Consider the following 72,089-nt stretch of genomic DNA (forward strand, 5'->3'; position numbering starts at 1 on the left):
CCCACAAGGCAGACATCCGATACGCAGTCTCCAATACAGCATGGTGAAACTGAGACAGCGGTCACGTGGAATGCTTCTCCTCTTCAGTTACCCACCAAATGTTCATAACAGACCAAACTCAACAGTGAGAGGCAGTGTATTCTACTGCAAACACTACTATTTTTGAGACACTCGGTACATTTCAAGTTACTTTAGCGTTCACTACCAGTCTCTGCTAGAATGTGATCCTTATATGGTGCTTGTACCACTCCTATAGCTCATTAAGGCACTACTGGCAATCTAGGTACTTGTCAGATGACACTAGTGTTTCCTAGCTGATAGACAAAGACCCATCACATCTTTAGTCTTAGCATCCTTCCTTTTCCTCAGTCCTTTCATCTTAAAGACATTTCCTCATCACAGAATAATTCCTTTGATTACAGTACTCAGAGGATGAGTCCTACTCATCAGCTTCACTCCTCTTTAGCAGAATTGTTAAGCCTCCAGTTGCATTTATGACTGGTATCCAGATTTTAAATGTTCAAACTAAAGTAAAAAGTCTATGAAGAAAACTTATCTTATAGCTGTACAAATGGTACTTGCTAAAACCTTGTCCCAGTTTTCATGTTATTGTTGATGCTGACGGTTTTAACTTGCTTCATTTGACAATTCATCAACACTTGCTGAGTTCTTACCCTGCTGTTTTACACCAGGGGCTTTAAAATCTCACTGTAAAGACACTGAAAAGAAAGTAGCATCCAGCTATCAGCCATTGGTCATAATAATAGATGTGAAATTTCAAGCAATGGTATGCCTGGGGCTCGTGGAAATTGTGGGTATATTAACCTATTTGTTAACAACTCTCCTCACAGAAGGGAAAAAAGAGCAACTACTCCTGAGTGTCTTGATTAAGTACTTGACTTTCTTTTTCATGCTGAAGAGGCAGTGGCATTATAAAATTTATGGTTGTCTTCCCCTTAAGAATCAGAAATTGAGAGCCCTTACTGCAGAAGTAATATCAACATGTGAAAGGAAGTTTACTACTCTCCTAGCTCTTTAACCCTGACCGTTGCTCAGATAATCTGAACCAGACACAAGCATTACCGCAGAGAATAAGGGAGGTCTAGTGAACAATTGTGCACAGTGATGTCATCAGCAAAATAAGCTTTGCAATTTTCCACAAAAGCTTACATTTCCTAAGCACCAGTGGGCTCCTAGACAACAATACCAATCCGTCACACAAACATCTCTGAAAACGCAGCTTTGGATTTTCTCTCTCACGGTCATTTTGAATTTATGTCCCTACCCCTGAAATGCTACAACATCTCCAAAACCACAGAGTATTAAACTCTGACATAGAAGAAATGTAACCAACTTGGGTTACCCAGCGTGTGTTCAGTATTCTTTCGGGATGATTATAGGCAACCACAAAAGAGGGAAGGAGTATGAAAGGAGGAGACAAGAGCATGAAACTTATAGGGGTGGGCGGTGGGATGCCAGCAGGAAGCATGCAGTGTCACGCTGCTGCTACGTACTGCCAATGGTGTTTGTAAAGAAAGGGGGCACCCTGGGTGATTATGGGATGCTTGGGGTAAGGAATGAAGACAAGAAAAGAAGATATCAAGGTGGAAAAACAGAGGGAAAAGGGATAAAATGTGTCTGTGGGGTCTGAGCAGGGGCAGGTCAGTCCATGTGCCCAGCTGTGCCTACATCAGCCAGTGCAGCCATCCTGTCTCCTTGTTAAACTCTGTTTTGGATGGTTTTCCTGGGTGAGGGATCCCTGTCCAACGTGTTCGGGTGTGAGAGGGCTGAGTGCCCACCTTGCCGTGGAGCTGGGGCTGTGGGACAGGGGCATGCAGGGTGTGGGTGCATGTGTGGGGTGCACTTTCGTGTGTGTGTGTGTGTAAGGGGGACAGTGCCAGCAGCTGGAGCGGGACTGCAGTTGGGGAAGCTTGACGTACAGGTGCCAGAGTCCTAGGATGCTGGGGCCCGCTACTGGGTAGTCTGAGTGTCTTATGTCCAGCTACTGAAGAGACCCAAGCTGTATATATGTATACATACGCATTTATCTTTGACTAACAGACCTTCATCCTGATCAGCCAGTGATGGGAACAGGAAGAGACCTTCGGTCTGCTCATGTCCGTGTGAGTGTGCCTGCCCATGTTGTTCTGTGTTGGCTGGCCGTGCATCCATGTATATGTGCTGCATAATGTGCATGTGTGTGCCCGCTTGCAGCACGCGCTCGGTGTTGGGACCCTGGGTGCTGGCAATACATGTTCAGCCCCACTACCAGTAGGACCCAGGGGCAGAGAGCTGTGGCAGTCACACCTCTGTCACACTACTTGATTTGGCAGCTTATAAGAAAAATAGTTTGAGAATATTTTTCAATCGCTAATACAAATAGGAAAAGCAGATAGTTCATGGTGTTTTACAGCTGATTACTGAAAACTGAACCAAGTCACACCTACATGTGTTACAGCCATGGTTAAGATGCCGGATCTAAATATGGTTTTAGCTCTCATAGTTGAGTGGTTTTCACCCCTACATACAAGCAATGACTTTTTTCTCCATTTATCTGGCTGAAGGTGCTACCAAATCTATATCTCTGCTTCCTTGGGTACTGAATACACATTAACTTGTTTACCTAGGGGATTTCTGAACATTTCTTCCATTTCCACTGTCAAAAGAAACAAGCACGAATGAAATTGCCAAAATTCATCAGGCTTAGCAATAGAAGTAAAGGAGGATGAGCTAGAGAAATTGAAAAATCTGCCAGGGTATCCAAAACAAACAGGCTTCAAGTGTATTTCAGCAAAATGGCAGCTGATAGTGAAGGACTTTTTTGGTATGCCACCTTGTAAAGGTGGCCAGAACACCCACCTTGTAAAAGATAAATGTACTAGTGGTTGAATGCAAAAGATAACGTACTGGTGAAACATGGTGAAACAACTCTCATTCAATCACCAGTACATTATTTTTGTATGGTAATAGATACTATTGAGAATGAATTCCCAATGGCACCGCCTTAGTGGAAACCTCTGCACCTGTTACAGGAAAAGCAGATGAAATGGCTAGGGAAGGAGTGGAAAACACATGCTCTAAATGACTTCAGCTGCAGGTATAGCCTAGGACAGGTGTGGAAATTTAGACAAAATTAAGGTTTTATTCTTATTGACTAGTGTGGAAAGTAAATTTTCTCAGTGTGGAAGGAACATTTACAAATGATCATCAAACATTTTGCATTTCTGACTGATCCAAACCAGACTGTGTAGCATAACACCCACACAGCTATGGAGTTTTTGCTATGAAATAAAACATGGAGAAGAGTGAATCAGTACTTTCAATCGCTACTCTCACACACAGATGTGCCTGCAAAATAATGTTTTATAATGGCTAACATTATTGCATTCAAGAAAAGACATACTGGATGTGGAGCAGTGGAGGAAAAGAAGGTTATCAGGAGTAGTCAGCATGGATTCACCAAGGGGAAATCATGCCTGACCAATCTAATAGCTTTCTACGATGGCATGACTGGCTGGGTAGATGAGGGGAGAGCCGTGGATATTGTCTACCTCGACTTCAGCAAGGCTTTCGACACAGTCTCCCATAACGTCCTCCTAGGGAATCTCAGGAAGTGTGGGCTGGATGAGTGGTCAGTGAGGTGGATAGAGAACTGGCTAAATGGCAGAACTCAGAGGGTTTTCATCAGCGGCGCTGAGTCTAGTTGGAGGCTGGTAACTAGTGGTGTCCCCCAGGGGTCAGTACTGGGCCCAGTCTTGTTCAACTTCTTCATCAATGACCTGGATGAAGAGACAGAGTGTACCCTCAGCAAGTTTGCTGATGACAGAAAACTGGGAGGAGTGGTGAATACACCAGAAGGCTGTGCTGCCATTCAGCATGACCTGGACAGGCTGGAAAGTTGGGCGTAGAGGAACCTGATGAGGTTCAACAACGGCAAGTGCAGAGTCTTGCACCTGGGGCGGACCTGCTGGAGAGCAGCTCTGCGGAGAGGGACCTCGGTGTCCTGGTGGACGACAGGTTAACCATGAGCCAGCAGTGTGCCCTGACTGCCAAGAAAGGCAATGGGATCCTGGGATGCATTAGGAGGAATGTCTCCAGTAGGTAGAGGGAGGTTCTCCTTCCCCTCTAGACTGCCCTAGTGAGGCCTCATCTGGAGTATTGTGTCCAGTTCTGGGCTCCCCACTTCAAGAAAGATGAGAAGCTACTGGAGAGTGTCCAGCGGAGGGCTACAAGGATGGTGAGAGGACTGGAACATCTGTCCTACGAGGAGAGGCTGAGGGAGCTGGGCTTGTTCAGCCTGAAGAAGAGAAGGCTGCGAGGGGATCTAATAAATGCTTATAAATATCTGAAGGGTGGGTGTCAGGAGGATGGGGCCAGACTCTTTTCAGTGGTGCCCAGCGACATGACAAGGGTCAACAGGCACAAATTGAAGCATAGGAAGTTCCAGCTGAACATGAGGAATAACTTCTTCCCTCTGAGGGTGACGGAGCACTGGAACAGGCTGCCCAGCGAGGTTGTGGAGTCTCCTTCTCTGGAGATATTGAAGACCGACCTGGACAAGGTCCTGTGCAACCTGCTGTAGGCGGCCCTGCTTTGGCAGGGTGGTTGGACTAGATGACCCACAGAGGTCCCTTCCAATTCCGAACATTCTGTCATTCTGTGATTCTGTGATTTGACAGCCACACTTTTTCAGCAACACATTTGGAAGAACCTGAAACATGCGCTACTCAAATGTGCTATGCTCAGCTCACCGTAGAATTGCTTTTCATCACCTGCACATGAATATTTTCATAGTAGTTGAATGCTTACGTTGTTTTCATATTGTGTTTGGAAATGCAGTTCAGTCACACAAATATCAACACAGGATGCTCGTGAGCTTACCTCTGATGATTCGCTTCCATAAATTTATTCCTTTGTTTCAGTATATATGTAACCTTACTAAACTGAAGAAACATTCCACGGTGAAAGAGTTATAAGCTCATGGGACTGTATTCTACTTAGAATAGATTACAGATCACCTGGTAAAACAAGGGCTTGGGAAAACTTTAAACATAAATTTAAAATCTATAGACAAGGTCATATTGTTAGAAACTGTCATGAAGGAACCACATAAAAATGAAACACCTAATTTACAGACTCAAAAAAAGACAAAATAATTAAAACATGTCCTCATATGCTTGCAGATGACAGCTGAGGAAAGTAAAAATATCTGTAAAGGATGCTCCTTAAGTCAAATACAAACGGTGCTTGAATTACTGCTGTTCGAAGGAAGTAAGATTCCTGTATAGATAGTATGAACTCAGTTTAGAAAGGAGATATGCTTTATACCTATGTGATAATACCTTTAGAAAGGTATTATGCTTCTGACACCTTCGCTGGAGGGTATCTAGGAAAAGACTTTTCAAAAGCTTTCTTGTCTTGGGCTTCTGGCTTGAAAAGTTTATATGCAAAGGTATGCCTGAGTGGTTCACCAAGAAAATCATCAAGTTTAAAGAAAAAGTCTCCTCAGGTTCTCAAAGATATGAAGAATGACAGAATGCTTTTGAATTGATTTTGTGGGTCCATCGGTAGAAAGCCCTAAAGGAAAAATTTTGACTTGTAATTGTCGGTTCCCTTCCTCAGTACGCTGAAGCAAGGTAGAAATATTTCTGTTGCAGCAGACTGCTGAGCAAGCCGCAGCTGCAATCATAGTGGAACAGGCTTTTTTCTCTCTAGATAGTCCCAGCTAAGATTGAATCTGACAGCTATTCTGAGAATATTCAAAGATGTTAAGAGTTCAACAACAAAAAAATACATTTCTTATGAACTCAGCCATCAAGCATAGTAGAACAAATGAAACAGATGATTAAAACAATACTGAGGAAGTTACCATATGACAAAAGAATAATTGTGATTTGGTAATTCCCTTAGTTCTGACAATTCTTCAAACCTCCCTAGCTACTGACAGAAACTCCCTTTGAGGTAATGACAGGGTGAAGTATACATGTGCCAGAATATCTGATGTGGAAGACTAGTGTTCTCAGATAAATCATTATGCAAACATTAAGTAAATTTCTGAATCAGGTACATTTGTAAGTAACTACTAAACTACAGAAATCCAAAACCAGAGAAAAAGCTTGTTTTGACAAATTTCAGAGATAGAATACCTGAGAGGGTGGAGATCTGGGAATGCAATTAGCCTATGCAAATCCTGAACATAGGCTGTGTCACAAGTGCAATGGGCTGTAACATAACTACAGGCAAGGTCAACTCTTTTGCAAATTAAAGTTACTGGAGAGAAGAAAGCAATAGATAAATTTTACCATTCAAGTCAGATGAAATTGTGGAAACAAGGAAATTTTTCACAACTGTGCAGACCCATCTCTGGTTTATTCATGCAAAAATGGAACTGGGAAGAAAGGTTAAATTTTGCCTCGTTCTTCTCAGTGATTTTTAAACAGCTGATATTGTATCCATAGCTGTTCTTGCAAAAATGGAGACTAAAATTTACAATTACTGCAATAATCATCATAAGAAGAAAAAGAACAGAAGTTTTTAATTCAGAATGATAATACTTTACGACTGCACACTTTAATTAAATTTATAACATTAAAGGCTAAATCCGGTTATAAAAGTGATTTAAAGTAAGATATGCATGCTGACCCCAAGATAGGTTCTGAGAAAAAAAGGTCAAAAACTCAATCCAGAGAAACCAAAGTATTCCAGAGAAATTACTTTAAGATAAATCTAATGAATATAATAGTAAAAGAGTTCTAGGTCGTATTGAGAGTGATGTAATTATTTAAAAAAATACAGAAATAGTAACCATGTAAAAGTAATAGAAATTAGAGTCTGAAGACTGAAATTCTTTTGGTTTTCAAGGTGTTAAGAACTATTAATAAGTGGCTGGCCTCTTAGTGCTGGCTGGCCTCTTAGTGCTAGCTGTCCTCAAGATTCAGCTGCCGATTTGGAAGGGTGTGAAGGTCTCGTTGCCACTGCAGCTGCGAATCTCAGTCCGAGTTCGGTGCCAGAATACTTTTCAAGGGAACAGCTCTTCTCTAACTGTGTAATTGCTATCAAAAACCTGAATTAAAAGGTTTACTACAAGTGGATGTACTTTATTTATTGCCATGTTTCTGGGCAACTAAGGGTTAACCCTTAAACTAATTTACAGGTTTTGTTGTGACCTAAGCCACTCTGATCTTATTCTGTGGTCAGCTCTCACTGTTTCTTCTGGTGTTGGTTGTCTACAGTCTTATAATTGATTCCTTTTCTATGAAATCTCTTTAGTTTGGATCATAAATAGAAAGGAAACTTACTCTGAAGAACATAAATTAGAAGTTCCAAGAACTGAATATATACATGTGACTGGGAGACATCAATCATGTTCTTCTGGCAGAAGACTGTCTGTAGTACTCTCTGTGACTGAAGGAATTACAGGGCCAACTACAAAACCAGTCTGAAATGTTACGATGTTCTCTTCAAAGAGGCACTTGAACCTGTAAATATAATTTTCTGGATGACTAAAGCAGTGTTTCCTGGAAGAGTCAAATTTGCTTTTGAAGTGACAGTGCCTACCTGTTGTCTACAGGAAGACAAGGGCAGGAGAAAACTGAAGAATCTCTGCCATTGTGACTTGCAATGTGCCCCTGTTATGGTTTGGCTGCGGCCGGAAACAAAAGCGCCATGTGGCCGCCCCTGCCCCGCTGGGGTGCAGAGAAGAATGGAAAGAAACAGGCAGAAACCAGTGGGTCGGGATAAGGGCAGTTTAACAGAACAGCAAACAAAGGGAACAGTAACAAGAATGATACAGATAAGGGGAATAACACAAAACAAAACAGACCGCAGAGAGAGCCGCTCCCACCGCCCGCCGCCACGTGGTCCCGAGCCGCGAGTGAGTTCCTGCTGCCCGGCTCCCCCCCCACCAGAAGCCAAGGGGTTAGCCCACACGGCTGTGTCCCTTCCTGGATTCTGGTGAAAATTTACCCAGTCCTGGCCAAACCCAGGACAGCCCCACAAAAAGAAGTGCATTACCTCAACAGGAAGAGCAATATGTAATGGAAACAAGCAATGTTTGCTGGTTTTCATAAAGTTCTCCTAATTTTGTAAAGGTTGAGCTCTGTCTCACGTCCCTTCCAGTTTTCAACTTGTGTCCTATAAACACAACAAAGAGAAAAGGACCAGCTTAACATGGAAAAATGCTAGCTTAAACAGAAAGAGCTTAGCTCTTCTGGAAAGGAGGAAAAAACAAAAAAAAAAAGAAGAGGTAAATTAGCCTTAAAGCAGTCCATTAACTGGAATGAGACAAAAAATCCTGGAAAGTTACTAGCCTGAAATGTCATACAAACCTGTTTATTTTGACTGGATAACATTAAATCATAAGCATAAAATGTTGATACTAGACTTTATCTTAACTATGAAGGTGTTAAGAAAATTATAATCTGTAATCATATATTATTGTGTGAGTGATTAGCACCCTAACCATTCAATAAGTTAATATGAAATTCAGTATTCTAAGCTGAGTGTTAAAGAACAGCTTTTTATAGCAGTTTCCCAAGGTGATGTTGACCCCTGCTTGCTGCACATCTCGTTTCAAACAGGTGATCTGATCACTGTTGTTGTGATCACTTGTCTGTATAATATAATTTTGATTCTTTTAATAGAAAAATTAAGCACGACAGCTCATGGTTTGACTTTTTAGAAACACTTCAAAACACATTTGAACTTTGGTAACTTTGCCTGTGAATATTTAGAGAGATGAATCTAACAGCAAATAAGATGAGAAAAGAAATACTTTGAACTTTATTAGATGGGAAAACTACAGGAATTTGTCTCCATGAGATGTACTCTTCAGCTTTCTAAGTATTTGCTTCTCTCTTTTTGGATTCTCCCTGTGTGATCACAATTCTTCTGAAAGTATTGAAACAAGACAAGGGCTTAGACTTTTCATTCATGGGGACACCAGCACCAGCAGTAAGTAACCTTAATTTTTCCCCAGTAGTCTCTCTTATGGGCACAAACTGAGGCACAGGAAGTTCCGTCTGAACATGAGGAGGAACTTCTTCTCTCTGAGGGTGACGGAGCACTGGAACAGGCTGCCCAGGGAGGTTGTGGAGTCTCCTTCTCTGGAGATATTCAAGACCCGCCTGGACAAGGTCCTTTGCAGCCTGCTGTAGGTGACCCTGCTTCGGCGGGGGGGTTGGACTAGATGACCCACAGAGGTCCCTTCCAACCCCTACTATTCTGTGATTCTGTGATTCTGTGATCTTGGCACAAACACTGACTTTGCTTAGCTGGAAAGTTCACTTGTTCGTTTGTACTCCAAAAAAGAATAAATTTCAGGCAGGTACAAGAGACACACAGAAAAACAGATTAGTTAGCTGCAGTTTTCTTTAATTACAACAGTAGCAATATTCAACCAATCTAAATTGAATCCAATTAAATCAAGGTTTAGTCAGTTCCTGAAGAAACAGCTGAAACATAATCTCTGCACTTGCCTCCTCATTTAGTTTTATTTAGCATGGGTAGTGTAAGGTGACCCAAGTACCCAACTTCTAACCTTCAGCAACAAAAAAAAAAAGGAAACCCAGAAACTGCAAAGTCAACAGAGACCCTTTGCTGCAGACAGTAAAACCATGGAAGTTACCGCTCTACAAAGAGCTCCTACTGAAATTCAGAATGACTAAAGAAACAAAGACTCTTTGAATACAAAAAACAGCTTGCTTATGCTTATGTGCACGGAGTTATCCATCACGCAGCCCAAAGCCCTGTTCAATCACTGCTCCCCAGATAATCTCCTCCAAGCTCTAAGCACACTCTGGTCTTTGACTGAAGAGATATGACTTTTTCTGCCTGTATTAGAGCAAATTCTATTTGCTTGTAACCCACTTACCAAGTGAGCTATGTCCTTCCTTGAAAGGAATGTTTGACCTGCTACACTCATTTGAAATTTACAAAATGAGTTGCATTTAATCATGATGGCAACAAGCAGTAGGAAACCAATGACACACTTTGTTTCCTAGGATTTTGTGCAGCTGGATATAAGTTCAATCAAAGTCAACAAGCCTTGAACGAAAAGGACGAGCAATTCTTCATTTAAATGAACTCTGCTTCATATTTACTTGGCTTTTTGGTCTTTGTGAACTCCTGAACCTCAGGAGCAGTGTTGTAAACCTGTCCACACTTAATATTATTACCACTGGAGAACTATAGGTGTGTTCCTCACCTACTCACTTTATCCTTGCCACAATTACAAAAACTGTTCCTAATCAAAGCCAACTGAAGAGAAAAATAATTCATAACTTTTTAAAATGTTTAATTTCAGAGATAACTGCACATTTTTTAGATGAGAGAGGAGCCTTTGACTGCAGAGTAATTTATGTAGTTAAGCCAATGTTGTTACGCGGGTAATTTGATGGGACAAAACTGCAGCAGTTCTCTGTCTTGAGACTGTGTATTTTAGCAATCCATGCACATCTCTTCCTGCCTGACAGTGTTGCAGTGTCTGCTTAGATGAAGTAGGTGCTCACTGTTCCTTATTCCTTTCTTCTCCTTGGCGGAGAGCTCTTTCTTGAAACCTCTATTTTCTTGTGGCCTTTTTTGTTGTCTTGATTATGGTTTACTCTGTTGTTTTATTTTGTTTGTCTCTACAGGTCTTAAGACCTGAACACATGTTTTTTCAATTGGCAATAAAATTTAATAAATGGGTTTCTGACACTGATGTGGTAAGAAAGGACTAACCCATGCTCCATATATTGGAGTGACATCTTTGTTCTTGGGTTCCATAGGAACACAGTGTATTTCTTTGTTACACAACTAATCAGCTAGATAAGGTGAATTTTGCACGTTTCAGCAATATTGTTCCCCATTCCATCTTGGCTTGAGACAAATTCCTGTTGCTTTTCTTATTGTAGTGGGAAAAGGAAGCATTACGTATATGCAATGATACAAAATAATCATCTAAGGAATCAAAACCATTATTTCTCATAAAATCAAAAAGCGGAGGAAACTCAGAAATAACGGATGCCAGAAAGCAACTTGTCTGTGCAGTCTGCATTCATCAAACTTTATTACATCCCTGTCCTATCTGCACAGTCACATTTACACAGGATCTGCTTCATGCAGGGCTCAGGAAAGGTAGTGTTCACTAATAAGCAGCCTTTCGCATTCCTGTTTCTTCCTGATAGTTCCATGTGTTTCCTCAAGTCTTAGTCACTGATTACAATTAAAGCCTGTATAAAATTTGTCCTTGGCCCTTTGCTTAAGGCTTTTTCCTTATAATGCCAACAACTACTATGTTTAATTGTTCTTCAGAATGAGTTTTTATTATACAAAATCATAGAACAAAGTACAACATGTTCTTTATTCAAAACATTAATGAATTCTGATTACCTTTGTTTGCACACTTTTTGCCTTAGTAAAACTGGATGTCCAAGACGAGATAGGGTACATGTCAGATATTGATCACAGGTTCCGTTTAACATGCTCTAGGATATCTTCACTGTTTCAGAGGGAGCAAGACTCACATAGGTCCTATCTCCTGTCTACTAACCCACTGTGGATTTTATGGATATCTTATGGAACCTCAGATGCCACAGACAACGTTTAAGCAAATAGTTTCAATCACTTAGTCAATGTATTCATTTCAGTCTTAAAACTATTCAGTGTACTCCATTGTTGACACTGGCACAAATATTTCCCTTCCAGATAGATGTATTTTAGTACCAAACCTATATAATATACTAGAGAAGCTTTATCAATGGATTAAATTCAGTGCTGGACTCATGCAGACATATCATGTCATCATGTGATACAATTGCTGGAAAGTTCCATGTGCTTTGTTGCCCCATAGATTATTTCTTCTGTTCCTTCCAGTCTACGTGGGTGCAACTTCAGTATCTTCTCCATTACAACTTCCAAATTCATTATCATCATATGATCAGTTTTGTTTTCCATTTCTCACACTTTTTTATCTCAGTCCTTGTCTCTTTGCCCCTCTTTTACTAGTGTCCTATAACTGACACATCATTTTTAATCCAATCTCTGTCTCTGATGTCATACCCATTTTCTCAGTTCTCTTCCCACCCAAATCCATTTTCTTTCGCCTGATGTTCCACGTGACCTTACATCCAAATACCCTTTTTTTGCACTATCTGCTAATCTTAGGCTAATTTATAGACTTCTCTTTAATCTCTCCATCTTTCTTTAGATTTCCACAAGTCTTTTATTAAGTTCTTTCCTCACTTATTGCCAGTTTTACTGTCATAATTTCTCTTTGTTCTTCCTAATCTCTAACTCTGTGATCTTTCAAATTACCTTTGCTTTTATCTACCCTAGTTCCCAGTGGTTTCATTCAGTTTTTCCTACCCTCTTCCCAGTACCTATGTTCCTTCCTCAGGAAACTTATGATCAACCTGCCTCCATTCAACTATGTGTTCTTTGTCCAACTGCTCTCAACATTTCAGGAACCTCTTTTATATTTTCATGCTGAGTACTGTCTCCACTATTGGTTTATTTAGATTCCGACCCTCATCTTGCAATCTTATTATTCAAATCAACAGCCTTTTCTTCCTCATATGCTGATGACAGAATGATACTAGAATGATGGCTGCTGTGAAAACTTGGTAAGAACATTACTTTTGGTTGTTCAGTCTGCTGTTGTTTTCTAGGTCTTTAAAACCAGAGCAAAAAAAGCCATACTAAATAAAAGGTGAAACCTACACAGTGTGAATGACCTCTTTCAAATGTATGAATGAGAATAAGCAAACCTTTATTAATCACAGGAAATCTAATTTCTTGAGACTGTAAATTACCCAGATTTGTGTAGATTTCCATAGATTTACACCAAGGTAAATTAACTCCCCTACCAAAATTCAGGTTTTTTTCTGATGACAAGGAGCTCGAGGACAGGAGTTTCCTGCGTAAAGAAATTTCTATGCAGCATAATTTGAGAACTAATAGGAATCTTGGTTTGTAAAAAAGCAATTTTACTAGACTAACTCAGAAAACTCTGTAAAAAGCTAATAATATAAACATTTTCTACATCTGAGACTTTATGCAATACACTAAGCCTGATGCAGGATGCAGATATCTAACACTGTTCAGAATACAGAAGAAGCTTTCAAATTCTCACTAAACGTTATGGCCCAACACTCTTTCATTAGTGACTTATTTCACTTGCTACAGACAGAATGGAAAATTTAAACTTGGTTACACTTCACATGACAGAATATCAAGGGGAATTCTTAATCAGCGGGAAGAGGTGTAGTGACTAGGCTGATCAAAATTTTCTTTGTATGCCCTTGCTCAAAGTTCATTGACTTTGTTAAGAGTCCGTTGACTTCTGTGCCCTTTAAAAGGAGTTTAAGTGCCTCTTTCTGAGAGATTACTATAGGTTATTGAGCTCCCTCATAAATTCGATCTTTCCTTGAACATAGTATTTTTCTGTTTGATATAGATCATTTCAAATGAAAATGAAAATCTCAAACACGTAAAATATAGTAACATTATTTTAAAGCAAAATCATTATTCAGATTAATTAATGCAAAAGCTAGATTTTAGTTTGTGCGTGGGTATTTTGAAAGAACTAGGTCAATGTGAATACTTGTCAATTTCAGCTAGATAAATCGTTTCCTTATTCCAGATTTCTACCTTGGAGATTTTTAATGATTGTCATATTATGAGAGCTCATTTCAGGATGGACTGATCACATTTCTATTTAACTATTGTGTTCAAGACTGTATAGACAAGGCTCAGCTAGCTGAAATAAATTTGTACACGTAGGGCTATATAAAAATTTTATATAAGCGTTCTGCAGAAATGGGTTTGCATGTTGGCAAGCAGAAGATACGTATAGTCGAGCTAAAAGAATCAGTTGCCGCAGCTCTCATTGACGTTCTGACCTTAACATACAGCCAAGTTAGAGGCCCTAGATACTGCCACTCCTCTTCATCTGTATCCCTTACATGAACAAAATAGATGCATATAATCAAAGAGCTCCTATACCACTGACTGGATACGAGGTATTCTTTTTGTGGGTCCATGGGATCGAAAAAAGAAAAGCCAAATCCACCATGAAAAAACAGTTGAAACATTAAAAAAAGGGCTACAATCTATAAATATAGATATTTAATAACCATATAAAACATTTCTGTAAATGAAATTCACAACATCTTTTTCCTCTGACTTCTCCTTTTTATATTTATCTTTGCACTTTCAGTAGGCAAGTCATTGAAGAGCTAATATTAATGACAGGGTAGGTAGTGTACACTACAATAAACATTTTTTCAGGTTGATTAGATACCTGAGAGATTATACTGTGACATTTAGTAATAAGAAGTCTTATTCTTCTCATGATATAATTACAATTTTCTTATTGTATGATACATGATAGACTGATAATATTTTAAAGTACTGTAGTTCCCAAGAAGCATTTATATATAAAAGCAACTAAATTCTTCAGCTTTGATTGAAAATCATCCTTCAGCCCAGAAGCAGAAGCTTCTTGTAACTAAATGCACACACCTAAATGCTTTCTTTATGTTGTGAACCTAAACCCAATTTACAAAATTCTGATCTTATTTTAACACAAATAGATGGACTGTTGAGTATTGTGCTATATGGACTTTTTTCTGAGCTGGTGTTGTCATCCTCATGATGTTGCAAGGCTGAAGTTGCTATAGTCTTTCAAAAAGAACATACCAGATATGTGTGAGAGGCACATGGACGGAGGGTAATACGTGAATTAGAGAGGCTTGATCTGGTGAGGCACAAAGAAATGAACGTGTAAGAGCCAGTATAGTTGAGAGCAATTCCTCCAAAATTCAGGGCTGACCTAAGGTCCTGCAGGGTGAGATTTTATCAAGAAGTAAATATATTCTGTTCAGAAGCTCCAGCGTGCACTCGAGCAGCACTACTGCTGACATACAGACATAGTGTGCTGGCTGAGAAAGTATTTTCTGCGGTTTGTAATACTAAGCTGGATTCACCAGTTTAGGCATAATGCTTAGCCGACGAGCTATGCTGCATCTGGTTGTTGAGAAACTTTATCACATGTAACTCTTTGCAGAAAAGACCATTTCTATATGACAATAGTATACAATTATTTTAAATGCACAAAAAAATATTTAAAAACATTTATTCTTGTCCTGGGTTTGGCCAGGACAGGGTTAATTTTCACCGGACTCCAGGAAGGGGCACAGCCGGGGGGTGGGGGCTGACCCCACCTGGCCAAACAGAGCCCGATATTCCATACCATGGGACGTCACGCTGGGTTCCGGGGGGGGCGGCACGGCGGAAATGGACTACGCGGCTTGGGGGGGTGCGGCGCCGGTCCTGTTCGGGAGAGCGGCTGTCTGGGTCGTGCGGTTCGTTGTTGTGTTTTCTCCTCATTTGTACCGTTGTTGTTCCTGTTTCCCTCTGTTTGCTGTTCTGTTAAACTGCCCTTATCCCGACCCACCAGTTTCTGTCTCTTTCTTTTCATTCTCCTCCGCACGCCGGCGGGGGGAGGGGCGGCCGCGTGGCCCTTTTGTTGCCGGCGGCAGCTGAAACCAAGACAATTCTCCATCAGCTGGAGGCAAAATGAATCATTCTGGACTAGCACAGTATAACACTGGGTGTGCTTAGAATTCGGAGAAATAGGAAACTTCATCAGCATCTAGGGAAATTAGCTTACAATTCCAAACTAGTAAGTCTTAAACATGAACTTTCTGAATGGTAAAGTTTAGAAGAAATTTTCAGTGTAAACCTTGCATGGTGGTTTTTTTTTTTAATACGGAGAAGACAGATTCCAAGGTTGCTATATAACCCTGACAGTACTTTTTACCTTTTTCCCCAGAGTCTTAATGTGTTCAAGCTATATCATCCTTTAGTATTTAAATTACAATTAGAAAAGCAGCTAGGTTGCAAGTGTGAGTAAATAAATTGTGCAGAAACTAAAAAAGCTACTCATCCAATGTTTGCCTACCTAAGCAAAAGTGCAAAATGACTAGGAGTCTGCAAATTTATGTATGTGTTCAGAAACATTTCCCCTCTAAAGCATAAATGATAATATTTTGCTAGCTCATATTTAAAGTCATTTTTCACAACTAGCAGCAGTTTTTATCCATGCGCATACAGAGAAATACATACAATGAGCCTGACTGTGTTAGATCATATGAGCACTTCTAATAACTGTGCTGTCACTGACATGTTTGTGAAGGTTTCTAAGTCCACACACACACTATAACATTACAGTCCTGCATTTTGGTCCATCTGACAGTAACTTGGCAATTAGCATGCATTTCCATGTAACACAAAGGAGTTCACTGACCGATAATTGATTTTCTCAACTACAACTTGTACAAAGCCTGGATTTGGCAGTTTCAGTTCCAAACTTTCCGACAGTTATATGTCCATGTTCCCATGTTTAAGAAGAGCATGAATAGCCTTACACAGGTAAAGGCTTAGAAGATGAAGAGGAAAAGCTGAAGATAAAAACCTGTGAGATATAGAAAGATACAAATAAATTGAGCTTCTGTGAAAAAAACTAGTTCAATTGGAAACCCATTTGTCATGCAGGGATTTTATCCTCTTACTAGAGGTCAAAATTATATTGGGCAGAAATGTTTAGGGCATAGTAATGCTTAGGTTGTAGTAATATAAGGCAGAAATTTTTAGGTCATAATGACATTGCTTAATTTTAGGCCGGACTACTTTGTCTAAAAACGCATACCTTACTAACAATTCTGCCCTTGAAGAGGAGCTAACAGATAAAAGAGGAACATCCATCCCAGAAGGCACTGAAAGCTAGATGACTGCTGAAGAAGCATGAAATTAGCAAAGGTCTGGGGTAACCGGGAATAAGGTAAAGGCAGCAGGGGTAGATCATGACCACCAACTCAGTTCAGAACCAAAAAGACTGCAAGCCCCCAGCTTGCAAGCATGGGTGGTTAAGTAAGGAAGGAGCATACTTAAGATAAGCATGTAACGCAATGAACTGATCAGAATGTAATGAGCAAGTTTGTTGGTTTTGTAAAAGTATATAGTCCTTGTGACTCTGCTAAGCGATGTGCTAGCTTTGTGGAATTATCATCTAGCACCCATATCTGCATAAATGTGTAACAAAGACAACACCTCTGCTCTGTGTATGTATTGGCATATCACACACTGGACAAATGATCCCACTTTGGGGACAACAAAAAGATCTTCTGTCAGGAAAATTTTTTTGGTGCTTCTGTTATGGGCTTGTTCTATGACTACGGCCAATTCTTTTGGTCTTACTGACACAAACTCCTGATCAGTACAGTGGGATAATATAGCTATTTAGCAGAAATATAAAAAATCATTAATTTATCGCACAATGCATAGACATAAGAAATGATATCTGGATGCTAAATATTACCCACATCATGTTTAATCTCCATTTGGTTGCAAGCATGAACATCGAAGTACTATACTTGGAAGTACACTCCTCTAGTTCCTCATATAAGTCAAATGGTATGAAGGTAAAAGTTCACTCACAAAGTGGTGTATTAGTTTAGCATACAGTGAAATCAAGAAGTCTGACTTCCTCAGCTGTGATCTGATTGTGTTATGAAGTTAATGTCAGATACACTCTGGGAAAAGGCTGAGAAGCACATGTAATTAACTGCTTGCAGCTGGGTTGTGGAGGGTTGGGATAACTGAAACAAAGTTCAACCTACATGCATCACACTAGGAGATATGTGTCTCACATCACCCACATGAAGCACAACGTACCACGAGTATATTCAAATCACAAAATGTTCAATACGATCTCTGAGATGTGCAATTGGTACAAGTACTGACTGAAAGATGTTAATAAAGAGATTTCAGTGTGTGCCTAGTACCTGGGCAAGGCAGTTAAGCACTTGAGAAAGGTGTTCTAGACACAGAGCAAAAGTTGGTACCCTGTATGAGAAGAGTCTGTGAGCAGAGTTTTGAAACAAGTGGTACTTTACAGGATCAAGATGATCATGGAAAATATAGACAGGACACAAAAAGTACTTAACTAATGACTATATATCATATAGAAAGATGGCAAAAAATCAAGATGTAAGCAGATTGACACATCACATGATGATTAATATACTTGTACACTGACTCACCTGAATGGAGCAAGTCACCATTCAAGTGCTCTCCCCTTCAGTAACAGAGGAGAAATTTTGTACTTGGTCTTCTTGGTCTTCTCTCTTCTTAAAGTGTGCGTCTGGATGACGACTAGCTTATTCACTTGTCTGCTCTCCTTAACTTCCACATGGCCAGTGCATGACAGGCAAGACAATGAAATTATCTTAATTTCAGGTTACTGTGTCCTGGTTTTGAGTCAAAGATTTTCATATCAACAACAGTTTCAATTTAGTATGAACAATACAAAAAAATTAATGTAGCAAAATTCAGTCTGAGATCTTAGAGTAGGGGAAGATGATGTTTATTTACAAAATCTTTAAGTGAGTTGATTTCACCCAATTACGCTCATTCTCACATAGATTTTATTCCGTCACATTTTCACATCTACATACTGATAAGCATCAAGATGTACATGTCCAAGTAGTCTGGCCAGGATCACTTGTGTGCATTAAAGAGGGTTGTGATGGGTACTTATTGATTGACAGTTAACTAGTTTTTTGAGAGAAGCTTATGTACACTTTGAAAGTCAACGGGTGTTAAGAGGTGGTCCTTTTCTTCAGTATGTTACTTCAGCCTCCATAAACCTTAGGCAAGGGTGTTGCTCAAAGCATTTGTTGTGTTGATTTTTTTTTTTTTTTTTTTTTAATATGGGTTTGGAATATGCACATATGTATGGCTATAGCTTGTTTTCCTGGTAGGCTAACAGGAAAGCACAACATAGATGATGTGCTGTAACCTTGCTTTCATCTTCCTGCTGTTTCAGGTGCATGGTTTTCTGCTGATGAAACACTTGTGTTGTGGTCTATTCAAAAAGCAGACCTTCTGATCTTGGTGAAAACACCCCCTGCTTTGCTTTGTTTTATTGCTTCTGATGGCATTGCTTAGAACAGCACTGCACTAGAGTGGCTGCTGCCTCTGGAAGTCTTAAGTAGATCTAAGGCAAAGTCAGTGTTACAGCAGGTTCTGGTAATGTATATAGATTAGATATCAAGGAGAATCATATTCATATATTTTTTATTTTTTCAGCTGAATTAATTGGATTGTCATATTAATGATTATGATTTCTAATAATAGCTGATTCTATCAATAATAACAGTTAACAAGAAGAAGACATTGAAAGAAATATTGAGCCTTCCCCAGCTTGATCCCCAAGGAAAATGGAATTCAAAACAGCAGCATTTTTTGCAGAGTTGAAAACGATTCTGTCTTAAAATGCCCCAAATGACCAAACTCTTTGATTGGCTTTTGAATTATAGTACTCCTGAAATCTGATTGCAGTCAGGGCTACAGAGCAGCTAGTGGCTAATGGGAGAAGAAAGCTCTGGAAAAAGCAGCCAGCAGCTCATTCCTCTGCTAACTTTCTTTTACAGCAATTGAATTTGTGCTCTTTTTTCCCCTAAATCTCTTTGTCTATCAAACTTTGAGTGTAAAGCCACAACTCATATACAAATTCAAACCAGCAAGTCTGGACCAGTTCCATATAAGAGCATTGGGAATTGTCTGGAAAGGTCTTGGAATAATTCCTGGACAATATTGATGGTAAACTGATATGAAATTTAAACTATAATGAATTAAATGGTGAGAATATAATTATTGGTAGTCAACATGATTTACTGGAATATAAATCTTGTCAAGTAAATATGATTTCACTGTCAGCCTTGATAAGATTATGGATTTGGTAAATAGAACTGAAATTACATAAAGCATTTAACTTAATACCATATGACATACTAATGAAAGAATTGAATCACACAACAAGTAGATCATGAGTTGCCTAATGGACAGGTGAGTTATTACTGAACTTACTTTTATATGATGTTCCACAGAGATCCGTATCATGTATGGTTCTGTTCAACATTTTCATCAATGACTTGGTAATAAATATAAATCACTACTGATAAAATTCACTGGAAGAAAGGTGCATAAGCCATACCTCTGTAATGATTGAAAAAGCACAGCTGACTGAACTTAGAACAATGTCTCAGAGCAAAGTAGTAGTAAACAGTACTAATTGTACTAGCAAATGTGTAAACAGTAACAGTGCAATAGTAAATACAGCAGTAGGATGTTTAGATCTGTGTGCTTTGCATTGCCATTCCATAATATAAAGCTATAAACTTTTATTTTGGGGAAAGGTAATCTTTTAGTTGAACATGTGATACATTTGAAAAAACCCCAACCTTAACAATAATGAGTCTGAAACACAGTATTCAGTTTTGCTATCTTTAAAATGGTGTTGAACAATTATACAAAGAAAAGCCACAGACACTGTGTCTGCATTAATGTTTAATTTGCATTAGGGCAGCAGTTTTAAAATAAGTCTTTTGATTCCACCTCAACACTGTGCTTTGGTTCACACCACAGGACCATCTCAGAGTGCATGGACAGGGCTGTGTGTGGATTTAGGGCAAGAAGTGTGCTGGGAGTGCAGCAAGTGCACTGGATGCTGATGGGCACACATTCAGCCTAGTGCTTGCTCAGAGTAAAACTTCCCCAAATACTTGTAGAGCAGATGTTGCACCCTTAAGCAACAGTTTATCTACAAATCTAATCTTGCAGTCTGTCATAATGCTAATGCAGCCATAGTTAGAAATTACTCAAGGATTTCATTCTATTTTATCAGACCTTGTTTTCCTTCCCTCAAACTGAAACACACCGAAAATCCTTCCTCCAAAATGATCTATTCCTTCAAATTTCAAAGCTTTTATTTTGATACCAAAAAACCAAAAAATCTGTTGTCACAGGGCAGGAGTATCATTGATCATGATTAGTTGCTGGACTGAAATGAGGAGTGGAATGTAGAATATTAGATTTTCTATCTGTAGAAATGAGCACGTTTTTGGAAGATACACTTTCGAGTTGCGTTTTAGCCATTTACAAATTATTTGACTCAGTATTGGTAAAATGGGTAATTTGATATATATGATTCCAAAGTTTCTGGATAAATGGGTGGTTTTCTTGCAAAAACTTAAGAATACTACTGGGTTTTTTTTTGTGGAGATAAACCACTATTTAAGGCTAAGGAGCTTCAAGGTTGCACCTTTTGCTGGATATTGCTACACTGCAATATGACTTTTTAATGGCCAAAATTACTTAAAACTTCCACATATGTTTAGTGAAACTTGTTTGAAAACACATACTTAACTGAAACTCAAAGCCTGATTATTTTCTTTAATCTCTTGCCATTACAAATAGAATACTATAAAAATGTATTGTTTAAATGGAATTCAGTAGGTTTGTTTTAGTTTTTCTTTTGCTAGGATCTCTCATCACACTTGAATATAAGCTTACAACATGCTAAAGCGGGGGGAAAACAAACCCCACCTTTTCTGAAGTTGTTTCATGTTCTGGACAGCAAGTGGTGCTGCTGCACATAGAGTAAAAATAGTTAAAAAACAAAGAGATAGAAGAAAATCCATACTGAGAAATTATTTTCCTCTGTCTCAGGTAGAATTCATGGCTGAAACACAGTTATAATGATATATATCAAGAATACCACTACAATAGCAGTAGGTAAACTCCTTGTATATCAAGCTCTCAGAGTTATTAAAGGAATTCTGAGTGGAAAAACAAAAAGAAATTAACATTTTTTGTCTGAGTTACCAAAAAATTTTAAGTTACCCACAATGAACCAGCTAATTTTTAGTGTTTCTTATGTTAATCTCTGATATATGTAAAATCTTAAGCAGCAACTGGGAGATCTTAAGTAAAATCACTAGCTTACAGTTTCATTTGGCTGAAAACCTGCTTCAGTAGTGAAAAACTGATGATAATAATAGTAATAATATATTTTAAAACTTTGCTAGATTTTAGTAGTAATAGTTCAAACTAGTACATGGGTACTTTTAATACTTTTTTTAAAATGGTACTTGTCTAAGTGATTGATTAAGGTCTGAAACAGCTTTTTCTTGTCTTTTATACTATGCTAACTTCTTATGGTCTTAGAGCATTGGAACAAGATTTAAGTATGTGTATATGTATACTGAGTTTCCCAGGGAAACAGCTTCGGTGGCATAAAACATATTTTCATATGAAAACATGTCCTATTACTCATCCATTATATTTTGATGTCTTGCTATTCCATACATTTAATAATAAGAGACCAAGTTCCTACCTGCAAGAGTTGTTTTTTGTCTGTTACTGGATATAGATACAGCTAATAGGAAACAACACTTTTTTTTGGTTATACTGCCCAACCAAATAATGAACGGCATGGTGTCATTCCCAACTCTCTAAAAATGGCATTTCTGCACACGCATGTGTATTTTCATCTGTGTTATTTCCACACAATAAGTTTTGGGTTTTTTTCAATCTATCTTTATTCTAAATCTACCAGAAATGATAAATTATCTGGGGAATGGAACATGGAACACAGACATAAAATGTGCCTCTTACATTTTAGTACACTCTTCAGATCCATGTTGTCTGCTGGCCACCATAAAGAATTTTTTACCTCTGAAAGTTTGCATAGATGGACTCCTTTCAAAAACACTGGAGAAAGAAATGTGAATAGGATTTCAGTTTTTTATGGAGACTTGATTCAGAGCCATCAGGCACTGAAAATGCAAATGGAAAACACAACAACAGTGAAATTTCAGGGGAGATTACATTCTACAGATGGAGGAATCTTCCTGGTTTATTTTGCATTGGACTGGGCACTGGTTACCACAGCAGCATCTAGGAGAAGCTGTACAGTACCAGTTTCCAGATCAGAGTTCGTAACCCTTATGTAACTCTGAAGCTTGTAAGTAGAAATGGAAAAAAGACTATTGTCTTTGAACTATGCCCAGAGATGCATAGAAAATGTAACACTGAACCTTATAAATGGGGACCTTATAAATGCTTATAAATATCTGAAGGGTGGGTGTCAGGAGGATGGGGCCAGACTCTTTTTGGTGGTGCCCAGCGACAGGACAAGGGGCAACGGGCACAAAATGAAACATGGGAAGTCCCGTCTGAACATGAGGAAGAGCTTCTTCCCTCTGAGGGTGACAGAGCACTGGAACAGGCTGCGCAGAGGGGTTGTGGAGTCTCCTTCTCTGGAGATATTCAAGACCCGCCTGGACAAGGTCCTGTGCAGCCTGCTGTAGGATACCCTGCTTCGGCGGGGGGGTTGGACTAGATGACCCACAGAGGTCCCTTCCAACCCAGAACATTCTGTGTTTCTGTGAACCTATAAAAGTAGAAAAGTTTAGGAATCGCTTCTGTAGAGCCTGATGACTAGCCTATATCTACCGCTCTGCACTATTTCTTTGCACAGCAAAACAGTTTCTTAGCTGGAAGTTGTACATTTTACTTGTATGGTGTAGAGCATGTGCAGAAGAAGCGGTTCTGACTGAAAACTCCCTAAACTTCAGCTTTTGGAACATTCTCCTGAGGATGTACTCACAGAATCACAGGAAGGGACCTCTGGGGATTATCTAGTCCAACCCCCCTGACAAAGCATATTCATCTAGAGTAGGCTGCACAGGACCACGTCCAGATGGGTTTTGAATATCTCCAGAGAAGGAGAAACACATATTCTGCCTGACAGTCCATATTACAGGACTCTCCTTCCTTACAGTTCTACCCGAGTCTGAAAAAGGGATGTAGGCCCAATTGTTCTGCAGTTATTGCTCTCATTCCACTGTTACTGATTTTCTCTTTTAGGATTGCTTTCATGACTGTATGCCAGTCTAGCAGGGCAACAGGCGAATGTGAATCCTTCAGGTTAAGTCATTTATCTCTTAGTGATTCATTGAATAATAACAGAGATGCCTATCTTTTCTTCAATATAACCCTCCTGGGTTACAGTGAGAGGGAGTGGTTAAAAGAGGTGAATATATAAGAGAAAACAAGCATCAACAGATCAGACTTGAGAAAAAAAATACAAAACTATACAGAATTGCTACATTATGAATAGATTGGGGTAGTAGTTGTTACTCCTTCATTTCTAGATGATAGTCTATAATATATTTCCAGAGAAGAAGGATGAAATATCCTTCTTTCTCAATATGCAAGGGTTTGAACAGAAAATATCTCACAGGCATGTTTAGGTATGTTAGTTGAATAAGCAGATAATAAAAAGGAAGAAACATGTCATAACCAAAACATAAACAGAAATGACCAAAGCTGAGTCTTTTCATGAATAAAGTACAGTCAAAGTGATTTTTTTTACTCAGGAGGAAATCCCTAATCAGTTTTCACTATACTATCTTGTGCTTCATTGTATTTGCTGAATTCTTGTCTTCCTTTTGAATTTGGACTATGAACCCTCCCATTAAAAAATAAATAATGAAATTGGTAATGAATAGTGGGAGTGTCTCCTGTTCATTATTTATTCTTATTGAATTGTTGTTACAATATGACTGGTTTTTCAGAATGCTTTTTTGGGAGTAAGAAAAACAATTATCATAGATTCATAGAATCATAGAATGTTTTGATCTGGAAGGGACCTTTAGAGGTCATCTAGCCCAACGCCCCTGCATCGAGCAGAGATATATTCAACTAGACCAGGTTGCTCAGAGAGCCGTCCCACCTGGCCTTGAATGTTACCAGGGATGGGGCCTCCACTACCTCTCTGGGCAACCCGTTCCAGTGTTTCACCACCCTCATGGTAAAAAAATTCTTCCTTGCATCCAGTCTAAACCTGCCCTCCCTTAGTTTAAAGCCATTACTCCTTGTCCTATCACAACAAGCCCTGCTGAAAGTGTTTTCCCCATCTTTCCTATAGGCCCCTTTCAGGTACTGAAAGGCTGCTATAAGGTGTGCCCGCAGAGAGAGGTATTCTAGGTAAATAATATTAGTGGTCATCTCCTTCTTTTTCTAACATACTGCTAACATGTTGCAAGATAGAATACCTCACAAAACTCTGTCCTGGGGTAGAAAGTGCCTCATTCAAAGTTATTTTGACCCCTGATGGCTAAGGTAGACCCACAGTTTACCACAGAAAACTCCAAGGAGTAACAGAATCACAGAATCACAGAATATCAGGGGTTGGAAGGGACCTCTGTGGGTCACCTAGTCCAATCACTCTGCCAAAGCAGGGTCGCCTACAGCAGGCTGCACAGGACCGCATCCAGGCGAGTCTTGAATATCTCCAGAGAAGGAGACTCCACAACCCCTCTGCGCAGCCTGTTCCAGTGCTCCATCACCCTCAGAGGGAAGAAGTTCTTCCTCATGTTCAGACGGAACTTCCCATGTTTCATTTTGTGCCCATTGCCCCTTGTCCTGTCACTGGGCACCACTGAAAAGAGTCTGGCCCCATCCTCCTGACACCCACCCTTCAGATATTTATAAGCATTTATAAGGTCCCCTCTAAACCTTCTCTTCTTCAGGCTAAACAGGCCCAGCTCCTTCAGCCTTTCCTCATAGGAGAGATGCTCCAGTCCCCTCATCATCTTTGTAGCCCTCTGCTGAACTCTCTCCAGTAGCTCTTCATCTTTCTTGAAGTGGGGAGCCCAGAACTGGACACAGTACTCCAGATGGGGCCTCACTAGGGCAGTGTAGAGGGGGAGGAGAACCTCTCTCGACCTGCTGGCCACACTCTTCTTAATGCAACCGAGGATCCTATTGGCCTTCTTGGCAACAAGGGCAACAGCAGCTCAGGATAGTTTTGGCCAACATTTCTGTGTTGGCAGGTTCTACTTTTCCTCCAATCTAGTCCCAAAATGCCAGGAGGAACAATCCTCTCTGGAATGAAATAGCAGAAAATATACCCATGACTCCTTCAACTTGCTTCCTTCAGTTGCAGTAATAATTTCCCTGTTTTAAGGGAGAAATAGCACACAACCACCAGCATAAAAACATAAAACAGTTTTAGTTTCAGGAGGAAACTCCTTTCAACTTATGTACTAAGGAGCAAGAACTATTAATGCAGTAGGTAAGAGGACGCAGCACAAAAACCCTTGAGCATCATGGTGAAAGGCTTCAGACGAACACCATTTTTCATATAACTACCCAACGGATTTGCCCATAACAGACTGTGGCACCCTTGACAATCATAAACCGTTTATTTTTTCCCCCTTTGAATGGAATATATATAGGACTCATCGCCCAGGCTTAGGTCAAAGAACCTCATTTTCTTCCTCCCTCTTCATTTCCTCCACTGCCCCTCTTACTCAAAGATATTTGGATAGCTGTATGTTTCGGCTATTCCTGCCACTAGCTCAAGGATCAAGCTGGGTAGATTTACTTAAACTTTCTTAAATGGTATTTGGGAGAGAAGAAGTACTGAATAAAGGCATAGTTGTCATTGCAATATCAACAGTCATAGTGATAGATTGCAGTAGTTTACAGCACAAGAAGAAAGGTAAAATGCAACTTAAATCAACTTCTTTAAGCTCACTGCTCAAAGGAAAATAAGAAAAAGAGGAAGAGAAAGCACTAATATTACCCTAACTTGGGACTAAAATTTGTTAATTAAGGCGAAAAGAAAATGGGATGAAAATGGGAGAGACTAACAGAAACTGAGCCAGACTTCCCCATGAAGAAGAGTAAAATAATACATTTAATTGTTGTTTTAACATATTGAAAGATTTCTGTTCATAAGCATACTGTGCATCTGTTGTGAAGATATCTGTCCTACTGACTTACAGGATTAATACTTCTCAAATCTCTCTACGCTTTTCTTCTTAAGTTGTGTGGATTTTAACAACTGGGCTTGCAAGCAGAATGAAGATGTCTCCTCAGAAAGTATGGAGTTGTGAGTGACCAACATGCTCTAATCTAAGGGAATAACAAGTTACATCCCCTAGTGCAGTTTTTTTTAGTAATCACATACATCTAGACCACAGTTGCACTCTTGACTATAGCTAAATTTCAAAAAATCTGAAGAAGAAAGAGGGCACTTGACCACCTAACCTGACCACCTGTACCATACAGACTATGGAATGTTACTCAAAAATTTAGGAATCAGATTCATTATGTCTGATGTAGCTACAGTGTACCATATGATTTGCTCTGGAGATCTGAAGAAGTGGAGAAGTGAGTGGACCCTTTTACAACGTATTCTGTTGTAAAGGTACCTCCACTATTTAGCATTTACAGCTTCATTTGAAAATTCAAATAGAGTCACTCTTTGATGACAGATGGAAATAATAGTATTTATTATTGTTATAGTTGTTGTTTGTTTATTTTCTTCTTTGCTTGTTTGTTTGTTTTTAACCTCTGGCTCCCAAACACATCTTTGAGAAGATGCTGAGGACTCTCAGGGCCAGTCTGACAGCTGAAGGACAGCCCTCCTTAATAAATGGTGAAGAAGTGTTATAGATCAGTCTAACCCCTATTATTTCTGTCTGACCTTATTTTGAGCTGTGCCTCATCTTTCTTTTCAGTCTTTACATGTCACACGCCTTTACACAATTACAGGTGTTTCTCATATTACGTTTTTATATTGCAGCAGGACCTTGATGTTTCAGTCAGCACATGACCCAGTATGGTAAGTGCTATACCAACATATAGTGCCATAAATATTAACATCTGCATCAAAGATTCCTGAGAGGTCTGCTTTGACTGACAAAAGATTCATTATTTCAGAAATATGGCTTTCATGATTTATTTCAAATTGTTGCTTTCTAAACTAATGATGGATTGCAATGAAAGGAGCTCTTGTAAGGTCACCTGTTATATGAAGTCAGTCCTAAATATCAAGGACTTTGAAAAAGGCTTTAGATGCACAATCCTGTGTAACAAATTTCAGCTCTGTCTTTTCTTATATACCTGTCTAAAGCAATTACTTGGTGTAAAAGGTCATCAGCAAAAGAAACCTTTACTTGTGTTTTTAATCATGTTAGTTTTTATGTATAAACATGAGAATTCAGAGGGAGAACCATACCTCACTGCTCTAACTTTCAGATCCCATTGATTTATAGAACTTAGGATGGACTTAATTTCCCTTTGCAACTGCAATTATACTTCATCAACAATCATATAACTACAGAAAATGCTTAAGGTCTTAATTCTAGATACCACATGTCCCGAGAAGCAGAGATGATTTAATGAGGTTCTTTAGTTTTATTCATATGCATATCTGCATATGCAATACAGTATTTGTGCACAAGCTCACAGATTTTTGTAAAAGATACACTTTCTTTAAGTTCACACTAAGTGAACACTTATTTGTTCAGTGTATTTCCCGGAACTACAAATACTCTAAAAGCAATCAAGTAGGGATTCCAGGTTCATCTTTGCATTAGACGGGGCTTGCAGTGTTTGGGTACCAGGAGTCTTCAGGGTGCCCATAGTAGGAGGACGGCATGACCTGTGCTTTGTCAGTCACAGCCAAGTTCAGCCAACTCTGACAACAATGCAAATGCCCCAGAGCACGCCAAAGCTCCAGCCTGTCATGGGAGCACCCATGGTGAAGGCCCAGGACCACATGGCACACGACTGGAACAACACTGCTTCATCAACTCACCCAACTTTTCCCTGGACCACATGGTCTCCTCAGTGAGATAGAGAAATTGTGCAGTTCATAAAATTGCAATATGTCCATGATTAAAGTGTTTTGGAACCTGAGTCCATTCAGTCTCTGCTCTACCAATTTGGTCTTTAATTGAAACAGCTTCAGATGCTGAGCCTTGATTCAGTGGCCTCAATATAGGTAGCTGATGCCGTTTAAGATACTTTGTAGTATCCTGTTGGCAATCAGCTGCTGCTTCAGTAGCTTCAGTATCTTGAGAGCCTGCACAGGATGGCTCTGCTTCTGTGAATACACGAAGTCCTGGTATCTTTGGGGTCAAAGTACAAATAAGTTGTCAAACCTTGTGTTACAGTCACTGAAAATTGAATTAAGGCAGCCAGAGGACTCTAGAGAGCTCTTCGATTTACCCTGAAGTAGATGCAGAGTGCTTGATCCGTTTTCTCAATGCAGGCTGCTAGCACTATTCTGTGATACAAAAGGACACAGGCGCTCATAGGGTTGGCAGATATGACAGAAAGCACAAGGAACCTGTAGTCATCTAGACCAACAGTGAGAAATCAGGTGCTATATGGTACTGGCGGACTCTGTTTAGGAAACTGCATCAAAACCCTACAACGTGTTTGTCTGAATCCCTTTTTAGGTAAGTTGACTATGTTCGCTAGGTGTCTATTGATCATAATGGGAGGATATAGATTTTTCTCATATGCAGGCATCTGTATATAAACACCTGTATTTAGATGCTTGAATCTAGAATACGATGATAAGTGTGAAAATGTCTCTGATACTTCAAAGTAATTTACTGTATTTTTATATTTCATATGAATTAACAAAGACTCCAAGAGAAGGTTTATTGCTGATTATATCTTTTTAACTTTTCATAAAATGTATTAAGATTTCAATAAAAATTATATTTATGCAGAAAAAGTTGTGTTTAACTCTGGATTTAGCAAATTACTACAAATAAATGTTATTCGGATCTTATCTTAGAATACATCAAAACGTGGTCGGACAACTCACATGACTGGCATGCTGTCATGGATGGCTACAGACACTTTAGGAAAGACAGGCCAACAAGGAGAGGTGAGGGAGTTGCTCTGTATGTGAAGGAGCAACTGGAATGCATTGAGCTTGGCCTGGGGGCAGAGAAGAATGAGTTGAGAGCTTATGGGTTAGAATTAAGGGACAGGCTCATACGGGTGACATTACTGTGGGTGTATACTACAGACCACCTGACCAGGAGGAGGAAGTCGATGAGGCCTTCTACAAGCAGCTGCAAGCAGCCTAACAGTCACAGGACCTGGTTCTCATGGGGGACTTCAACCACCCTGACATCAGCTGGGAAGACCACACAGATATGTATTCGCAATTCAGGAGGTTCCTACAGAGCATCGATGATAACTTTCTGATGCAAGTGGTGGAGGAACCAACAAGGAAAGGCGCTCTGCTGGACCTTGTGTTGACAAACAAGGAGGGACTGGTGGAGGATGTGAAGGTCAGAGGTAGACTCGGCTGCAGTGACCGTGAAATGGTCGAGTTCAGGATCCTGTGTGGAGGAAGCAGGGCGATAAGCAGGATCAAAACCTTGGACCTCAGGAGGGCTAACTTTGGCCTCTTCAAGGAACTACTGGGAGGAATCCCCTGGGACAGGGCTCTCAAAGGCAGGGGGGTCCAAGAGTGCTGGTCGCGGTTTAAATGTCACTTCCTCCATGCTCAGGAGCAATGCATCCCCCTGAGAAAGAAAACGAGCAAACGAGGCAAGAGACCTGCATGGTTAAACAAGGAGCTTCTAGCGGAGCTCAGGTGGAAGAGAAAGGTCCATGGAATGTGGAAATAGGGACGGGCCACTTGGGAAGAATACAGGAATGTGGTCAGAGCGTGCAGGGATGCTATGAGGAAGGCCAAAGCCCACCTGGAATTGAAGCTGGCAAGGCATGTCAAAAACAACAAGAAGGGCTTCTTCAACTACATCAGCAGCAAAAGGAAGGCTAGGGACAACTTGGGGCCGCTGCTGAATGAGGTGGGTGTCCTGGTGACGGAGAATGCCGAGAAGGCAGAGTTACTGAATGCCTTCTTTGCTTCAGTCTTCAGTGCTAAGAGTGGCCCTCAGGAATCCCAGGGCCTGGAGGCAAGAGAAGAAGCCCACAGAGAGCACGACTTTCCCTTGGTCGAGGAGGACTGTGTGAGGGACCGCTTAAGCGATCTGGACACTCACAAATCCATGGGCCCCGATGGAATGCACCCACGAGTGCTGAGAGAGCTGGTGGATGTCATTGCTGAACCACTCTCCATCATCTTTGAAAGGTCCTGGAGGACAGGAGAGGTGGCCGAGGACTGGAGAAAGGCCAATGTCATGCCAATCTTCAAAAAGGGCAAGAAGGAGGACCCAGGGAACTACAGGCCGGTCAGCCTCACCTCCATAGAATCACAGAATCACAGAATGGTAGGGGTTGGAAGGGACCTCTGTGGGTCATCCAGTCTAACCCTCCTGCCAAAGCAAGATCACCTACAGTAGGCTGTAGAGGACCTTGTCCAGGCGGGTCTTGAATATCTCCAGAGAAGGAGACTCCACAACCTCCCTGGGCATCTTGTTCCAGTGCTCCGTCACCCCCAGAGGGAAGAAGTTCTTCCTCATGTTCAGACGGAAAGTCCTGTGCTTCAGTTTGTGCCCGCTGCCCCTTGTCCTGTCACTGGGCACTACTGAAAAGAGTCTGGCCCCGTCCTCTTGACACACACCCTTCAGATATTTGTAAGTTTTCTTGGTTTCGGCTGCCGCCGGCAACAAAAGCGCCACTCGGCCGCCTCTCCCCCCGCCGGCGTGCGAAGGAGAATGAAAAATAAAACCGGCAGAAACCGGTGGGTCGGGATAAGGGCAGTTTTACAGAACAGCAAACAAAGGGAACAGGAACAACAGCGGTACAGATAAGGAGAAAACACAACAATGAACCGCACGACCCAGACAGCTGCTCTCCCGAACAGGACCAGCGCCGCGCCCCCCCAAACCGCGAGAGCGTTCCCGTCGCGCCGCCCCCCCCCACTGGAACCCAGAGTGACGTCCCATGGTATGGGATACCGGGCTCTGTTTGGCCAGTTGGGGTCAGCCCCCACCCCCCGGCTGTGCCCCTTCCTGGAGTCCGGTGAAAATTAACCCTGTCCTGGCCAAACCCAGGACATAAGTATATATTAGGTCCCCTCGCAGCCTTCTCTTCTTCAGGCTGAACAAGCCCAGCTCCCTCAGCCTCTCCTCGCAGCAGAGATGTTCCAGTCCCCTCACCATTCTTTTAGCCCTCCGCTGGACTCTCTCCAGTAGCTCTTCATCTTTCTTGAACTGGGGAGCCCAGAACTGGACACAGTACTCCAGATGAGGCCTCACCAGGGCAGTGTAGAGGGGAAGGAGAACCTCCCTTGTCCTGCTGGCCACAGTCTTCTTGCTGCACCCCAAGATCCCATTGGATCCCATCCCAGGAAAGGTGATGGAGCAGCTCATCCTGGATGTTATCAACAAGCAAGTGGAGGAAAAGAAAGTTATCAGGAGTAGTCAGCATGGATTCACCAAGGGGAAATCATGCCTGACCAATCTAATAGCTTTCTATGATGACATGACTGTCTGGGTAGATTAAGGGAGAGCCGTGGATGTTGTCTACCTAGACTTCAGCAAGGCTTTCGACACAGTCTCCCATAACACTCTCCTAGCTAATCTCAGGAAGTGTGGGCTGGATGAGTGGTCAGTGAGGTGGATTGGGAACTGGCTGAATGGCCAAACTCAGAGGGTTGTCATCAGCGGCACTGAGTCTAGCTCGAGGCCTGTAACTAGTGTTGTCCCCCAGGGGTCAGTACTGGGCCCAGTCTTATTCAACTTCTTCATCAACGACCTGGATAAAGAGTTAGAATGTACCCTCAGCAATTTTGCTGATGACAGAAAACTGGGAGGAGTGGTAGATACACCAGAAGGCTGTGCTGCCATTCAGCGTGACCTGGACAGGCTGGAAAGTTGGGCAGAGAGGAACCTGATGAGGTTCAACAAGGGCAAGTGCAAGGTCCTGCACCTGGGGAGGAACAACCCCATGCATCAGTAGAGGCTTGGGGCGGACCTGCTGGAGAGCAGCTCTGTGGCGAGAGACCTGAGTGTTCTGGTAGTCAACAGCTTAACCATGAGCCAACAGTGTGCCCTGGCTGCCAAGAAAGCTAATGGAATCCTGGCATACATTAGAAAGAGTGTGGCCAGCTTGTCGAGGGAAGTTCTCCTTTCCCTCTACACTGCCGTAGTGAGGCCTCATCTGGAGTACTGTGTCCAGTTCTGGGCTCCCCACTTCAAGAAAGATGAGGAGATGCTGGAGAGAGTCCAGCGGAGGGCTACGAGGATGGTGAGGGGACTGGAGCATCTCTCCTACGAGGAAAGGCTGAGGGAGCTGGGCTTGTTCAGCCTGAAGAAGAGAAGGCTGAGAGGGCACCCAATACATGCTTATAAATATCTGAAGGGTGGGTGTCAGGAGGATGGGGCCAGACTCTTTTCAGTAGTGCCCAGCGACAGGACAAGGGGCACCGGGCACAAAATGAAGCATAGGAAGTTCCGTCTGAACATGAGGAAGAACTTCTTCCCTCTGAGGGTCACAGAGCACTGGTACAAGCTGCCCAGGGAGGCTGTGGAGTCTCCTGCTCTGGAGATATTCAAGACCCGCCTGGACAAGGTCCTCTACAACCTACTGTAGGTGACCATGCTTCAGCAGGAGGGTTGGACTAGATGACCCACGGGGGTCTGTTCCAACCCGTACCATTCTGTGTTTCTGTGATTCTGTGATTCTGCGATTCTGTGAAAAAGCATATCTTCACTGCAAAGACATATGTAACATGTAAATTAATAATTTTTTTTAGAGTCACTCCTGTATTTTTACTATATATGCTCTCATTACTGTGCTGGTATTAGGCTTTATATTTCTTAAATAATTTTTTAAAAACATCCTAAAATAAACTTTTATTTACAAGCCTGTCTAAGCCCATTTAGTTCATCAGAGGATGCTCTGCATTCTGGGGTTAAGGCTGCAGTGCATCTTTAAGCAGTGAAGCCTTTAGTAACTCAGAACCTTGAAATTTTCAATTTTTTATGCCAGTATCCTAACTGTTCACCTTTATGCATCTGAATGAGCTATGGTTGATTCTGGTTATTCCTCTCGACTTAAAATTTGACACTAAGATATCTCTTTCAGAAGAGCGAAGGGCTGTAGATGAAAGGTTATCACAAGTGTAGTCAGCAAAGAACCTGATGCTGCTGGGCTTCCTTGCTAGCACAAACTGGCACCCAGTTTATTCTAGAAACTCTAAATTTCTGGAGCTCCTGAGAATCTCGTCTTGCTTCAGCATATCTCCATAATCATTAACCTGAACATAACAGCATTTTGGATATCTAAATATTTTTATTAGATTTTATGTAAGTATTTTTTTCTCTATAACTTAGTTGATACTTGTCTAGAACTCAATACAGCTTTCTGGGTACAAGTACATTGTAGAATTCATTTAAAAACTCCATACAAATGATGAAAGAAGTATGCCTTGCTTACATACACAATGTAGAAATACTATTAACATCACATTAACACCAGCAGTAAAGAGAAGACATGGGAATTTTGAAACACACATACATGTACTCACTCCATAGATGTATATGAAGTCAAGTTTTTGAACTGACTTTTCTGCTTGTTCCCAAGGAGACAGAGTGAAAGGAGGAGACAGACCTCCCCTTAAACCTCATCTCTTGGTTTCATATCCTGCCACAGTCAACTGCATGATTTGTGCCTGTGGTGCAATATCATAACTTCTTTAGAAGACTCTGAAATTATTAAACAAATGACGCAGTGCTGCGCAGCCATTGACAAGTATGTCTGCCTTCCAGCTCCAGCTCTTTTTTGTATTCCTATCCTTATCACATAAGCCCATGTCAGACAATTGGCCTGACACAAGTCGGTTGGAGAGGGGACAAAGTGGCAAGGAGAAGAAACTGCAGAGCAGCTCAGACACATCAAGGCTGCCCTTGAATAGGATGCAGAAAAGTTTGGTCTATGCCCACAAGATTTATAAATATCAGCTCAAGAAATTTGAACATTATGGTATACGGAAAAGCTAATTTATATTTTTTTATTTCTTGAAGGCCTGTAGTTGTGCATAAATTTTGTGTAAGGCAGACTAATATTATAGATTACTGTTTTCAGAGAACAGCACCAAGAATACTTCTAAAAACTCCCTGAAGGACTTCTGTAATAATTTTACTTTCTAATATGTGAAATCTTTGCTACAGAATATGCAGTTCTGCAGTATAAAGATTTTATTGCTACAGGTTTGGTATGAACTGTATAAGTCACAGCTTCACTATTTATGCTGAATTTACTGACCTCTTTACCTACACAGCCTAGGAAATTTTTGGGGTTGAAAGATGCCTTACAAATAAATGCTATTAATTCTATTTGATCATATAAATCACAAAGATAGCAGGTAAAGCAAAAGAGTTACTGAAGATTTGCCTTTTGCAGGGATCTGACCAGTGCGGAACTGGTTCATGACAAATAGCTTGGAATAAAGGGTTCAGTTCTGTCATTTCAAAGAAGAAAAAATAAAAAAATCAATGGGAGGTTGTTCAGCAGAGATGGAGGAGACAGACATCTTTATGATGTATCCCATGCATCTAGCACAAATCTCTCAATATATGCACTCTTTAGACAAGTAGGGTAAATATTTATCTCACACTTCCAGTCATATTGGTTTATATACACATTTTTTATAAGTAAATCTGTAGGAGGCGTGGATTTTTCAGGTATTGCATAGTACTTACAAGTGATCCATGCTCTTCTGAGTGGCAGCTGGAGGCTGGAGAGATAGTGTAGGTCATGAAAGATTATATGAAATACAGTTGAGGCAACTGAGTTGAAATATGTATCTTCTTTGACAAGAACTTGAAATTAGACAGCTAGTTCACATATAGATGTGTTTGTTTTTTCACCTTAATAAAGCAGATTAGGATTCTTAACCTAGATCTGAGATTCTACCAAAACTGCAGAAGGAAGCTGGGGGCGGTGGTAGGGGTGGTGTTACCAGTTTAATGTGATTTATGCTAATTTCCCTGTATTGTTAAAGTCATTCAAGATTAATTGGGACATTTCAGCATCATCACTGCTTAGATCCAGAGACTGCACTGCGTGCTGAAATTAGCAGAGTCTTTCTTGTGGGCATGCTCATTTGCTCACATACTTGAGATTATGATTAATCAGTGCATTACTACAGCACTCTCAACAGCTACATTTTATTTGCAGCATTAGAGAGAATATCCCTTTTTATGTAATCTTGAAGGACATGCAGAAACCATGACACTAAAGACACAGAGAACTGCTTCTTGTACTTACATGTGCCAGTAACAAGAAGCATGCATCATTAAAGATGTTAGCTCAGTGATGTCTGGCACAAAACTGTGAGTGACAGATTGGGCTGTATTCTACACAGAAAAGTTACTCAAAATTTATGCTGCACTGCATTTTAAACCAGATCCTTTGAAATCTAATTATGAACTTGTTAAGGTTGGAATGTCGAGCACAAAAATAATGGGAATACTTACTGAGGCTGCAGACTTTCTAAGTTTAGATCTTGAAGTCTGTACTATTCTTCCCTATGGAGAGTGGAATACATGTTTTGTGTATTTTACAGTGTTCCATAGGGCCTCTTTCATAGGTTTGGAATAGGCAGCAGTGGAGCAGAACACAGGAATTTCTGGCATTCTTCTTCTCTGTTCCTTAGTGATTCAACTTAACAATGGAAAATGCCTGATAGTACAACTTGACTGTTGTCAATATGATGATGCGATGACGTGTGACTCCACAAAAAAGGACCAAAACACTTGGTTTGGAATATAGAATTGGACTCACACCAGTTCTTGTTGCAGGTTCTTATAATTTGAAACATCAAGCTGTATTCAAAAAATACTCAGGAATGTTTAGTTTCAGATTTTACTTTTTGAAAGCTTCCACTTTATTTCTGTAGGAATATACCTCAAAGGAGCTATTCCAAGCTCCTTTACATTTTTCTCACTCCATGTGTAGCCCTTGTCCTATATTATTTCAAACTGTTCAGACATTAAATACATAGCTAATAATTACCTCATGGACTTCTCTACCTTGGCGTCACTAGGTGATGTCACTATATTGTTTCACAGCTTCAAAGCCGTTTACTAAAGTTGCTTTCACAATGAGTATGGAGATAGAATTAATGAAGAATAAAGACTCAAAAATATTAACACCAAATCTTTTCACTAAGTTTAAATGTCCAGTTTCTGATTTTTAGCTGCTTCTTATGGCACTTTCCTTTCTCAATATACAGCTCTATTAAATGACTAAGCTGCTAAGCATCCAACATATCTGCTAATTTGATCCTCAGTGCTCAGTGACATCCAGAACAGGAGAATTATGCAGTTAGTGTGCATCTGAGAAAATGTTGCTTTACATAACATTCTTGTTGCTTTCCTCATCATTCTCTGCAACTGGAAGGATAGTGAACACTACTTGTGCTCCTGATCCTTTACTCACTTGTCCCAAGCCCTTGAAGTCTCTCTTCACTGCCCTTGGACTTGTTGCAGTCTCCTTGTTGCCTACCTGAAAAATCAATAATGGATAATAATTCCTTATTGTTGTCAGCTGTAGCACTTGACCTTTGCATTTTCCTGGGGCTTACATGATCTATGGCACTGGTCTTCTCATAACAAAAATAGAGCTCACACTGTGCTGTAATCTAAAAGTACAGAGGTCTTTTGTTTTACAAGATTTCTGTGTTTTCACTGAGCTGTTCTCACTCATAGGTCCACAGATATTTTTTGATCTCTACTCTCTGAATTGCTTAAAGGGCACAGAGATAGTAATTTTGGGGTCAATTATTTAAACAAATGAGTGACGAGGTGCTTTTGCAGAGAGTACACTATGCTTAAGAGGAAACTTCCATTTCTATACGTTATTTTCTGGGAAAATATGTTATAGTTATGGGAAAAAAGAACCCAACATATTAATATCTTCCACTGCAGTTCTGCCCTGCAGGTATCCACTGGAGAACAACAAAATCTTGTATATTGCTCTATTAACTCACTTTATAGGAAGATCCACTGTGGCACTAGAGAAAGACTTATTCTTCGAAAAGAAAGATGGATCTTGAAAAAGCTGTAGTTTAGTGAGGCACAGACAACAGTGTACATTGCATTGCTTTGCTCTCTAGTACAAACAACAAATGTACAAACATATTGGCAATTTGTGTTTACGCTGGTCATAGGAAGCAAAGTTTTTGCTTAGGTCCATAAATCAACTTGTAAACAAGTAACAGGCAGAGAAGAGAAAAGCCAGCATTTATTCAATGCATAGGGTATCATTATGCATTATTAAGTATTTAATATTACTTGATGGAGCTACAAGGGAGGCCCATGGAAAGGCAGGTTTATTTTTTATTGGTTTAGAGTTTCATGTTTGAATTTGTTGACCTTTTCCACTTTTGTGTTTTTGGTGAGTTTAGCAGAGGCTTATGTTTTTCAAACCACTCATGGGATGGTCAGAAATACAGAATAATTTGTACAGGTTTTACATTTTTTAATTATGTATAACAGGGCTTTTTTCACTGCGCTCCCAAAGGGAGTATGTTCTATAATAGTCACTATACACTGCTGAAGAGGTAAGTTTTGAAGAGGGGTGGTGGTGTTTGCCAGAGATATAGCAGCAACTGTGAGTAGTAGTGATCTGAAGATAACAGGACAACTCTTTAACTCGTGAGAGTCATTGCTAAGCATTACCTCACTGTTATTCCTTTAAAGGGAGTTATGTCTTTCTTGGCAGAAGTAGCAGCAAAACACTAGAACCTTCTCTTTGTGTTATTAGCTCACACTCTCTCTGCCGCTCTTTCACTATTTCTCTCGCTGTCTCTCCTTCTCTACCCCTCCCTTCATACACACAAATACATATCTCTCTCTCTAATGTATCTCTCTGAGATGCTACATCTTCTGTAGAAGGAAGCCCAGAAAGTCTACAGAAAGTAACTTGGGCAAAAAATCATTTTTTTGTAACGGAGGGGCTTTTAGCTTATTTGAGTCTATATAAAGACAACAGGGAAAAAAAAAAAAAAAGATTCTCATGCTGCATACAGAGCATTATCTTTCCCAACAGCTTGCTAACCCACTCGTTGCTAGTTATTGACATTTCTGCACTGTCCAGTGGAGCATGATGGAGAGAAAGGTATGACATCTGTGAGGAAGTTTACTGAAGAACTCGAAGAAATAGCTCTCCATCTGCACGGAAAACTTATATCAGGTTTCTCTAGAACAAAGGTTATTGGCCCAAACAGAGCTCCCTGACCTAGTTTTTGAAGTGCTGCGTTATAGATTCCAGACTTGATCAATCGCTTGCACACATTTTCAGTCCTACCAGCAAAAGCCTCAGGTCTGGAAAATCAGTACTTGCAAAACTTCCCTACACTCCAATTACATTGTTTCTGCTAGAATTGTTATGCATTGCAAAACCTTTCCATGAATGAAAACATTGTATAGAGCTGCATGGAGCTTTACCCTTGAGTTAGGATAATGTGAGACTCTAAATATTTTCTGCTTGCCTTTTCCTTTAAATAAAGAAGGAGGGGGATAAACAGAAAAGCCTGTACTCAGAAATGCCAAGTGGGATATGCACTTCCTTTTGTTTAACAGCTTCTTGGGTGCATAAGACTATTTATAACGCGGTAAGAATTTTAAAAATCAAGAAGCAAGTTTGGAGTTTTAAGAAATACAGTACATTAGGGTATTTTTTAAGGCCAATAGACTAAATATAGCACCAATGCATTGAAGTCTTGTTGGGAAGGAGTCATATCCAGTTCAGCGAATAGAGGAACAATGAAATGAAACTGTTTAGCCTCTGAGATTGATTCATTTTAAGATATGCTTAAAATTCCTCTGGAGGAAGAAGAGAAAAGCAAGAAGTAGAAAGCACAGAAAGAGATTAGAAACTTGGCAGGTTTTTGAGCAACATGAAATCCAGTTTAAAAGAAGGTTACTGTTCTGCTCAAGAGATGATACGCACGGGAGAAAGAACAGAGAGCAGAGTGAGGAGGCTGATTAAAAAAAAAGACTAAACCATGACAACATGATCAGCAGTGTGGTAATTACCCTTTAAGATTAGCAAAAAAATGGTCTGGACTTCAACAAAGTGGCTAATGATATCCTAATAAATCAAATAAAATAGTAGTGTTTTGTTATAGTATTTCATAATTTCAGCCTTAAGTTTATAACCCAATATGCACCCAAAATCACCATCTTGTAGACTAACAAATTAGACGTGTACTAAAAGCAAAGAAAGTACATGCATCACTTCGGTAACAGGATGGGATTCTGAGGACAAGTTTAATAATCCTCACCACTGGCAACATTATTTTCCCCTTCTAAAAGCACACATTGAAAAATTAAACACATATATTACCTGAAAGAAAAGGCATCATAGACTGTTTCATCCATGAAGGGTGATGGCACAGCTTTCTCTTGATGGAAAAATAAGATTTTCATACCTCATCAATCTTTCACACTTCAGAAAGAAACATACTGTAACAGTCAACCTTCACAGGTGAAGTACACCACCCAGCACGTCTGACACCAGAGTCTAAGTTCTGTGAGGCAGACAATCTTCATAAAAACACTGGTTCTTCAAGACAGACCAATCTTATTCGTATCTTAGTAGCTTTCTGTTATTTCCTAGATATCTTTACTTTGCAATATGGAACAACCAGATGCAATAATCTGAGAAAATCTTCAGTTTGCAAGCAGTGTAAACTCCTGGAATGGAAACAAAAAGTTATGCGAGATTTGAGAAGCAGCCTTTAAATAGGTATACTCTGTCTATGCGCAGCATTTTGTGTAGACAAAAATTCAGTAGTGAGGTTCAGATCAAATAGTCAATAATGAGGATTAAAATCTGCCATAGGATGCTTCTTTCCACATAAGATGGCATATGACCAGAAATCTGTGCTACTTCTTCTTTCTTCAGTAGGCGGTTGGGTGAGGAGGTCCGGGGAAGAAAGAAGTGCACAAATGTATTAAAGAGAAATAAAATTCTCTGATGTGCATACACATTCAGAAAACATAAATCTATGGTTCATTGGAGAGTGTTAGTCTCCACATAGACATATAATGCTGCAAACATGCAGGGTTCAGAGTCGTGCGAGTATAAGCACTATAGTACTTTTCTTTTCCTCCTGTTTTAGCATTTTAAAAGTTTTCCCACCCCTTACTTATTTTGTAATTCACTGGCTTGCTATAAAAAGTCATTGAAATTTAGCCATTAGAAGTCATGTTCCACTCTGTGCTAGTGAACCTACAGTATTTCTGAAAATGAGCCTGTAGCTGTATCCTACAATTGTTAATGGCTCTACTACTTGACTGTTGTTAGTTGTCATAAAAGTATTGGTTGTTCATTATTTTCCTTTTGATACCATTATTAACATTTTTCTCTGATCATTGTATATATAACCCTGCATTTCAATGTGACTGAGTTATACAGGAAACTTCATTGTATTTTCTGATAAAGTGAGTCAGGTTTTCTCCACATATGAGGGTCCAACAATTCATCAGGTATATTAAATAATAATATCACATTTTGAAAGATATTCCCTGTTTTGAACAGGCTACAAGTTTTCTTCCTCTGCAGAGCAACTTCTGTGAATCTACATTGGTAACTGCTTTGGTTCTTGTCCTTTATACCTTTTATATTACTTTTTCAGACTTAAATAAAAAAAAAGGAAAACCTTAAGGTACACACTGTGGTTTTTTTTGAAACTACCAAAACTTTGATTCGTACTTGTTAAATTTCGTTAGAGCCTTTGAAACTTTTTATGAACTTTTTGCTTAAGACATATATATTTACAGAGCTATTACATTTATATTTACAAAACTATCATTCTGTTTTCTATATTCTTACTTCCACAGCAGCATACAGCTCTAGGTACACTGTGCATGAAGTTTTTGTTTTGGTTAAGGGGTGAGGTATGTAGTCTCTGGTGTAGCTATATCAATTTATGTTTGTATACAAGTTAAGCTTTTCATCAGTAGTAAGGTCTTTATTTTGCAACGGATGACTGTAAAAGGAGGTGAGAAGGTCTGAATTCAACCTTTTATCAGACTTACATATCCATTTAGTATTTAAGATTCCCCACTGCCAGGGGTTAGTAACAATACTGTGCATTGACTTTTCCAAATTTTCATCTTATCTTTAAATTAGGATGAAGTAGAGTTATTGATTTTTCACATGATATATTATACCTTTAGAGCTGGCTTTCTAATTGATCAGCAGTTCATGATATGATTGAAAGTAAAAGCTTGATGTCAAATTTCTCAATAGTAATTGACATGAAGTACTAAGCCTGTTGCACAAGCACTGTATTTTTTCTATGCCATTTCTCTAATGTTGATGTGCTTTTTCAAATCCAGTGACATTATAACAGACAGTTTTAATCACAATGGGCACCCCTTCAGAATTCCTGAAAGAATCAAAAGTAGAGTGTATATACCTATCTTACTGATATAATTCTTTCAATACTGACGATTTAAATATATATACAGTTGATAGATATATTCTTCTAATTAAAATAGTTTTGATCTAATAGAAAAACCATGTGCAGGGTCCTGCACCTGGGAAAAAACAACCCCATGCACCAATAAAGGCTTGGGGCGGACATGCTGTAGAGCAGCTCCGCGGAGAGGGACCTGGGTGTCTTGGTGGATGACAGGTTAACCATGAGCCAGCAGTGTGCCCTGGATGCCAAGAAGGTCAATGGTCTCCTGGGGTGCATCAAGAAGAATCTGGCCAGCAGGTCGAGGGAGGTTCTTCTTGCCCTCTGCTCTGCCCTAGGGAGGCCCCATCTGGAGTACTGTGTCCAGTTCTGGGCTCCCCACTTCAAGAAAGATGAAGAGCTACTGGAGAGAGTCCAGTGGAGGGTTACAAAGATGATGAGGGAACTGGAGCATCTGTCCTATGAGGAAAGGCTGAGGGAGCTGGGCTTGTTCAGCCTGAAGAAGAGAAGGCTGCGAGGGGACCTTATAAATGCTTACAAATATCTGAAGGGTGTGTGTCAGGAGGAAGGGGCCAAACTCTTTTCAGTGGTGCCCAGTGACAGGACAAGGGGCAATGGGCACAAACTGAAGCACAGGATGTTCCCTCTGAAGCTGAGGACTAACTTCTTCCCTCTGAGGGTGACGGAGCACTGGAACAGGTTGCCCATGGAGGTTGTGGATTCTCCTTCTCTGGAGATATTCAAGACTGGCCTGGACAAGGTCCTGTGCAGCCTACTGTAGATGACCTTGCTTTGTCAGGGTGGTTGGACTAGATGACCCACAGAGGTCCCATCCAACCCCTAATATTCTGTGATTCTGTGATTCTGTGAAAAATATTCTTTATTAATTTCTCTCAGCTAATACCGTAATATTTTTAAATAGTGTTCTCACTTTTGCAGTTGAGAAGTGTAAGTTTAAAAAGGTCATTAAGTTTCTTGTTTATTTAGGGCATATATTCACCACTGACTTCTGTTTTCTAGATGTAGGTTGTTGACTACATAAAAGCAATCTTGCAGGCCCCAAAGCTGCCAAAAGATCAAACTCGGGCCAACAGACATGACAATGTCCAAAGGGAAAAGGTCTAGTCGAAACAAATTTGGTTCAAAGGAATTGTTCTTGCTTTACCAAAGCTTATTAAACCGGTTACCTGGCTGTGCACCCACGGTTCATCTATGCCCCCATCTAAAAGGCTCACTTAGATCTGTTGAGATGAAAGCTCTGCAACATTGCTTAGACCAATTCAATCAAAACAACTGAACAGTGAATTTGAATAGGTATTTGCTAACCTTGATGATTATAACTAAGTTTCTTGATAATTATATTTTCTGAAGTACAGGAAAAAAAACAACCAAACAACCAACGAAAACATAGCAAAAGCCATTCTGTATCTTGTAAGTCATCTTTTATCCTTGGGAACTTAAACAAGCATTAAAACTTGTCTAACACTTCATGATTTTAGAAAGAAAACTGTCAAATTGAGTTTCAAATGTATTGTATCTATCCACAGTTATGAAGAAAGACTAAATTTTGTATATGCACATTTTAATGTCTTATTATTAAAAATATTTGTAGCTTAATTCTAAAAGTTACAATTTCATTTACCAGTTTCAGCCAGTGAAACATTGCCTATCAAAGGAATATGTCAACACTTAACACACTATATATTTTCAAACACTGAATTCCCTTTTTTTAAGAGTAATATTCATGGGGAAGTGTAGGAAAAAAAATGAGACGAAATACAGAAACATTGGAAGAAAGGAAGTACAGTGTAATGATTATTTCTATAAATAAATCTAAGCAACTAAGTAAGTAGTCAATAAAACAAGATGAAGAAAAAAATCCACAAATGAAAGCAAGTGTTAAAAAGTATGTCTTGATTAGTTTCTGCCGGACACAGCTGTACTAATCAGTCTTGAGAAAGAACTCATTTAGGTAGTGCTTTCATGGATTCATGTAGTAGTGAAGGGGGTACTCCACATGTGTCAGCATGGAAGAAATATTAAAGAGCACTGAGTTATGGGATTTCATTGCAGGACTGATTTCAGAGAAAGTAAAAATAAAGGCAAGACTGAACTATATGGAAGTGGATCAGCTGAAAGCAATTTCCAGCTTTAAACTTAAAAAATGCTTGAGGGGTTCCAATTCTGAGTTTTACTCCATACAAAGTAGTTGTGTGTCTGTGTGTACACCTCTATTTCCTTCCATTTTATTTTGTAATTCTGGCATCAAGCACCTGTACAGGCTTAAAGAAAGTAATCCTGATAACTAACAGAAAACAGTGAGGATTTACAATGCAGGACTGGATTTACATCCATGTGTATGTGTTGTATTTTCACATTTGCAAAAGAATAAAAAACAATCTGTTTTATACTGAGAAGGAATTATTATAAAAAAAACCACGGACAACATAAAAACACATTACTCTCAATTTCATAGTTAGTAATTACCTGGTAATTTCTTCAACAGCATTTTGCTCGGTAAAGCCACTGGTTTACTGGAGTAACTGACATTAATCTCATTAATAAAATTATTTCTTGCAGCTAGGTTTTTTTTTTTTTTCATCATTGAGACTGAATTTGGAACAAGCTAATGTACATTTCATTGGACTACAGATTACATTTTCTTTCCAAATGAAATTGTGAAGGAAAGTATTTGAATTTCTAGCTTGAAAGATGAGATGTCATGTACAATTTGTATGTTCCGAGATAACAGCTTTATTGGTACACATAATTGAAATAATAGATGTTCTAATAGCGATATGTAGAGACTATACAGTGGAAGACGATCAATAACATACCTCTCAGTAAGTTATACAAAAACTGGCTGAAGAAATATACAGTCATAAACACTAAAATTAGGAAAACTAAGCAAAGTAGTCACCATTAGGAAGTGAGTGAAACACAGAAGAAATTAGTTGCTCTTAAGTTGTTGCTTTGAGTTCTGAAGGAGCGAAGGACCGAAAAACAAGGCACGGCTTGTAACAAGAATGTTAAGTACCAACAGCTGTGAATGTTTTCTGGGGACAATGAGTTCATCAAACACACATCCTTGTCATCCCATAGCTCTGGCTTCACTTCACACCTTCCTTCTATTTCTATTTGCTTCACTTTCAGGTTCTGTTTCTTCCCTCAGAAGTCCTTCCAAACATCATTGCTTATCTCTGCAGAGGCTCATCCAGTGATTTTGGCTTGTGATTTTTCTGCATTTTCTCTGTGTCAGGGGCTGTATGTTGTTAAAAATGGCTGCTCCAATGCTGGCATAATGGGGACAGTATCTTGGAATTAGAGGGCAGGAAAGCCAAGCAGCTGGGATCCCTAGAGAAGTGGGCATTGACAAGACAATTGGAAAAAAGACACAAGCCCTCAGCCTATGGAAGTGACTTCTGTTAGCCTTGAAGGAAAAGTATCCCTTAAGTGAAGATATTGTGTGTTATCCAAACAATGGACCATCGTGGATAGAGATATCCAGGACCTGAGCGAATTAGCTGTGTGGGAGATGGTTTATTATGACCTGGAAAATGCAGCTATCCATAGATCCTAATGAGGTCCAATGCACCTGACCAACGTGGAGGAAGTTTGTATGGAGCACACCATCATTGTGTGCCAACTCATTGGCAATAATGGACTGGAAAAGTGAAGAGACACCAACAGTGGATGAGATGGCTGTCCGACTATGGCCATATGAAGAAAACCTCTTTTCCTCCCTCATCTCAACCGTGGAGAAATCATCCCAGAAAGTCCAGCAAATCAAAGAGAATATGTCCTACTCCCCACCTGCACAGGCCAGTGTCTCAGCTATGAGGAGTAAGTGTGTTTCTGCTCAAGAGAGAGGATACAGAGGCTACACACCACGGGTCAGCCTGTGGTTCTACCTGCATGACTACGGAGAGGATATGAGCAAGTGGGATGGAAAACCTACCTCAGCCCTAGAGGTACAAGTGCATGAGTTGCAAGGTAAAGCAATCACAAAAGGGGATTCTGTTAGGAAAAATGCCACTCCAGTTTCTAGTGGGCAGTTCCCCACACAGAGCAGAAAGCTTGATCTTACTTCTGATCCTCTTGAAGGGACCTCTAAGTCATTTTTAGAACAGGTGAATAAAGAATACTATGACCAGGTTTAGAGTGGCCCTGCCTCCAGCCAGGTGGAGGAAAGGGACAACCATGTTTATTGGACGGTGTGGATTCAGTGGCCTGGCACGTCAGATCCACAAGAGTGCAAGGCTGCACTGGATACCGGTGCACAGTGTACTTTAATGCCATCAGATTTCAAAGGGTCAGAGTCCATTTGTATTTCGGGAGTGACAGGGTGGTCTCAAGAGCTGAGTGTATTGGAGGCTGAAGTGAGCCTCACTGGGAAGGAGTGGCAGAAGCACCCCATGTGACTGGCCCTGAGGCTCCATGCTTCCTTGGCATAGACGAACTCAGGAGAGGGAGCTTCAAGGATCCAGAAGGGTATTGGTGGGCTTTTGGCATAGCTGCTGTGGAGACAGATGAAATTAAACAGCTGTCTACTTTGCCGGCTGTCTCTGAAGATCCTTCCGTTGTGGGGTTGCTGAAGGTTGAAGAACAACAGATGCCAGTTGCTACCACAACAGTGTACTGGCGGCAATATCGCACCAACCAAGACTCGCTGATTCCCATTCATAAGCTGATCCATCAACTGAAGAATCAAGGAGTGATCAGCAAAACTCGCTCATCCTTTAATAGTCCCATATGGCCAGTATGAAAGCGTAATGCAAAATGGAGAATGATGGTAGAATATTATGACCTGAATGAAGTTATGCCACAACTGGGTGCTGCTGTACCAGACATGCTGGCACTTCAGTATCAACTGGAGTCAAAGGCAGCCAAGTGGTATGCCACCATTGACATCACTAATGCATTCTTCTCCATCCCTTTGGCAGCAGAGTGCAGGCCACAATTTGCATTCACCTGGAGGGGCATCCAGTACACCTAGAACTGACTGCCCTAGGGGTGGAAACACAATCCTATTATTTGCCACGGAGTGATACAGACAACACTGGAAAACAGTGAAGCTCTGGAACACCTGCAATACATTGATGACATCACTGTGGGGAGCAACACAGTGGAAGAAGTTTTTGAGCACGGGGAGAAAATAATCCAATTCCTTCTGAAATCTGGTTTTGCCATAAAATGAAGTAAGATCAATGGACCTGCACAGGAGATCCGGTTTGTAGGAATAAAACTGCAGGATTGGCATCACCAGCTGCCAATAAAAGTTATCAACAAAATGGCAGCTATGTCTCCACCAACTAGTAAAAAGGAAGCACAGGCCTTCTTAGGCATTGCGGGTTTTTTTTAGGATGCATATCCAAATTATAGTCAGATTATAAACCCTCTTTATCACGTGACCTGGAAGAAGAACGATTTTGAATGGGGCCTTGAGCAACAATAAGCCATTCAACAAATTAAACAAGAAATAGTTCATGCAGTAGCCCTTGGACCAGTCTGGGCAGGACTAGATGTTAAAAATGTGGTCTACACTGCAGCTGGGGAGTATGGCACTACCTGGAGTCTCTGGCAGAAAGTACCAAGGAAGACTCGAGGTCGACCACTTGGGTTTCGGAGTCGAGGACGTAGAGAATCCAAGGCCCGCTATACTCCCACTGAAAAAGAGATACTGGCAGCACATGAAGGAGTTCGAGCTGCTTTGGAAGTGAAGCACAGCTCATCTTGCCACCCCGACTGCTGGTGCTGGACTGGATGTTCAAAGAGAGGGGTCCCCTCCACACATCATGCAACTGGTGCTACATGGAGTAAGTGGGCCACACCAGATAAACCAGTTGCAATCTCTGGATGCAGCACATGACCATCCAACACCACACATCATCTCTTCTGCTGAAAAACTGTCATGATAGATGGAGCCCAACTTCATGGATTAAATGAACTCAACAGTCATTTTAGAGGGATGGTCCATAGACTAAGAGAATGATAACTCTGTGTGTGTATATATATATAAAAAAGACTGGAGAAGTGATGGTGGTAAATTGGAAAGTGCGGGATGTGGGCATGATGTAGATGTTGTAGAATACAGGGTGGATAATGTCCTGGGTTCAGCTGGGATAGGGTTAATTTTAAAAAGAAGCTGGTTGGGCTGACCCAAACCAGCCGATCGAATGGGATATTCCATACCGTGTGATGTTATGTTTGGTATTTAAGTGGGGGAGCTGGCAGAACCGGGGTCATTTGCTACTCAGGAGCAAGCTGAGGATCGGGCGGTGAGAGAATTGCACTTTATATACTTTTGTCAGTATTATTGTTGTTATTTTTTTCTCCCTTTGCTTCTCTGTTACACTGTTTTTATCCCAACACATGAGTTTTGCCTTTTCCTTCTGATTCTCCTCCCCATGCCACCAAGGGGGGATGGAGTGAGAAAGTGACTAAGAGGTTCTTCGTTGCCAGTTGGGGCTAAACCATGACAAAAAGCCATCTGGACATGATCCTAGGAACTGGTTCTGGATGGCCCTGCTTTAGCAGGGAGATAGGACCAGAAGAGCTCCAGAACTTCCTTCCAACCTCAAGCTTTCTGTTCTGTGGTTCCTTTTATTTCTGTTTAATTTTTTTTTTTTTTTAGTTTATTTTCGTTACTTGTTATTGGTATTTAATGCATGATAGAAATGGCTTGAATTCACAGTCTTTAAAAGAGAATACATTCATTTTAGGCTTTCCACCCACCTCCTTTCATTCTTTCCTCCAGAAAATGCAGACTCTCCAAAGAACAGGAGAGAACATTAAGTTATACATTTGGGCTGCTCACAAGAAATTTTACCGTTCTTATACAAAGTTTATTAAAAACAATTTTGGTCTATACCCACTCTGTCAGATTGATCTTCTCACCAACAAAAGGTGGAAAAAAAGGGCAAAAACCCTGTATTAAATTTAAAAAAAAAAAAACACCTTTTTTTTCTACAAAATTGCCAAAATAGTATGAATGGATAGAAGTTCTGGGACTAAGAAGCTGAAGAGTAATTGAACTGGGTTACTAACTTTATGTGGACTCTTTCAAGAGACTAATTGACAAGATGAAACTCTCTTTTTTTCCCATTTATTATTTTCCACACCGAAACTGACATAAAACTGATTAAGAAGCTATAAGAAGAAGAGATTACACTGCACTGTCACAAATTTCAGTATTCAGTTGCTTAAGTATGCAGTATAAGATAAAATAATTATGGATTTTTTTTCCCCTTTTTTAAAGTAGTGCAAATCAGGAACTAGATCTGGCTGGATTATTCTAGTCTCTCACATGTCTAATCATTGCCTTTAAGGCGATATGCAAGATAGTCCTGGAACTAATGCTTGCTCAGAAGAGTATGCATTTTTAGGATATAAGTTCATGCTTATGCTGTAACACATTAAAACAAAATAAATACTATTAATTTACAGTTCAAATGTTAAAATTTTATTTCATATATCATACCAATGCTAGCTACAAGAAGAGGATCTTTGCCCAGGAGCTGGCGGGTCTCACTGACAGGGCTTTAAACTAGAGGTGAAGGGGGAAGGGGAACTTATCAGGCTTGCCAGGGACAGGCTAGGGGAGGATACACAATGGTTGGAGGGGTGGGGGGCTAGTAGGAGCCCTCAACCCGTTGCCCAGCAGCATGTGAGGGACACTGCAGCAATATGGAAGTCTTGCCGAGGGGAGCTGGAGGCACCTGAGGTATCCGGTGCCAACAAGAAAATACCCATGAAACACCTCAAGGGAAAAAAGGGGTGCTCTGCTATGAAGGTAACGAGGCCGACAGCTCAGACGAAATGCCTCTATACAAATGCACGCAGCATGGGAAACAAACCGGAGCAGTTGGAAGCAGTCGTGCTGCTGGAAAGCTATGACCTGATTGCCATCACGGAAACTTGGTGGGATGAATCCCACGACTGGAATGTAGCTCTTGATGGCTACAGGCTGTTCAGAAGGAACAGGCGAGGAAGGAGGGGCAGGGGCGTTGCCCTTTACATCAAGAAAACACTACAGAGTGAAGAGCTGTCCCTGAAGAATAACCACGAGCAGGTCAAAAGCTTATGGGTAAGAATCGTAGAGAGAGGCAACAAAGGGAACCTAGTGGTTGGTGTCTACTACAGGCCGCCAGATCAAGAGGAGCTGACAGACGAAGCATTCTTCCTCCAACTCCAGGAGGCTTCACATTCGCAGGCTCTCGTCCTACTGGGGGACTTCAACCACCCCGACATCTGCTGGCAAAGCAATATGGCAAGCTGTAGGCAATCCAGCAGGTTCCTAGAATGCATTGAAGACAACTTCTTAAGCCAGGTAATAAGCATTCCTACCCTAGGGGATGTGATACTAGACCTGGTGGTTGTTGGGGTCTATGTAGCTTAAAAATTAGCACGACTAGGCCGTTTAAGTAAAACAGCGTAACTGAACAGGCCACTGGAAAGGACAGCTAAGAATAGCAATTGAGAAAGTTCTGATAGTGTACATGATGTGGGTTAGCAAAAACAAGACGTGTTCAAGGACATGGAGGCGGCCTGTTGCTATTAGCGTTAGTGCATAGTTACCAATCATAAGGGAATATGGGGTGCGTGAGCAGAGCGTGATTTATGTCTGTAGCCTATCTGAATAAGTGTGATCGCGTGTACAGATGTGGAAAAATGTATATAACCACGCAAGCAGACCAATAAATCGAATCGGCTGTGCATTGCATCAATGTGTGAGAGTCATTCCTGTCCCTGCATGGATGCTGAAACTCGGCAGGTGGTGACCTCGACGTGATACCGCAGCCGAAGAAGGCAGGGGACTGCCGACCGGCGAGGTAAGCCGGGCTGCCCGAGAGAGGAAGGAGCGGATCTGCGGCACGCCAGGGGGGGTGAATATCGGCAGTATGGGTTCCACTGTATCAGTGTTGGAAAAGGCGGCACAGAAAGCCTGCCGGAATTGGCGGATCGAGCCAACGTGAAATTAACTGAAGGAGAGATATCAGGACTATTATTGTGGTACAGCCGACAAAAGCTGATAGCAATGACAGATCGGTTGTTTGACTTGGATGGGTGGCAGAGAATCGGGGACTCTGTGCAGGTCGGCAACAAAGAGGAGCGACAATTAGCTCCTGTTTTTCAAGCTGACAAAAGCATGATCAGCTGAAAGGAAAGAAAGCTCAATTAAAAGATTTTACAGAGAATTTTGAAAGAACAAAATCTTGCAGCTTAAAATCCCTGAGAAAATCATTACTTGGAAATCAGTGCATACAGCTTTAAATGCTCTAAAACTCACAGAAACTATCTTAGAAGCAGCTGCTACTCCTCCACCGTTATCTCAAAAGCAAGGACAGAGCTGCAGTCTTTTGAAATATTTAACCCTATATATGATGAAATTCCTAACCCAACACGAGAAATGCATGAGGTAAATCCGCCAGAACCTGACGATCCTTTAAATCCAGAGAAATGGGAAGTGGGGTGCAAAATCTGGCACCCCGAAAGTGTACAACAGGGTCTCTCTACAGCAATTGGCGTACCCGACCTGAGATCAAAGCAGGGTGAATTCCAGCATAAAACTGCGCAGTCCCTCCGACGCATCACAGCCCGCAATGCCATCGACCACCACACCAGATGGGTCAGCGAACCTTACACCTGGTGGGGCACACGGCCCCCACCAGGCAACCAGCTGCGCTGCCTGGCCCCCCCGCCCCCCCAGTCCTTCCCAATCCCAGCGCACCGGCCCGTCCCGGCCAGCCCAGAAGCGGCGCGGTAAGAACCATCTTCCTGACATTGAAGGACTTGGTTGGAAAAAGTGTGTATAATTCAATTACTGTAGTAGAATTCCTTGTATCCTTATCGCTGCAAACTGTTCTAGCTGATTATGATATTAATGTATGCTAATGAGTTCTCGAGAGTGCCTGCTTTCTAGGGCTCTGGGGTTAAGTTTTGGAGAGTGAATTATTTTGCTCCTTTCCGGTAATAGATTTTCGGTACCCTGATAGGATGCTGCTCTTGAACTTCAGTGGTCTGAGGGATTGCAGGACCTCCAGCCGGCACCGAGGGATTCTCGGGGAGATCCTCTGATCCCTGGACCAAAAAGTTCTGAGCACGAACCATTAATAAGACAAAGGCATTCTTCTAGTATTGTTTCTTGTTGCCTGCCTGTTAGTCGTAGTGAAAGCTTCACAGCATTGGGCTATATCCCTGGGGAGAAGTGAAAGTGCCCTTCCTAAAACAGAATTGAAAAGAGAGTACTCTTCCTGAAACTGAGGCTTGGGAATTTGTCTGTTAAGTGTTGAATGTTATTGTAAGTTCTTGTCTGTTCATAAGTCTTTGCATTGGAAAAAAAAACAAACAAAAACATAAGTCTTTGTAATATTTGGATATATGTTGAAAACTTGGTGTGCTTGTGCGTGTGCGGTCGCGACTATAAATGTGTGATTTTATGTGTTTGTTGTTACAGTGCTTGTATTTCTGTGATCTGATGGATTTATTTGGTTTCTGTGATCTAACGGATGTGTCTGGACTAAGTAACTGCCTTTGCATCTTTGGTTTGGTGAGTTCTGCAGGTATTGTATATAGTTAATGAGTTATATCTATGTAGATGTATCTACCCTTAGATACATTGATTTTAGCCTATGTGATTAATATGAATATAGGTTATGGTATGCACTTCACATCTATTTATCTTTTTATTAGCATTTGTGTTCTTCTGTTTGTTTTTAGTATTGCACTGTAGCGGGGCTCTTACTGGACCATAAAGCCAATAGTGATGCTTAGATGTGTCTATGTAGCACTTGCTTTAAATTCATTAAATAAAAAAGGGGGACATGTAGACGAAGCAGTGATTATATTGGTTCTGTGTATAATACGCATAACACAAAAGGCACTAAAGGTAACTGTGAAGAAAATTTTTGTGATGCAACTAACAACAGTTGAGCAAATGTTTTTAAGGCAATGATAAGATAGCTTAGCTTTTTTTGAAAAGAAAAAGGGGGAGATATTGGGGTCGATGTAGCTTGAGAATTAGCACGACTAGGCCGTTTAAGTAAAACAGCATAACTGAACAGGCCGCTGGAAAGGACAGCTAAGAATAGCAATTGAGAAAGTTCTGATAGTGTACATGATGTGGGTTAGGAAAAACAAGATGTGTTCAAGGACATGGAGGCAGTCTGTTGCTATTAACGTTAGTGCATAGTTACCAATCATAAGGGAATATGGGGTGCATGAACAGCGCGTTATTTATGTCTGTAGCCTATCCGAATAAGTGTGATCGCATGCGCAGATATGAAAAATGTATATAACCATGCAAGCAGACCAATAAATCGAATCGGCTGTGCATTGCATCAATGTGTGAGAGTCATTCCTGTCCCTGCATGGATGCTGAAACTCGGCAGGTGGTCACCACCACCAGAGCTACTGGAGAGAGTCCAGCGGAGGGCTACAAGGATGGTGAGGGGACTGGAGCATCTCCACTACGAGGAGAGGTTGAGGGAACTGGGCTTGTTCAGCCTGAAGAAGAGAAGGCTGCGAGGGGACCTTATAAATGCCTACAAATATCTGAAGGGTGGGTGTCAGCAGGATGGGGCCAAGCTCTTTTCAGTGGTGCCCAGTGACAGGACAAGGGGTAATGGGCACAAACTGAGGCACAGGAAGTTCCGTCTGAACATGAGGAGGAACTTCTTCTCTCTGAGGGTGACGGAGCACTGGAACAGGCTGCCCAGGGAGGTTGTGGAGTCTCCTTCTCTGGAGATATTCAAGACCCGCCTGGACAAGGTCCTGTGCAGCCTGCTGTAGGTGACCCTGCTTCGGCGGGGGGGTTGGACTAGATGACCCACAGAGGTCCCTTCCAACCCCTACTATTCTGTGATTCTGTGATTCTGTGATTCTGTAATGCGAGTGAGCTCGTTGGGGATGTCAAGATTGGAGGCAGCCTGGGCTGCAGTGATCACGCGCTGGTGGAGCTAATGCTACTGAGGGAAATGGGAATAACAAAGGGCATCGTCAGGACCCTAAATTTTAGGAGGGCAAATTTCCAGCTCTTCAAGGAGATAGTCAGAAGGACTCCCTGGGAAACGGTCCTCAGGGACAGGGGAACAGAACAGAGCTGGCAGGTCTTTAAGTATGTATTCCAGGGAGCGCAAGAGCTCTCGATTCCCAAGTGTAAGAAGTCAGGCAGAGAAGGGAAGAAACCGGCATGGCTGAGGCAAGAGATGCTGGTCAAATTAAGGAAGAAGAGGGAACTGCACAGTCAGTGGAAGCAGGGACTGGCTTCCTGGGAAGAGTACAGGGAAGCTGCCCGGTTGTATAAGGATGGGGTCAGGAAGGCCAAGGCACAGCTGGAGCTGAACTTGGCAAGGGCTGTGAAAAATAACAAGAAGGGCTTCTACAGGTAAGTCAGCCGGAAAAAGATGGTCAAAGAAAGCGTACCCCTGCTCATGAGCAAGACCGGCGAACTGGCAACAGCAGATGAGGAGAAAGCTGAGGTACTCAACAACTTTTTTGCCTCAGTCTTCACTGGCAACCTCTCTTCTCACCCCTCCTGAGTCGATGGATGGCATGAAGGAGACCAGGAGGGTAAAATCCCTCCAGCTGTAAGTGAAGATCAGGTTCGGGACCTCCTGAGGAACCTAAATGTACAGAAGTGCATGGGACCTGGTGAGATGCATCCCAGAGTCCTGAGGGAACTGGCTGGCACAGTTGCCAAGCCACTCTCCATGATATTTGAAAAGTCATGGCGGTCAGGGGAAGTCCCCAATGACTGGAAAAAGGGAAACATTGTGCCCCTTTTCAAAAAGGGTAGAAAGGAAGACCCTGGGAACTAGCGACCTGTCAGCCTCACCTCTGTGCCTGGGAAGATCATGGAGCAGATCCTCCTAGAAGATATGCTAAGGCACATGGAGGCCAGGGAGGTGATTCGAGACAGCCAGCATGGCTTCACCAAGGGCAGGTCCTGCCTCACCAACCTAGTGGGTTTCTCTGATGGTGTAACAAGAAGAGTGGACAAGGGAAAACCTATGGATGTCATCTATCTGGATTTTTGTAAAGCCTTTGACACTGTCCCCCACAACGTCCTGCTCTCTAAATTGGAGAGCCATGAATTTGATGGGAGGACCGTTTGGTGGATAAGGAATTGGTTGGATGGTCACAGCCAAAGGGTAGTGGTCAACGGCTCAATGTCCGTATGGAGACCAGCGACGAGCGGAGTCCCTCAGAGGTCCTTACTGGGACTGGTGCTGTTCAATATATTTATCAATGACATGGACAGCGACATCGAGTGTACCCTCAGCAAGTCTGCAGATGACTCCAAGCTGAGTGGTATGGTCGAGACACCAGAAGGATGAGATGCCATCCAGAGGGACCTGGACAAGATGGAGAGGTGGGCCTGTGTGAACCTCATGAGCTTCAACAAGGACAAGTGCAAGGTCCTACACCTGGGTCGGGGTAATCCCCGCTATCAATACAGGCTGGGGGATGAAAGGATCGAGAGCAGCCCTGCTGAGAGGGACTTGGGGGTACTGATAGACGAAAGGCTGGACATGAGCCGGCAATGTGCACTGGAAGCCCAGAGGGTCAACCGTGTCCTGGGCTGCATCAGGAGAAGCATGGCCAGCAGGTGGAGAGAGGTGATTCTGCCCCTCTACTCTGCTCTGGTGAGACCTCACCTGGAGTACTGTGTTCAGCTCTGGAGCCCTCAGCACAACAAGGACATGGAACTGTTGGAGCGGGTCCAAAGGAGGGCTACAAAAATGATCCGAGGGCTGGAGCACCTCTCCTATGAGGACAGGCTGAGAGAGTAGGGCTTGTTCAGCCTGGAGAAGAGAAGGCTGCACGGAGACCTGATTGCAGCATTTCAGTACTTAAAGGGAGCCTATAGGAAAGATGGGGACAATCTTTTTAGTAGAGACAGCAGTGACAGGACGAGGGGTAATGGTTTTAGACTAAAACAGGGTAGGTTTAGGCTAGATATAAGGAAGAAATTCTTTACAATGAGGGTGGTGAAACACTGGAGTGGGTTGCCCAGAGAGGTAGTGGAGGCCCCATCCCTGGAAACATTCAAGACCAGGTTGGACAGGGCTCTGAGCAACCTGATCTAGTTAGCGGTGTCCCTGCTTGCTGCGGGGGGGTTGGACTAGATGACCTCTAGGGATCCCTTCCGACCCAAAACTTTCTATGATTCTATGACTCTATGATTCTACAAACATAATAAATATTAAAGACTTCTATACAGAGTAGTGAGTGCATCTGCAAAAAGCAAAATAGAGAAATACAAACCACAGCTTTCCATCAAAAAGCAGCCATGATTCTAGGCATCAATCAAAGCCTTTCTGAAGTGCTTTGAAACTCATGGAACAGTGACTTCTGATTCTCCATTATAAAGCATCCTATTTTGAAAATCTAAAAGCATTTTAGAAAGACTTTTAGTCCAGTAGTCAGTTACCAAGAAGGTGATATGCTAGAACACTGAGTACTTAAAATCATCTCTGTAGAAGGTGAAGATGGTATAATGGATTTTCAAAAGTGAAATCAGTATGTGTAGTTAAAAGCCTACAGAAAAGCAAAAGAAATGCATATTTCATGAGTTCTGTTTTTACTTTATTTTCAACATCAAGCTGGAGAAAGCTGAGGCATATGAATGGGAAATTAATATTCACATAAGGAAGCACTATGAGCTATGATTTATTCTCATGAGAATATGTGTAATGGATCTACTTTTATGCCAGGAATAAAGAACAAAAGAATAGACAATAAAAAAAAAAGAGTCATTCCAGTTCACAGAATCATCCACGGTTTTCCCCTGAGCCCCTTACCAGAGAGTGCAATATTCATGTGTGACTGCATCAGTCCTGCATTCCAGGTTTAAAGAAACTTATTTTTTCACATCTGTCCACACACATTGCCATGATTATTCTCACACTGTTGTGTGCCGTTCCTGTATTTCTCAGCACTGGGGAAATTCATCTACATTGTCTGAACTGTTCTGCAGTTCATCATCATGTGTCTTTGGAAGCGAACCTGCCAAGGGCTGTTCATTTAGTCCAGCATTTTTACAAATGGAAGAAGATGTGTTTTCTCCACCTTTCCCTTTCTTATCTTAATTATTTCCTCTGTGAGAAGGAGATGAGGTTAGGAGGGCTGAGAAAAAGGGCATACTTCGCAGGAGTGGAACATTTTTATTTGTGGTTGGCTGGCAAATTGCCTCTTTCATTTTAGAAGACAGTTTATAAAGCACAGTATCTTGGAGAACACTGTGTGAGATAGTTCAAGCCTATTCTGCTGTCATCAGCTAAGCCACAAAGACTGCTGTAAGAATCACAACTTGAACAGAGAGACTCCAGAGTGAGTGGTGGCAGGACAAGGGTCTTTGGAGTTAGCATCTGATGTGAACAACCAGAAAGGTAACCTAATTAGAAGGTGAAAATTACTTAGCAGAAGAAGATGTCTGCTCAAAGACTGACAGAGAAAACACCTGTCAGCCTGGAAACTGTTAGTCTGGGAACTAGACCTGTGAACCAGAAGCAACCTTGAGAAGTGCAGCTGGCATCTTTGAAGTACAACTGGGTACTGAGAAACCATCTCAGTTTGGTTTCTGAGATATCATTGATAAGGGCAAAAACAACTTTAATGGCAACTTCACATCTGTAAGGTGAAAAATAGACCAGAAAAAGGGGAAAATAGCTTGTGAAAGTAAGAACTGGAAACTGCCACAGGCTATTCTAACTGCAAGAACAGGAAAAGAGTCTGGAAAAAAACCACAAAAACTATTTGAAAGCAGAGAAAACATCATCATCTATTTGCTGCCCCAGGTGAAATTAAGAATACCTATTGGTTGTTTGAAGTGGTGTCCTATGTCCTTTCATATGTCTATGACATAAAAATGACTTAATTTCTGTCCAAAATAGAGCCTCTCTCTCTGAGAACTTCCCATGCTGCATGTACTTTTCCTTTCCCAAACAGACTGAACTCTCTGCACAAACTGTCTACGAGATCTTGAACCCTTGCTGCGGACTCCTGATTGATTCCGAAGTCTGTTACTCTACGGGTTACTCTGTGGGTTCACACTTCTGGGGTTGGTTCAGTTTGGTCTCACACTTCTGGGATGTTTGTGTGTCTCCTCTGGGATTGGCTTGACGTGCTCCTTGAGATGGTTTGGTCCCTTCTGAAATCTAATTTACTTGGTACTGGTATTATATACCCATACAAGTAATCTGTCATAAGTATATCCACTTGTTATATTGCTGATAAGCTTACTTCACTAGTGAGAAGTTTGTAGTAACCTGTAATAGTGTCTACATATTTGGATGTTGCAGTTACTTTGATTATTGCTATACAATTGATTGTTTCTGTTACTGATTGCTGACAGTAACTTACAATAACTTGGCAAATACATATTCTCTTTATTAACCATAGTTATACGTGCTCTTGGTGATTTCTGTGGCAGTATATTTGCTTGTGGCAATACGTGTGGCATTTCTAGTAATCTGTAATAAAGTAGAGAAATTTAGATGACAAGAGCTTCTGTTTTCTTATGTTATACAGACTCTGACGAACCCACAGTTACAATCTTGAAACACCTACAGGCCAGGTAACCCTTTAGGTTGTGACATTAATATGATACAAAGAACAGAGCAGTTAGCTGTCTGAGAACTACAGTTTTGACTTGTATCCATTTTGCTTCTTAGTGTCTCTAAGTCTTTATTCACAGCTTTGAAGACTACAATCCTTTTGTCTCTCCATTGAAATCTGAGATGATGAATTCATTGTATATTCTTGGACTTGATGACCTAGGCTTCAGGCTTACGATGTACTCAAACCCCAGGTTTTGCCATCTCTTACATTGGTACTCATCTTTTGTACAGGAATTTTTTTATCATGTGTTGGTAAGATTGATACCAGTGATCCTCTTTTATAAAGCTTCTTATTCTCCATACTTATTCTCAGTATAGGAAGGCGAAGGTAAAAGAAAAGAAAGCAAAATATTTCTTCCAACACATCTTTTGATAAGATCTATCTACGCTCTACGTATTTTAAAGGAACTCATGTATTGTGTTACATGTGTTAAAATAACACAAGTAAAGTAACAAGTAAACCTAATTTGTCATCCATATGTAATGGTAGGGTAGTGCACTGCCAGAAGGCTTGTCCCAGACCTTAGTCATAACTTCAATGTGGTTGACAGACATCTGACATAACCCAGTACACTCTGCCATCCAAGAAACTGCCACCAAGTCAGAATAAATTAATGGTAGCTGTTTCTGTAGAGTTCACAGAATATTTTACTATCCTGTGCCACAGAAAATGGTTGTCATGGTTGTGAGGTCTATATTTCCACTGTTACTGATAAAAATGACATATCTGAACAAAAACATACATGAATAATAGGCAACAGATACCAGTTTCAAACAAAAAATACTGATTATATGTTTCAAATTGAAAGCTTATGATGCATACGTAGAATCTGAATAATAAGTAATAATAATTCAGAGTACTACGGTTTGGATAAGAAAACAACTCATCTCATGTAATTTCGTACTCAAAGATATACCAAAACAGTTTAAAATATATATTAGCATTGGTACTTCAAGTCAAACCTGGCATTGACCACTGAAATTAAGTTTCTTTCTCATCACATCCAACATTAACAGAGTTGTAATGAAAACCTAAACAGCAGTTCTTAATAATGGATCTGGTAAACCAAGCAAAGAAAACAGTTTCAGAACTGTAGTGCCTTGTTTTACTGTTTTAACTTCTGAAACATCTGAACTGTAAATGTTGGTGTTTTCTCACTACACACCTGAAGGAAAAATCCCAATCAACTTCTTAAAGTGAATGTTTGCCTGTATAAACATTGCATTTCAAAGTATACTTCTTCGGACTTAACAACAAATTAGCTCTTATTAATTGTCTTGCAATTCAATTTTCAAAGCTTTTGAGCAAGAGATTTGGTTACTGTAATCATTCTGGCATTAATATTCAGTGCAATGCAACAGCTGTGATGTTTACATTATTTATTTCAGCACATTAGATTAATGTACCAATTTAATCCGCAGTCAATTTAAAAGGAAAATGGAAAGCAGTACTACAAATGTTATCCCTAAGTAATATTTAATATTCTGGGCACATGCAGATGATACCCTTTCCATGGATTTCACGAATGTGAAGTTGAATTCTAATTAATTTCCTGACTGAAATGAGTCTTTGCTATTCCTGTGTACTTCCATAGTATTATTACGTAGAACTTGCAGAATAATGGCTTTAACAGAGAAAGTTAAGTGCAAGTTTTTATCTTAAACAAGAGACTCTAACATGACAGTGTAAACCAGACAGAGTAAATCTTTTTGCTACTGAATACAATGATAAACATTATTGCAGAACAGCAGTTACTCTTGCACAGTGCCTGAAGTGCCTTAGTACCTTGGCCTCAGTAATGATAAGGGCATGCTATTTGCAACTTTGTAACCTTTCACCTACTGCTGCTGTAGAAGTGCTTTACCTGGAGTCTTTGTGGTTTTCTTTTTAATTTTGTTCCCACACTGTTGTTGTCATGCTGTTGTTCTCATGCTGTTCTCATGCTGTTAGTCTCATGGGCTTGCATCTGCCAAGCCCGATTGTGTTGGTACAACAGGATCTGATGGGAAGTAGCTACACTGGCATGACAATCAGCCCTTCTACACCCCTATACTCTCTTCTTGTTTTTCAGATTTTAGGTGTTTGGGTTTTTTTACCCAATTTTCTCTAATATGGAGAAAATGAAACACAGTGTACAATAAAATAGACGATAGTCCTTTAAGTGCTTGACCTATTTTATCCAATAATACATGTGCACAGAAACATAACAGACAATAAATTTGCAATGTTTGCACCTGATTTGCATGCACCAATCTGTGCTAATAGCATCACGAACAGTAGTAAATACTAGGGAGTTAGAGAGGGTCATGACAGAAAACTAAATAGTGCTAAGAGCTTGTCATAGTTTAGCCTGGTTGGACAGCAGGTGCCCACTAAAACTGCTCTATCGCTCCCCATCCTCAACTCGACAGGGGAGAAAAAATATGATGAAAGGCTTGTGGATTGAGGTAAGAACAGGGAGAGATCACTCACCAATTACCATCACAGGCAAAACTGACTCAACTTGGTGAAATTACTTAAATTTATTACCAATCAAATCACAGTAGCATAATGAGAAATAAAAAATATCTCTTAAAACACCTTTCCCCCATCCCTCCCTTCTTCCCCAGCCTGACTTCACTCCCGAACTCTCTACCTCCTCCGGACCGGCACAGGGGGATGGGGAAATGGTATTGCGGTCAGTTCATCACACATTGTCTCCGCCACTCCTTCCTCCTCACACTCTTCTTCTGCTCCAGTGTGAGGTCTCTCTCTCCACAGGTCCACAGGTCCTGCCAGGAGCCTGCTGCAGAAAAGGATTCCCATGGGATCAAGGACTCCTCTGGGCACATCCACCTGCTCCGGTGTGGGGTCGTCCACAGGCTGCAACAGGATATCTGCTCCACCATGGACCTCCATGGGCTGCAGGGGGACAGCCCATCTCACCATGGTCTTCTTTACAGGCTGCAGGGGAACCTCTGCTTCAGCACCTGAAGGACCTCCTCCCCCTCCTTCTTCACCAACCTTGGTGTCTGCAGAGTTGTTTCTCTCACGTATTCTCACTTCTCTATCCTACTGTATGTTTTTTTTCCCTTACTTAAAAATGTTATCACAGAGGTGCTACCACTGCCGCTGATGGATGCAGCCTTGGCCAGCAGCGGAGCCGGCTGGCATTTGCTCTGTCAGTCATAGGGGAAACTTCTAGCCCCTTCTCACATAAGCCACTCCTCTAGCCCCTCTGTTAGCAAAACCTTGCCACGCAAACCCAGTACAGGGCTATAGGCAAGGGAAATAAATCATCATCACCATGGTTGTCACATTATTCTTCACCACCTCTTGCACTGGAAAGAACCCCCCTCAGAGAACGATGCTCACCTGCAACCCTGTCACTTAGCTTCCAGGCCAGCCACTGGTGAGAGTCTGCATTTCCCTTGCTCCTACACTTGCTTTTGCTCTTACCCATGCTTTTTGCCTTTACGTCTCTTGCTTCCCACTTTTTATTCTTCCCCAAAAGCAGCTTTTACTGTTACAGTTATTGTACCCTACCAGCTGTTGACCCTGCTGTACTTATGAACCCATCTCAACTTTTTTTGCACAAGTGTTGTGCTCAAGAATGTTTGGCTGAATTTGGTAAAATTCTGTGGCAAAATCCCATTTGCATCCTGAATCAGCTACGGAAAGCTGATGTTAGTTCTCATTGGGTTCTTGCTGCTTAACACCTCTTTGTCTTTGCTTTCCCACTCTCTAGCCTTCTCGTTGGAAATATTTGATGTCCCTTTGGCAGACCTATGAAAAATCAGTCTGCAAATAAAGAATAAACTTCATAAACAGGGAAAAGAAATGAAAAAAATACAAAAAGCATCAGAATCAGTTAGTAACTGCACAAAGCTCTGAAAAAAAATCTTAAATTAACTTAAAACATGTGACCTGTGGCTAGTAAAGTCTTAGATTGTTCTTAATGACATATTGATTTTGAAATCAGTGGGTTGCTCAGGGAGAGAAAATAACACCATTAGATGTCTCCAAATGACTTTTATTTTAATCTCTCATTGTAATACTGATTTGATAAAACTTCTTGGTGCCTATTTCTTTGAAAAACAATGAATTTAGTGTTGAATTAAAGACCATATTGTCACACTCCAATAATGAGAGCAATTAAATGCCCCACTCCATTAACAAGAGTGACTCAGATTCATCAGTCCCCTCAGCTGGATTAAGGTGAAGCGACACCAGAGGTCCTATATTACTTTACAACTTTTATTCATGATTATGATAAATCAACTTATTGTGGCATGATTATGACAGACAAACTATTGATGCACGATTATGCACAATAATGACAAGCAAACTACTGAAGCACATTTATGGTCACGATTACAGTAAGTGAACCTTGGTGATACAATTACAAGCAGCAAACTATGGTAGTACGATTTCAACAAGCAAACTACAGTAGTACAATTATCATAGACAAGCCAACGTATTACGATTATGATAAGCGAGTTACTGTGGCACGATTATGATAAACCTTGCTTTTATAGTTTCAAGGGAGAAGGAAAAGTACATAAGGGGGGACAGAAAAGCAAAGTTAGAGAGGAAAAGAGGAAGAAGAAGAAATAAAAAGATTTCACCAGACATGGGTCCAGTGCTCATCTAGCCAACAGAGATGGGGGGGAGACCAGGTCTTGGGGGAAGCTGCCTTTACAATAATTTTCTTAGTTTTTTGAATGGAGTTGGAGGTCGCGGTCTCCCCCTACCACAGTTACCTCTGTCTGACCTCTTCCCAGTGCAGGGCTACTGGCTTGTTAGCTGTAAAAAGGGAGTTGGGTATGGAGCCAATTAAAAGTGGTGTTCTTAGCTTTACCAGAGTAACATCGGACTGTGAGGGTCTCTCCCTTGGTCCAAATGTCCCTTGGTTGATATAGCATCAGACCACCAGGATGAGCAGGCCCTTTGCTCAGGCCCAGTGCTTATCAGCAAAAGAGAAGTACAATGCTCTTGTATCCAACACTCACAGGCTTCGTCCTTCACACTAGCACCTTAGACAAGTGTTTGAGACATTTAATATTGTCTAGACCCTTGCATACATTAATAGAATATTTTTCCCATAAGACACTCTGGAATTATTTCCCTTTGATATTGATTAAAAACATCTAAATCAATTAAATTTTAGTTTCACCTAAAAATTTTTTGATGATAAATCAAATATTACTATTTGTATGTTCCGAGTCAGAAGTTTTCTGTTTTGCTCACTTTTTAAGGTTACTATTAAGCCTGTTAAAAGCCCAAGATTGTTTTCCAAGGTTAAAAATGGTAAAAAAAGTAGTGCTGCTCAGTTTTGGTTGCAAACACAGTCACCCAAAGATAACGTGGAGGTAACCTCCGTGTCATCGTATGGAGGTTTGTTTGGAGAAAGTTCTCAGCCATTGTTCATAGCTACAATATTTGGTCAGGTGCCATTTCCCCCTGTTCAGTTCATTCCCCTCTGTGTACTGCAGGGATATGGTAGAACATAGGAGGTCCTGGCCCACTGTTTCTAACAGCACAATCATGTAGCCTCAGTGATCAAAAATCTTACAATGAAATCAGTGCTGTCCTGTTAAATTTTAAAATTGGTTTTCTTTGGCCTCAATAGGTAACTACTAGACACCTGTAAATAAATACTAGGTAGAATAAATAAATATTAAGGACATGAAGTATGAGAAAGTGATGAGAAGTAGACCTAATGGATTCACCAAGGGGAAGTCATACTTGACCTTCTATGGAGAAATTATTGGCTTGGTAGATGAGGGAAGAGCAGTGGGTATTGTCTATCTGGTCTTCAGTAAGGCCTTTGACACTGTCTCCTGGATGAATCTCATAGAAGAGCTGATGATATACAGGCTAGGGGAGCAGACAGTGAGGTGGATTGAAAAGTGGTTGAATGGCAGGGCACACAGGTTGCTGTCAATGGCGACATCTAGTAAAAGGCCAGTGACTAGCAGTGTAACCTAGGAGTCAATACTGGGTCCAATCCTGTCTACGATCTTCGTTAGTGATCTGCACAATGCGGCAGAGTGTATGCCAAACTAGGAGGAGTGGTTGACTCTCCAAAAGTTGTGTTACCATCCAGAGGGACCTTGACAGGCTAAAGAAAGGGGCTGACAGGATGCTCATGAAGATCAACAAGGAGAAGTGCAGAGTCCTGTGTTTGGGGACGAACAACCTCATGCACCGGTGTATGCTGGGGCTAACCCAGCTGGAAAGCAGTTTGATAGAAAATGCCCTGGAGGTTCTGGTGGACACCAAGGTGAACATGAGCCAAAAATGTGCCCTTCCTGCAAAGAAGGCTAATAGTATCCTGGGCTGCATTAGACAAAGTACTGCCAGCAGGACGAGGGAGGGGATCCTTCCCCTCTACTCAGCACTGATGAGGCCACACCTGGAGTACTGTGTCCAGTTCTGGGCCCCTCTGTACAAGAGAGACATGGACGTACTGGAGAGGGTCCAGCAAAGAGCAACTAAGATGATTAAAGGACTGGAGCATCTCTCCTATGAGGAAAGGCTGAGAGAGGTGGGACTTTTTAGCCTGGAGAAAAGAAGGCTTGGGAGAATCTTAATAATGTATATAAACACCTGAAAGGAGGGTATAAAGAGGATGGAGCCAAGCTTTTTTCGGTGATGCCCAGTGACAAGACCAGAGGCAATGAGCAGAACCTGAAACACAGGAGGTTCCCTCTGAACCTCAGGAAACACTTTTTGTACTGTGAGAGTGATGAAGCACTGCAATAAGTTTCCCAGAGGGGTTGTGTAGTCTCCATCTTTGGAGATATTAAAAAATTGTCTGGACACAATTCTGACCAACTAGCTGTAGGTGTTCCTGCTTGAGTAGATGGCTAGACCAGATGACCTCCAGAGGTCGCTTCCAACCTCAATCTTTCTGTGATCCTGTGATAAAATAGCAGACTCTGTAACAATTTCTGTGTACGATTCAGGCATTAATGTAGTTCGGAGGCTCTTTCAAATACACAGTTTGCATGTGACCACCTTTTTTTTGAGGATAAGAGAATTTAATAATACTGGTGTTAATCGTTCCGGGCCACCTGGCTTTATTGCCTCAGCTATATTTTATCTTACTAAGATAGATGCAGTCTTAAAATTAGTCTTATTTAAGATGAGAAACACTGTGCTGCAATGCAGAATGTGTAAGAGGAGAGCGGGGAGAGGAAGAGAAGCTTCTCTGTATCAGATCTTTCTTCCATGAATTAATTTCTACATAGAAATACTTAATTAGTGTTTACAGCATTAGGCAGTCCTTGTCTACATTTATAACAACAGTCCATGAAGATAAACTATACGCTTGTCAATTTCTGCACACCAGAGAGGTTGCTATCCATTTCTGGCCATCTTTTACCCCCCTACTATTGAGTCTTGGTAGCAGCTTCTGGCACTAGTACTGGAGTTGCACATTCAGCAAATTCCTAATGTAATGCATTGATGTAAGCACTCATCATGGATTCCAGTAAGAAAGGCACCCAGATTCTGTCAGATATTGATTAAATTACCATTTATTTGACATAACAGGAGAAGGAAAAAGGGGATAACAGAGATGATCTTATATCCCTTCAAATGGTGGGGACTCTGAGTTTTACACCGTTGAACAATACCCTAGTCAGGGTCTGGCATGCTGTGCAGATCTTTTCCATGCTTAAGTTTGCCAGCACTGTAATCTTTAAAGCTTTTATAGGATTTTCTTACTGGTAAATATCTCTATTCATCATTTCTACTGTCAAGCAGAGGAACATTTTATGTAAACCTGCTGCTTAGCTTCAAGATAAGAAGAAACATGCCAAGAGGGAGCTGCATACAGGCTTCCCTGTTACAATTAATTAGGTAAATTCACCCAGCAGACAACTAATGTACACAACACAACACAGGTCTGCACCTATTCAGGTCAACTGTTACGGGGATCATTCACTACTTGATGTACAGTACTCTTCTGATTAGGACTACTATAGCTTAGCTTAGCTAGTACTGTATTCTGTAATATTGTGATCACCGTTGTATAACAGTAGTCAAACACAGTCAGACAAAGTCAGACAATAACTTCATACCAAGAATCACTGTCACAGAGTAACCATTATGACTATTTGCAGTGGTTTAGGGCACACTAAAAAGATGGATAATGGGAAGATTGGGGTTAAAGGATGCAGTGACTCTGACTAATGGCTGGGGATGTAGCATTCCTAGAATTTCTAGTCCTCCAAGAAAAAATTCACTTCCAGCTGGCTTGTCTTGACTTACTATGTGAAAAACAAGGTGCATTGGTTTAAGGGGCTATTGTCTTTCTGGACTGGACATTTTGAACGTGTTCACTTGCTCATTAGTTGAGGCTTAGGCCTAGCTTTTTGTACATCCTGAGATGACTTTTCATGAGCTGGAAGAAGGGGAACACTGCATGACAAAATGCTCTGAACCTTTGCAGACAAAATTCCTAGTTCCTACAATTTAATGTAAGAAGGGAGTATATATTATTAAGTATTTAAATACAGAAGTACCACAGCATTGATTTACACATGATATGAACTACCACAGAGAGCACCTGCTGTGTAAGTGGCACAATTAAACAAAGAAATGAGTGTAAATTATCCTTCTACATCAGGAAAGGAGCACTGGGGTTAATAAGGTGGAAAAATGTATGAAATCTATCCAAATTAAAGGCATTCTATAATTAGAATTCTATAATTTTATAATTAGAATCTTTCCTGCTGCATTATTCATTATAAAAGAATTAACAAGGAAGAAATGCAGTTTTCCCCAGATGAAAAAAAATATTTTAATTCATTTCTGTATTGATATAACTTATATGACTTACAAATTAGTTCCTAATATGTTAGTAATAGCAGTCACGACATTACTCCAATGACAGGGCCCTGAGGGCACCACCAGCCCTGACTATCCCTTCCCAGTTGCCCCACGAATCTCCCCTTACCCTGCCTACAGCCCACGACCCAATTTCAGCCTCCCAGGAGCTCTCCCTACCCTGTCACTGAGAATGAAACACCTAGTGACTCGATTGTACCCTAAATTCAGCTGCTCTGACTTGCATTCCTTCCTTCTGCAACTCATGAAGGACTTCAGTGCTCCTACTGTTGCACCTAAAAGAGAATTCTTTAGTGCATCTATTTAGCTTAATGAAGTCTCCAACAACTTTTGTATCTTGGTTGTCCTGAATTAAACTTTCATCATCTATATCATAGCATTACCGTGCAGCTGACAGACCACTGTAATAGTGTTCTGGAATGACCTTAACATTTGCTCTTCCTTCTCAACACTGCCACGTCTGCATTTCCTTGCTGCCATTTGTGTCACGGGCAGTCATGCACAGATGGTCTGTACCAGATGAGGGAAGGGAAAGGCAGCGGGAATTCTGGTAGCAAAACTCCCAGTCTAAATTTTGTTAATAGTGTCATGAGGATTTCTGAAGCTATGCTCAGTATGTGGAAATAAGGGTTCTGCATTTCCCCCCTAGAGTTTGTGAAGTTCAGAGGAACAACATGATCCGACTGACTGCTTAGTCTGTATTGCCTGCACAACAGCTGAGCATCCAGTTCTGCTTGCTTTCAGAAATTTTCATGTTGATTTGTGGGTAGAGATTCTCTAATTTGGATCTTGCACTCTGTTACCACTGCAGAAGCAAAATATGCAGAAGCAGCTCTGACTTTGATTAACATCTTTTAAGACTGTCTGATCTGACAAGCTTTGGGAATGTAGCAGATTCCTCCTCAACACCTGCTGGGCCGCCTGTGTTGTCTCTGACTTCTTCTAGTCTGATACAATAGCCGGTCTCTCCAGTAGTAAAGCTGAATACATGCTACTGATAGGCAGCTTAGTCTGTATGCAATACATACACGTACATACACAGCTGGCCACAAAGATAACATAGATGTACTTACAGAGCACTCACACGAACACAGGTAGCACCAGTGGCCTCATCCTGCCGCTCTGTCTGGCTGAGCAGGATGGAGGTCCAGTAGTGAGTCTCACGAGTGCACCTCCACCCTGTTCAGCTGGAATATAAGTGCATATATATATATATATTTATATGGAAAAAAAAGTACTTATATATGTGTGTGTTTGTATATATGTACAATACAGATCCCTTCAGCAGCTAGGCTTAGGCATCCAGTATGCCCAGTAGTTTAGCCTGGATCCCAGCCTCCCCAGTGCCTGACACCTGGGGGACATACGAACCCCACTCCATTTGCTGATACAGACTGTATCCCCCTCCCACACTCACAGATATGCAAACACGGGCACCTGCACTTGTAGCTAGCTGGGACTACTCTGATTCCCAACGGCAACCTCTGTCCCTAAGGTCTTGCCCTTAGAGACATGCCTGGTGCCCTGGTCACCTCACATACTCACCAGCTCTTCTGGCTTGACCTTCACTAACACTCTCACACTCACTTACACACCTGCACTCAGGATCATTCTTAGCTTATCCTGATTGTTGAATGGTGTTATATGGTGGTTGGGGCTTGCAGTTCATGAAATGAGATGTCGTCACTGGTAACTGATGATTGCCATGTCAAACAAAGAACAAACCAAGCCGCTTATATTTGTTGTCATCTTCATAAAAATCTGTGATCATAGAAAAGGTTTTCTTGGTTCTGACAGATTGTGACCTTTCCCATTAATTGTGAGCATACAGCCACAGCTAGATTTTTATTGGGAGGCAAAAGCCTGAAAAACTTCCTGACTTGGCAGAAGACAAAGAAGATTAGTAGTGTCTACTTCATCTGCTCCTGCTCTGCCTATACATGAAATCCTTAATAATGATAGATCCTTGTCCAGAAGGATTTTCTTAAGTACCTGTGTAGCATTGTGAAAAAAGAAAACAAACCAACTAGAAGACAGGGACTGCACACATCTTTTGTAAGACATGATTAGCTGGCTTCTGGGGCTCTACTCACTGCTTTGTGAGAGATATACCCTTGAAATTCAAAGAAGTGCGCATGATGCATATTGATACATCACAATAATGTTATGCTTCAAAATAATGAGATCTGCAATTCTTAAACTATAGCATATGGCCTTTTGAGAAATGAGGGGTTTACGTCCTTGTCAAATAGTTTAAAGAATTGTTAAAGAAGCTGGTATAGAGCCGACATTCAAAACTGACAAAAGATTATGGGGAATAATAAAAAAGGGATCTGGAATACATATTTTAAACAATACACTTACTATATATACTGTTTATGGGTGATGAATGGTCTCTAGGAAGTGATAACTGTAACATAGGGAGTATAAGCTCAATGACCACACCAAGAATATGAGAATTTTACGATGGTGGTTTCTTATGAAGTATGAATCATAGTGTTTTTTCATCTATATTGAAAGAAGTGTCAGGAAAGAAAATCCTGGAGAATAAAGAAGTCCAAAGAACAAGAAAGAAGATATGACAGCAATAGAGTTTTTCTAGAAGAGTAAGGAAAAACAATCAAAATAGGAAGGTCAGAGAAGGATGGAAATTTGATCAGAATTTGTTTGAAAGGTTTGTGAATATGTAGAAGAGAAGGTGGTTAACAGTATGCAACAGATACAAAACTGCAATAAAGTGAAAAGATCAATGTTGTTTGAAAAAGATAGCCTGGAGAGGCAAAACAAAGGAGTAAGTTAATACTAAGGTTTATCTGGTTAAATAAATGTGATTTTTCTTCTGAGAAAATATTCAAAAATGCATCAATTCAATTACTTCTGTGTGGTAATAATTATAAATGAATCCTAAAGCACACACCGACACAGTGTTAAAATGGACTTTTAACAGTCAAAAGCATCCTTTCCAATGACGATAAATACATGGAATAGCACATAGTCATAAGTAGGTAATAGAGAGAAAGATATTTATGATTCATATGAACATCATATCACTGTAATTGCATATTACATGTTGCTGAGAGTTAATTAGCACATTGAGAAATTTTAATATGGATTAAATGTAATGGAAGAATTGCCTCAAAAGTAGAGAACGAAGACTAGATGCTCTCTGCCCAAATCCCATTCATCTTTTGAGAATCAGGTCATAGAATCATAGAATCATAGAATGGTAAGGGTTGGAAGGGACCTTACGGATCATCTGGTTCTAACCCTTCTGCCATGAGCAGGGACATCTTCCATTAGACCAGGTTGCTCAGAGCCCCATCCAACCTGGCCTTGAACACTGCCAGGGAGGGGACAGCAACAACTTCTCTGGGCAACCTGTTCCAGTGCCTCACGACACTCATGGTGAAGAATTTCTTCCTAATATCTAATTTAAATCTGCCCTCTTTTAGTTTACAGCCATTCCCCCTTGTCCTATCACTACACACCCTTGTGAAAAGTCCCTCTCCATCCTTCCTGTAGGCCCCCTTCAGGTACTGGAAGGCTGCTATTAGGTCTCCCCGGAGCCTTCTTTTCTCCAGGCTGAACAGCCCCAACTCTTAGCCTGTCCTCATAGGAGAGTTACTCCAGCCCTCTGATCATCTTTATGGCCTCCTCTGGACCCACTCCAGCACATCCATGTCCTTCTTATGTTGAGGGCTCCAGAGCTGGATGCAGGACTCCAGGTGAGGTCTCACCAGAGCAAAAGGGAAGAATCACCTCCCTCAACCTGCTGGGCACGTTTCTCTTGATGCAGCCCAGGATAAAATTGGCTTTCTGGGTTGCAAGCGCACATTGACGGCTCATGTTGAGCTTCTCATCCACCAGTACCCCCACGTCCTTCTCCTCAGGGCTGCTCTCGAGCCACTCTCCACCCAGCCTGTACTTGTGTTTGGGATTGCGCCAACCCACGTGCAAGACCTTGCACTTGGCCTTGTTGAACTTCATGAGGTTCACACAGGCCCACCTCTCCAGCCTGTCAAGGTCCCTCTGAATGGCATCCCTTCCCTCCAGCGTGTCAACCACACCACAGAGCTTGGTGTCATTGGCAGACTTACTGAGGGTGCACTCAGTCTCAGTGTCCAAGTTGCCAACAAAGATATTGGATAGCACCAGCCCCAGTACCCTGAGGCACACCACTCATCACTGGTCTCCACCTGGTCATCAAGCCATTGACTACAACTCTCTGAGTGCGTCCATTTGAGCCCGTTCCTTATCCAACAAGCAGTCCATCTGTCAAATCCATGTCCTTTCAATTTAGAGACAAGGACATCATGAGGGACAGTGTCAAGTGCCTTGCACAAGTCTAGGTAGACGCTGTCAGTTGTCCGCCCTTTGTCCACCAATGTTGTAACCCCGTCATAGAAGGATACCATGTTGATCAGGCACAATTTGCCCTTGGTGAAGCCATGCTGGCTGTCCCCAGTCACCTCCTTGTTATCCATGTGCCTTAGCATGGTTTCGAGGAGGATCTGCTTCATTATCTTGCCAGGCACAGAGGTGACGCTGACTGACTTATAGTTCCCTGGGT

Source organism: Opisthocomus hoazin, chromosome 1, assembly GCF_030867145.1.
Source record: "Opisthocomus hoazin isolate bOpiHoa1 chromosome 1, bOpiHoa1.hap1, whole genome shotgun sequence".
NCBI classification, from domain to species: domain Eukaryota; kingdom Metazoa; phylum Chordata; class Aves; order Opisthocomiformes; family Opisthocomidae; genus Opisthocomus; species Opisthocomus hoazin.